At 39.7% G+C, this 71,742-nt stretch overlaps 4 protein-coding genes across 7 annotated transcripts in view; 1 reads left to right on the top strand and 3 right to left on the bottom strand.

The window, feature by feature from the left end:
- Positions 1–23,160, bottom strand: part of gdap1l1 (ganglioside induced differentiation associated protein 1-like 1) — a 26,417-nt gene extending 3,257 nt beyond the window's left edge. Inside the window, exons 1-4 of one of the 2 annotated variants that reach the window (XM_085344788.1) lie at positions 22,981–23,160; positions 20,597–20,605; positions 12,250–12,442; positions 6,764–6,937 (exon numbers count right to left, since the gene is read on the bottom strand). In XM_085344788.1, the coding sequence (XP_085200914.1) occupies positions 6,764–6,937; positions 12,250–12,442; positions 20,597–20,605; positions 22,981–23,160 (556 nt within the window). The remainder of the gene's footprint in view (positions 1–6,763; positions 6,938–12,249; positions 12,443–20,596; positions 20,606–22,980) is intronic. The other variant, XM_085344789.1, reaches the window with a different exon arrangement.
- Positions 23,161–29,341: 6,181 nt separating this feature from the next.
- Positions 29,342–61,078, top strand: jph2 (junctophilin 2). Of its 2 annotated transcripts, none has more exons than XM_085344183.1 (6): positions 29,342–30,202; positions 37,440–38,256; positions 52,329–52,447; positions 54,666–55,609; positions 58,420–58,520; positions 58,605–61,078. In XM_085344183.1, the coding sequence occupies exons 1-5, from the start codon at positions 29,824–29,826 to the stop codon at positions 58,498–58,500; spliced, it is 2,340 nt and encodes a 779-aa protein (XP_085200309.1). In that variant the 5' UTR covers positions 29,342–29,823; the 3' UTR covers positions 58,501–58,520; positions 58,605–61,078. The 2 variants fall into 2 exon arrangements, with proteins under 2 accessions (XP_085200309.1, XP_085200310.1); XM_085344184.1 differs by having other exon boundaries at positions 58,595–61,078.
- Positions 61,079–61,430: 352 nt separating this feature from the next.
- Positions 61,431–62,961, bottom strand: LOC146611242 (tubulin alpha-1C chain-like). 2 transcript variants are annotated; one of them, XM_085344185.1, is made up of 3 exons: positions 62,742–62,961; positions 62,485–62,655; positions 61,431–62,446 (listed from the first exon to the last, which is right to left on the bottom strand). In XM_085344185.1, the coding sequence occupies exons 1-3, from the start codon at positions 62,860–62,862 to the stop codon at positions 61,431–61,433; spliced, it is 1,308 nt and encodes a 435-aa protein (XP_085200311.1). In that variant the 5' UTR covers positions 62,863–62,961. The 2 variants fall into 2 exon arrangements, with proteins under 2 accessions (XP_085200311.1, XP_085200312.1); XM_085344186.1 differs by having other exon boundaries at positions 61,431–62,405; positions 62,507–62,655.
- A 5,457-nt stretch (positions 62,962–68,418) lies between these two features.
- Positions 68,419–70,798, bottom strand: LOC146611241 (tubulin alpha-1C chain). Its single transcript, XM_085344110.1, has 4 exons — positions 70,705–70,798; positions 69,784–70,006; positions 69,550–69,698; positions 68,419–69,448 (listed from the first exon to the last, which is right to left on the bottom strand). Exons 1-4 carry the CDS (start codon positions 70,705–70,707, stop codon positions 68,474–68,476), a joined length of 1,350 nt encoding a protein of 449 aa, XP_085200236.1. The 5' UTR covers positions 70,708–70,798; the 3' UTR covers positions 68,419–68,473.
- Between the last annotated feature and the right edge of the window lie 944 nt (positions 70,799–71,742).

Raw genomic sequence — 71,742 nt, 5'->3', positions numbered from 1 at the left:
TTAAATAATGTTGAGGTCTGGACTCTGAGGAGGCCAGAACATGACTGATAGTTTTCCACTGTGTGTTTTTCTATCCAGGTATGATATTACAACATTAACAGTCAGTCAGGCAGATAATATCTGCTCACATTCACATAACTTCTTTTGTTAGAGATACTATTTTTTTTGTTTTGTTTTCAAAGGAGCTTGCAAAAAAAAAAGCGTCTGGACTTCTTTAAGTTGCTTGAAGGCGTTTCACCTCTCATCCGAGAAGCTTCTTCAGTTCTGATTGTTTTGTTTTGTTCTTTAACTACTGCTGTGGACAGGAAGACAGGCGAGTCCAGGATTAAATTTGTTTTTGTTACCTAGCACAGTCCGGTATGGCTTTTACTGTACTACACTTTTAATAGAAGCTGTTTTCATTTTGTTTCTCTGGTCTGAATGGCATGAATCCACTCATCTGTGTTGTTTTTTTGTTACCCTTCTTTTTGCCATCTGGGTAACTAATGATGAGTCAAAGTAAAAGATTGATGTTTTGTCTTAGTGTTTAACCTACTTGATTTAGCTCTACTCATGTAGTTTTATGATTTCCAACTCAAAGATCACTTGAATAATAAAAAAACATGCAGCTAAAACAAGTTTTTAAGGCATACCAGATATAAACCTTTAATTACAAAAGCATTTTTATGCATTTTGTGACCTAATTAAGGCAGTTTGGTAAACTAACAGAACAAACCGCGCAGAGGCAGGTGTAGTTCAGCGCAGGCACCATTAATTCAATTCAATTTTATTTATGTAGCACAAATCACAACAGTTGCTTCAATGTACTTGATATTGCAAGGTAAAGTCCCTGCAATAACACGGTGATTGTATTATGTACTTGGACACTGAAGTTTATATTTTTAGCCAAATCCACATACAATACTAACAAGTGTAGTTAGTAATGACATTTAGTGTAACATTTGCCAAAAACAGTGTACAACTGTGCTCTGAGATTCTGTTTTTACAAAATAAAAGTCAAACCTTTGAAGTTTTACTTCTTCAGAGTTAAGCAGGAAGATGGAAAAATTCATACGATAGACTGACACATTACTGAGTTTGTTGATTTTTGGGGAATTGTTAATAATAAAGATGAAGAACTTGGCCAGGATGCAGAATCTTTTAGTCTTCTAATATTTTGTCAGTCTTTACTTTAGCTGCAAACCTGTGACGCGGCCTATTTTTTGCATATTTTCCATGAGTCTGCTGGAATGATGATGACAAGATGAACCCAGAAAGATAAAAATGTTTGTGTCTGAACTGTCCCTTCAGTCTGAATCATAATCATCCAAACCAAAGTTTACCGCACAGAGAACACCGATGCGTTCAATGAAATACTCCATAAAGTTGATTTTGCAGGTCCATCACAGACTGGTCAGGATTTCACTGGATGATTAATTCTCCTGCAGACTTTCTTTTATATCTCATCCAGCCTGTTGCTCTGATTTACATGACAAGGCCATTACCTGATGTGAAGAGCACCACAGTTCAGGCTGGGAGGTCTAATATCTGCCGTTAAAAACCTGGCATCACTACAAAGTGCTGTGTTAAGGGTTTTTGGTATTGAGTAGCATCAAATTACACAGTATGCTAATCACGCTGTGCACATAAAAACCTGGGATTTGTTTTACCAATGATGTGGAAAATGCTGCAAGGAAGATGAATTGCTTTGCATTCAAAATGCATGTGGTTTTCGTCGTAGGAGTCTCTTTGGTACCAGAGCTGAAGCTGAGTCACGCTGAGTGTGTGACAGTGTTCAATATAGCGAGTTAAAAGCACTGAAAAGTTTTTATATCTTTAAAAGAAGAAAGTAGTCGAGAAAAGATGACAAAACCAAAATAGCATCTACCTTTCATCCTGTCAATCCACAAGAAAACTTTCTTTACCTCAGGGATGAGCACTAGGGACAAACATGGGACACTTTTTTCACCAATGAGGGCCCAGTATACACTTCAGTGGGTACCCCTGTTTAACTCCTCATCAAAATCACCGCTGAAGTTCAAACTGAGCATCAGAATGGGGACAAAAGGTGTTTTAAGTGACTTTGAACATTGCATGGTTGTGCCAATGATCTACCTAAATATTCCCACGCAACCATCTCCGGTGTTTACGAAGACGACTTTGAGCTGATAGGAAGGCAAAAGAAACTCAAATAACCACTTGTTAACACCACGGTATGCATAAGACCACCTCTGAACACAGAATGTATCAAACTTTGAAGCAGATGGGCAGCAGCAGAAGAAGACCACACCTGGCCCTGCTCATGTGAGCCAAGAACAAGAATTTGAGGATACAATTCACATGGCTTCACCAGAATTGGACTGGCAAAATGTTTCCTGGACTTATGTGTTTTGATTTCTGCTGCAAGATTTGGACAATAGGGTAAAAATTTGGTGTAAACGTGAAAACACTGATCCATCTTGCCTTGTATTAACAGTTCAGGTTGCTGGTGGTGCAATGATGTGGGTGTTATTTTCTTGGTATACTGTGGGCTCTTTAGTACCAAATTTAAATACCAAGCCTTTCTGAGTATTGTTGCTGACCATATCCATCCATTCATAACCAGAGTATACACAGAGTGCAGTGGCTTCATGCATATTAAGTTAAGTTCATGAGTTCATAATAAGCAGAGATGGACAGTAACGCGTTACATGTAACACATGGAATGTGCAGAAAATAGGTTTAAATGTTAAACTAATTTCTTCAAGTCAGAGAATGGTGCATATAATTTCATTTTTTGCTTGATGCATAAAGTTAAAAAATTAAAACTGATAAAACAAGTTTAAAAAAAGAGACTTTTCCATTTGATAAATTTTTGTATGATGGATTATGCAGAAAAAGTAGAATTGGGCTGAAAGATCTATCGCTTTATCGCCTATTCAGGTTGTAAATTGTGTTTTTAAAAAGTAACTAAGTAACTAAGTAATTTATTACTTTTGAAAATAAGTAATCAGTAAAGTGACAGGTTTACTTTTTTGGGGAAGTAATCAGTAATTAGTTACTGATTACTTTTTTCAAGTAACTTGAACAACACTGATAATAAGTGTAACTGTATTCCAGAGTGAGCAGATCTCAGTCCAATGGAGCACCTTTGAGATGTGACGGAGCAGGGGACTCACATCATGAATTTGCATTTATTTTAGGAACAATCATATGATCCCCTATGAGCAAGCACTTTGGCGACAGTGGGAAGGAAAAACTCCCCTCTTACAGGAACAAACCTTTGACAGAACCAGGCTCAGGGAGGGGCGGCCATCTGCTGCGACCAGTTGGGATGAGAGAATGTTTCTAGCACCTTGTTGAATGCTTACCACTTAAGGCTATCCCTAATTCTGTTGTTTGTTTTAAACTTCCATTGTTTTCATTCAAATTCTGTTGTGCTCATTCAAATTCCGTTGTTTTCATTCAAATTATGTTCTTTTCATTCTAATTCCATTGTTTTGATTCAAATTCTGGTCTGTTCATTCTAATTCCGTTGTTTTCATTCAAATTCTATTCATTTCATTCTAATTCCATTCTTTTCATTGAAATTCCGTTGTTTTCATTCTAATTCTACTCTTTTTATTCAAATTCTATTGTTTGTTTTAGAATTCTGTTGCTTTCATTCAAACTCTGTTTTATACATTCTAATTCCGTTGTTTTCATTCAAATTCTGTTGTTTGTTTTCAAATTCCGTTGTTTTCGTTCAAATTCTGTTGTTTTCATGCAAATTCTTTGGTTTTTGATCAAATTCTGTTCTTTTCATTCAAATTTTGTTTTCATTCAAATTCCGTTGTTTCCATTCTAATTCTGTTGTTTTCATGCAAATTCTTTTGTTTGTTCTCAAATTCCGTCGTTTTCATTCTAATTTCGTTCATTTCATTGAAATTCCGTTGTTTTCATTTAAATGCTGTTGTTTTAATTCTAATTCTACTCTTTTTATTCAAATTCTATTGTTCGTTGTAGAATTCTGTTGCTTTCATTCAAACTCTGTTCTGTACATTCTAACTCCGTTGTTTTCATTCAAATTCCATTGTTTGTTTTCAAATTCCGTTGTTTTCATTCTAATTCCGTTGTTTTTGTTCAAATTGTGTTGTTTTCATGCAAATTCTTTTGTTTTTGATCAAAATCTGTTGTTTTCATTCAAATTCCATTGTTTTTGTTCAAATTCCATTGTTTGTTCTCAAATTCTGTTGTTTTCGTTCAAATTCCGACATTTTCATTTTAATTCTGTTGTTTTCATTCTAATTCTGTTGTTTGTTTTAAACTTCCATTGTTTTCATTCAAATTCCATTGTTTGTTCCCAAATTCCGTTGTTTTCATGCAAATTCCATTGTTTGTTCCCAAATTCTGTTGTTTTCATTCAAATTCCGTTGTTTGTTTTCAAATTCCGTTGTTTTCATTCAAATTCCATTGTTTGTTCTCAAATTCTGTTGTTTTCGTTCAAATTCCGACATTTTCATTTTAATTCTGTTGTTTTCATTCAAATTCCGTTGTTTTCATTCAAATTCTGTTCTTTTCATTCAAATTCCATTGTTTTCATTCAAATTCCATTGTTTTCATTCAAATTCCATTGTTTGTTCCCAAATTCCGTTGTTTTCATGCAAATTCTTTGGTTTTTGATCAAATTCTGTTCTTTTAATTCAAATTCTGTTGTTTTCATTCAAATTCCGTTGTTTGTTTTCAAATTCCGTTGTTTTCATTCAAATTCCATTGTTTGTTCTCAAATTCTGTTGTTTTCGTTCAAATTCCGACATTTTCATTTTAATTCTGTTGTTTTCATTCAAATTCCGTTGTTTTCATTCAAATTCTGTTCTTTTCATTCAAATTCCATTGTTTTCATTCAAATTCCATTGTTTGTTCCCAAATTCCGTTGTTTTCATGCAAATTCTTTGGTTTTTGATCAAATTCTGTTCTTTTAATTCAAATTCTGTTGTTTTCATTCAAATTCCATTGTTTGTTCTCAAATTCTGTTGTTTTCATTGAAATTCTGTTGTTTTCATTCAAACTCTAGAAGGAAGCATTTTTGCTTTTATTGTGGAGCCTTTTTTTATAATTTGACCTTTTCACTCTGTATTAATTGATAAATGTAATATCTTAGAAATAACAAAAGGGACAAAAATATATCATTAACTCACCACACACACAGACACACACACCTGCAGACCCACATGTATCTATTCAGATATTAAACGTGTGTGAACATGCATTGTGAAATGGAGCAGAGCCCTCTGTCACATTAAATTAAACTGAGTCAGTGAACACTGTGATTCTATGGACACTGCGTGCCTTTGTGCTACACACACTCGAGTGGACTCAGTTGCTAAAATTTGCAAATCATCCTGTTTCTGGAAAGACCCTGAAGTCTTGCTCAGTTTTTCGTGAGGAGATCAGACAGTCTTCATATTGTACCTTTTTTGGGGAACAAAGGTTTGGTCGGTTAAAGCTATTTTGGCTTTTTCACATAACTGACCTGAATGGACAGAGAGCTGCGTCTGTCCTTTAGTCAAATTTGATAAATGTTTTCTTTTCAGATTAAAGTTACTGAAGTAATGGGATCATCTTGACAGATATTGGAAGAAAAGGAAGCTCCTAAGAAGAACTTGAATCTCCTTCGGGAAGCCTGAAGAACTTTTTCTGACGATTACTTCAAGACATTACACAAAAGCTTGCCTCAGAGAGGTCAGAGCATAATGAAGATAAAGATGGTTTTGACTTTCCGGTTATAGAGTTGTTTTTTACCTCAAACAACATCCTGTATTTCCATTTATTTTTGCACATTTCATTAAATCTGCACTTCTTTCCTGTTTGATTTTGTTCGTTTATTTTAAATCTCTTTGTGAACTTTCAGGATGTAGCTTGAGATTTACCTCTTCTATAGTTCTGAATTAAACGCAGGTCAGTCTTTGTGATGTATGTTTGTCCTTTAAATAAGCGGCTACAGAAGCAGCAGAAGGTCAGCTGACGTAACACAGATGAAAACAGCTGATCTAGCTATCAACTGTCTTGTAAAGCAGCGGTCCCCAACCGTTTTTGCGCCACGGACCGGTTTATGCCCGACAATATTTTCACGGACCGGCCTTTAAGGTGTTGCAGATAAATACAACAAAATAAAACTAGTACCGGTACAGAAAAAAAAAAAGATTTATTCATAACACACATGAAAAAACTCAGGAAAACCGAGTTAACGATCAAAACGATAACAAAATAACGCTGAAAACCAATAAAAACCCTGAAAACCACACATTTCACACCTGAGCCTCAACTCTCGCGGCCCAGTACCAAATGACTCACGGACCAGTACCGGTCCGAGGCCTGGGGGTTGGGGACTGCTGTTGTAAAGGTATTTACTTAATCTGTTAAAATTAACTGAATCAAAACTGATGTGAAAACAAAAAATAAAAAACTTACTTGAAAATTTGAAACAATGCTTCTTATTTCTTACATCTTAAATATTGGAGGAACCTGAACTTTTCTAACACTGAATAAATTTGTTATTCACAAGAAAATCAAATCTGCACTCACAAAGCAGGGAGGCAATCTAACTGTCAAGAGCTATAGGAATGTTTATAGACATCTCAAAATACAATAAAAATGCATTTGATTAAAAGGGATCCTTTATTTCTTCTATTGACCTTACACTATGTTTGCAAAATAAACAACCCAAAAACCATTCTCTAAGTAACACAAGCTGTTTTGTAATTCCCAAAGATGCTAAAATACGAGCATTCGTGCCTCCGCAGTGCAGTGAGCTGGCTTCACTTACTACGTATTTCTGCTGTGGCGTACTTTGGGATCATAGAGTCAGTCGTGAGCTCTGGATGAAGGATGCAGCCATGTGTGTACGCATCCATGGGCAGACCATCCAGTAGCTGACGGTACTGCTGCACACGATCGTAGAGAGGCGAGTCTGCGTCAGGGATCAGCTGAGCCACTGTGTCTGTGTGAGTAAGACAAGAGCATGAAAAAGAGAAAACATTTTTACAGGAATACAAACTGGGCAAAATGTAGTGAATCATAATTACATGCTGCAGAGCATTATTCTGTGGACTTTTTCTTAATCTGTCCAAAACCCCCAAGGTCTCTAAGCAACCACACAAACCCAGAATAACACAGTTGTGCCAGATTCAGCTGTCAGACACACAACATGGTAACCTGGTAACAGGTGGAGGACTATAATAAACCACCCGTCACCCCCAAGTACATGTTTGTGCCAAATGTAAAGAAAATCCCTGAAAGTGTTCCTGACATACTGAGCTTTCAGAAATGATACAGATGTTAGGGCTGGAGGTGAGGTCACAGTGACCTTGATTACCAAAATCTAACCAGTTCATCCTTCAGGTGAAGGGAACAACAAGATCAACAACAATTTATGTTGAGTGAAAACACTAGACTATGGTATAACCCAAAGGTAGGCAACCCCGGGCCTCAAGTGACGGTGTCCTGCAGGTTTTAGATGTGTCCTTGGTCAAACACCGCTGATTTAAATGGCTAAATTACCTCCTCAAATGTCTTGAAGTTCTCCAGGCGCCTGGTAATGGACTAATCATTTGATTCAGGTGTGTAGACCCGGGGTGACATCTAAAACCTGCAGGACACCGGCCCTCGAACCCTGGAGTTGCCCACTCCTGGTATAACCACATGAGATTAAATTCCCGTTCCAGATCAACAAAAACACAAATTAAACATTAACACTGTAATTAGACTCCATAACTTTGTTACATCATCCGCCTACTGACTCAATCTGTTCTGCTTACCTGCCGTTACAAGAAAAAAGCTGCATTATTATTATTATTATTATTATTATTATTATTATGATCGTGAATTATTATAGACTTTCTTGCAGACAGTTGCAGAAAAGATGGATTTCACTCTCATCAAGTTTTCATCCAACAGCTTATTAAGGCTTTGTTGCTAAGAAAATATAAAAGATGGAGGTACCTTCTCCATCCAAGACAACTTGGAGATGCTTTAAGCCTACATACTTTTTAAAGGCATACAGGACTCTGCTTGCAAAAAGACCTTGGTTCCAGTTCCTGGTAACTATATTCTCTCGGTCGCTACTGTCAGGTCAAAATGAATAAAACATTAACTCCGTTTTATAAATTATGTTCACAGAATAAACATAAATGAAGGTAATCTGGAATAGACTCATGATTATATCCCGTGAGTATGTAGTTTTTCTCTTTTACACCTGTTTTTAAAACACTAAGTTAATGATGGCAAAAAAAACACCAACCTGGAGGATTAAAAAAAGAGCCCAGAGACTCCAAAATAACTTGTGACCCAAAGAGGAGTCGAGTTGTTTGGAGAGTTTTCTCTTTTAGTGACTTTAGCTCAGGCAGGTCCTCCTCACACAGCGACAGGGAAGCACGTGAGGCATGTTGATTTTGTTTCCTGTTAAAGACTGATTATCAACATGTGCCAAATATTTTGTTACCAGAATTTAAGAGTGGATTTTTTCTGCCTGCTATCATATTAAAATGTTTTATATTGTCTATCCTTATAGCTACTGTAAACATCTAAAATGGCCTGCAAACATAAGCTTTATTAAAACAAAATACTTTCATCACATTTTCAGGCTGTAAGTCCAGTTTATTCTAACTATGCTGCACAACGTGGGTTTGAAAAAATAATAAGATGAACTCTACAGTCTGTTTGCACCTTAACACACATAAAAACACTTCCAACAACTTTTACTACCTCAGAGAGATCCCGCTTTTACATTTTGCTGCCTTAATTCTCGTGTCTGACAGCGCAGCGCCTGGCTGGGAGCGATGGTGTTCAGCATAATGACCTGCTGCTGAGATTCGGTACTGAAAGTGCAGAACAGAGGGAGCTTTTATCTTTCTGCAGGGTCACAGCCAGCCACATGCAGGGAAGGCATCGCTGACAAGACAGAGATAATCAGATGGGTGCTTGACGATGAGGAGAAGCTGAAGGAGGGTGGAGCTGCACGTGGCTGAGCTCCAGAGAGCTGAGTAATCAGTCTCTGGACCTGCATGCTGACCTGGGCATGCCCTGCAGTGGTTCTCTGCAGGAAGTCTGCTGCAGCACTGGTGATGGAAAGATTAAATTAGCAGCAAACTGTCAAGCAACTTCCCGACTGAGTTCATACATGTTCACAATGAGCATGACAAATATATAAGAACAACTCGGGCGATGATTGACATCTTTTTGCAAACAGCTTTTGCCCTGCTGTGCCTCAACAACACTGTAAAACTGTTGCCACTGCTCCACACTGCATATGCCTCCCGTTTCTGAGAAATCTGCACTTTGCAGACCAGCTGCAGCCCACGTTGCCAGGTTTCATTAGGGATTTAAAGGCAGAGAAAAAGCATGCCTGTAACTCATCCCCTCAAATTGACTCCTGGATGAAAGCTTCTGGATAAAACATGCATCAGACTTGTTTGACATTCAGTAGACAAAATAAACAAAACCAAAAAATGCAACAATAACAGCTTAACTAAATTATTAGAGTATAACTGGAGACTGATGAATGATTTTATATCTCTATGACTAACTTGCTCCAAAACAAGTTATTAGCACACTATCAAAAGACTAAAATGAAGTTAGCTGAATGAGATCATCAGACCCTGGGGTCAGCTTATGCACTCTAGCCTTTTATTACTGAGCAAGCAGTGAACCAGATCTTCTGCTGTTGAATTCAAAGCTCTAGGCGCTGCTCTAGACATGTGAGCACTAACTAAGCAGGAAAGCCATGAAGTTTTTCAGTTACAGACCTATGTCCCCAGGCATTTTCTGATCTGAGGCTCCCAGTTTGTTACATAATCTCGCAGCTGATAATCCTATAGAACATGCCACCTACAGATACTACAGCACAACACAGATAACAGGATTCAGTGTATGCTTCTTAACATTTGCTTATTCTTTGAGCTGCATGTTTGCCAAGCCCGAATGTCTGTGTAGGCTCTCAGTCATCCAGGCCATGGCAGTCTTGAGAGCCTAAAAAGAAGGCAACTGTCCTTCTCTAGGTTTTTGGACACATTTAACCTCTTATCCAAGAGGGTCAGGACACCTTTTAAGGGTTTATTACCTGGGACTCTCTGCCACTTGTTTTAGAACTGAAGAAACTTTTTAGATGTCTCCAAAATGTCTTCAAACATGTAAAGAAATCCAGTTGCCTCCTTTTCAAGCTCAAGAGTCTGAATCTCAGTCATTACCTCACAGCGTACGTTCCTCCATACCCATCACAACTTCACAGCTACAGATGCCGCTTCTCTAAATATAGCTTTGATGGACTTTTTGTTTCAATCATTAAATTATGTCTCTTGTGTTTATATCTGTGTCTCGTTTGTGAGTGCCACAAATGTTCCCCAAGGGGTCACTCCAATTTTGTCTAATCTAATCAGCAAGGATCGTCTCAGTGACATTGGTGCAAAGACGTTGATGCAATGAGTTACAGTTTCACATTATAGTATGCACTGACACAGTCTGCACAAAGAAAACAGATGGCCTCCAATGGCTTCCAACAGTCTTTGTCACTCCAGCTTCACAAACTGGGCGAATGAGGCCTCAAATTTTCTATAGCTCTAGTCAGAGATATAAGAGAGAGATGAAGAAGAAGAATCCCCTGTGTTGCATATCCCGCCCCCTTATAGGGCCGATATACTTTAATTTCAAGTGAATTTTATTACATTTTCTTAAATCACAACATCAATTGCCCCAAGGTGCTTTCTATTGTACGTTAAAGACCCTACAATAATTCAGAAAAAAAACAACAACAATCAGACAACCCCCCTATGAGCAAGCAGGTGGTGACAGTAGGGAGGAAAAACTCCCTTTTAGCAGGAACAAACCTCCAGCTGAAGACTTCAGGGAGTATCAACCATCTGCCGCGACCGGTTGGGTTGTGTTTATAACAAACAAACAGCCTCTAGGAGTGAAAAATGAAGCCAACATACAAGTGCCAAAAGTTAAAGTTTCTAAAATGTCCACCTTAAGTTGACCCCAAATGCAAATTCTTCGTAATAGACTCTCATGTTAAAAGGCCTGACTTTACAGCATTTTAAAATATGTTTATAGCTTGATACAAAAAGCAGTTTTGGCCTCTATGAATAGTTTCGTAAAAGCTCTAAACTGGGTCAAATTTTTATACCAGATTCATCTTAGTACTGCAGTTAGTGGTGTGGCAGCACTGATTGAGATGCCACATGTGTAATCAATCTCCGTCTGCTAGGTTAAACTTCTGCTGGAATTTTTGCTGCCTTCAGTTTTTACACCCACTTAACCTGTACAGCTGGTAACTCACAGAGGTGGCTTACATCAGAATTACAAATACTCATCCTCATCTTTATTGGTGATTACAGATCACAAACCTTTGGCAGAGCACGAGGCGGCGGTTGAGATGAATTAGTCTGGTATAGGTGGACTAATGCAAAAACGAGGAGTGCAGCACACATGCAATGAGCCGGCTTTGAATACTACAGTACCAATTTTTATAGTCTAACTTGATACAATTAGCTAGTAAACATAACGAATTTTACTGGTTAACAACTCTCTCTCTGGTGGACTCTTTAAAAAGTAGATCTCTGTAAAAGGGCCTCAAACATGCACTTGATGGCTACATAAATATGTCAAGATAAAATAGAGAGGCTAAAGCTACGTCCAGACAAATAGCATCTAGACCCATTAATGATCCATGAGGAAGATATGGAAATGAAAAGAACTTGGGGGTTTTTTTGCAGTGCAGCGTAAAGATGATTTTTCCTGCTATAGAAAGGATGCTTGTAAGTTAAGTGGGACCTATGCAGCTTCCTTATTCCTCTATTATATAGTTACTGTTATCATGGTGGATGCTCATATGGCCAGTTTTAAATAACAAGGTCTTTGTAAGTGATTATCACTGAGAGAAAAAGCATTTTTTCTACCCATAGCTCTGTGTGACGTCAGAGAGAGGGGATGTTTCTTCAAGCTTTAGCAGTGACTACAGAAGCCCAATCAACCTACTGCCAAAATCTTTTGTTTTTGTTTATGAAGGGAAGCCAATAAAAAGAAAGTTTTAAAGTGAGAGCAAAAGGAGCTAAAACAGTGTTTTTCAGACAGTAAGCAGGAGAACTGAACGGCCACAGCAAGCACCAGATTAATAATACATGATAAATAGGGATTATTTTGAACTATGAATTATGCAACGCTTCTCTAATGGAGCATGAATGAAAATAATGAAAATATGCAAATGGAAATGACTCTGCCATCTTTAAACAAGAGAAAAGAAAGACAGCATTGTCCTACCTCCCACAAAGGTTTTCTCCATGTAATCTATAATCTGGTTGTAGTCACTAATGATGGTGTCTCCATGGAGGAAGACGGGCACCTCCTCGCCCAGGTTCAGCCTCATGAACCAGGGCTCCTTGTGCTCCTGCAGTGGCAAGCTCACATCCCTCTCCTCACAGACAAGACCCTTCTCATTAATGACGAGCCGTACCTGAAATTACAAAGGACGTGATTAGTCCAAACACATCCCCTGTTTTTTTATTTAATCACAACATGTATGTCTGGAAATATATTCAGTGGGTGAACATTTGCAATTTGTTACTAGACTATGAAGACAAAATAAGAGGACATTTCATCCATTTTTGGTTTAAGAAAAAAAAACTGCACAACAAAAAAACTGCACAACAAAAAAAACAAATGTAAAATTAAACTCACTAAAAGCTTCCGCTCAGTTCATTACATTGCAAATTGCTGTACTGTAGAGAGAGCTGGTTGTTTGTGTGGTCTGCCAAGCTAATGAGATACACAGGGTGCTAGAGTTTGAGAAAAAAATCCAGGACAATCAGGATACATTACTAACAGCATGAAGGATAAGCCAAGGTCCATGGAGAGCTATTACTGGGAATAAGATTAATGAAAGAAGATGACACTTGAGGCATAAAGTGCTACATTTGGCGGAACGACAAAATGGGAATTTTGCTGAACACGGCCAGACATGGTGTAATGAAATAAACCTAAAGAATGTAGTAAAATAAGCATAGTAATTACAGCAGGACCAGTGGTTTTGGACACCAGGAACAAATCGATGCATGCAACTGAAATGTCAAAAAAAAGAAAAAAACTAAGCCTTTTATATCTCCATCAGCGTGGAAAAGAAACACTAAATCAGGGACTTCTATATAAAACCGCCAAATATTTCAGGTCCCTGTGTTATACTGCTGAGCTGTCCCTGGATGATACCCACAATAACACAGTCACCGTTGCATCGAGAGTTACATAATATTATTAGTCACTTCTTAGCAATGATGCCAAGTAGTTCAGCTGCTTGGGAAGCATAAAATTCACTCCTCTTACACTATACAATAAGTGAACTTCATCTGCAGCTTGCTGTTATTAGGGATGAAAAGCAGTTAGTACTGCAAAGACATGATGCTACGTAATACATCTAAGTACACTTTTCTTTAAACATACGATGTACTAGTTAAAAAGTCTAGTTGTGGCAATAATCAGATCTTAGTTATTAGCGTTTCCACCACCTTCTCTTATAATTTCATGTATCATCTTAGCGCCAGATATAATATTTTGCTAGAGGAATGCAGCATGAAATGACGCAGTGATTAATGCGAAACTGCTCTTCTGATGGCACCTGGGGCCCATAGAATCCTATGTTAAAATTTGACACTATTTTACACCCTCTAAAACAATGTTTATGCCTTCAACGCTGCTTAATGTTGCTTGAGAGGCACTGCAAGCTCACTTTCAGTCTTCAAACTCACTTTCTGGTATTTTATTAGCCTGTCAGTTACTATTACCTTTGTGTCTGTGCACCACACCTGTACAGTTTATTGATGAAACCTGCTAACAAAGCTTGCTAGCTTTAGTTGACAGCGTAGCACTTCACCCTCTCTTACAGCTGACATCACAGCAGCTAACACTGAGGTTTAAAATTGCACCACCTAAATTCCATAAAGCGTGAATAAAGTAACAGGGACTACTTTTCCACAGTGTCCACAGCTGTCCGAGTGCCCATTCCCAACTGAGATTAATGCCAACCTCAGAAAAGTCAGAGTCAGGAACCAGGTGAGTGAAAAACATTAGCTAAAACATAGAAATAGCATTTTTACACAGTTTTAGCTTTTGTTCAGTTTCACTAAATGTGTGTGTCTGAAGTTTTTTGGGTTCTTGAATGTAGCGATAACCATGTAAAAACTGCCAGAGACAGGCTAATTATTTTATGTGCACCTTTACACTATGACTGCATATGATTTCTTGGTGAGCCTTTGCAGGTCCATTTAGCCATAGCATATCTTCCTTAAAATCTCAGTATTTAAATAGATAAGTCACTGGTTGGTAAGTCACAGATTTTTAGGTTTCTGTATTTTGTAGTGTGAAAAACTCCTCTTATACAAACAAAGTAGACAAATTAAGCAGTCTGGTACCCATTAATTCAGGAGACACAACAGCAGCTGTCTGGCTGAACATAGTGGACTACATTTAATCAAATTCCGGGTCTTACTATTGTTTCAGTCAATCCCTCCCTCAAGTTCTTAAGTCCTATTTTTCTTCTGTCAGTAAAACCTCCACAACTAACGAGCCAAACTGAACAAACATGAGGTTCTATGGCTCTGTTGAGAGACGTCTGTCCCCATCAGGACAGACTGAGTAATAAAGAGATATAATCCATCTAATCAAACTTGAAATTGGGGGCGGGGAATCAGCCTTACAGAAATGATACTCTGACATTTATTTTACTAAACCTGCTCTTGATCATTCTGAAATGCACCAAACTTGATCAAATGTATAAAGCAAAGCTGCACCCATTTTAATCATAGTAGGGCCAAGTAAGCCAAGTTTGACGTTCTCAAAATGGCAGCAGTTCGAATTTTAATAAATGATATGGCCTGGTCCCAGAACAGAGGATTTTACTGGGAACAGGTAAAGAAAGGTCCCAGAAAATAATTTATTTCCCTTTATATATTTTTATATTTTGTCTCATTGCGTTAATCCTATCGCAACCCTTGAGGATGAGATTTTAGAAACTAAATAGCTCCAATTCGACCAGCTCTGTGTGTGTGTGTGTGTGTGTGTGTGTGTGTGTGTGAGTTAAAAAGTTTTAAGAAAAGCTTCTTTCGTTTAACACATTATAACCAGGTGGCACTTGCTTTGTTGTGTTTGTTTTTAAATCTTTAGTGTTATTTTTGCAGGAACTATTTACATTCCTTGTATCGTACTGTATGTGGTTTGGTGTTTCTTTTAGCTCCTACTTCAGGGGTAGGTACTCTCCAACACAAGACAAACCTCTGAGTAATGTAAGTATACAACGACTGGTCTGGACTTAAACTTCCATGCAAGTTTCACTGAGCCTTACGTCTGATTACAGCCTTAACACGAGTTTATGTTTGGTGTTTATATCAGAATCAAAATTAGAATCTGCTTTTTATCATTATGTCAAAAGCACAACTAAATTATATGATTCCCTATATCACTTTCACGCATAGTGTTGTTGGACAACATACGTTTTGAAAAGTCTTTGAAAAGTACATGTTTGAAAAAAAAGAAAAATCGTTTTTCATGCGTGAAGATGAATAAAAATACTTAAGAAAAAAATCCTGATTGAGGTTGTCATAATTCATGCATTAAAGGGTTAAAATGCAAAGAAAGCAAACTATCTTAAACTTTTAATCTATCTAAAAATAAATAAATAAAAGAGTTTCTAATAAATCAGTACAGTCCAAATATAATTAGACTTTCCTTTTTAACAAATCTTAGAGCCGAGGCTGGATCAGGTGACCCTGAACCTTCCCTTAGTTACACTGCAATAGGCCTGGGATGCTGGGGGCTTCCCATGATGCACTCTGTGTTTTCTTCACTCACCTCTTTTCAGTCTGTGTGTTTATTCACCACTTTGCATTTAGTTATTAGTCATTATTAAACTCTTTTGTCCTCTCCCTCAGCACTCACCCAGTTCCTGAGCCTGGTCGTACTGCAGGTTTCTTGCTTTTAAAAAGAAGCTCTTCCTTCCCAATGTCACCAAGTGCTAGCTCATAGGCCGTTGTCTGATTGTTGTTGCTTTCTCTGTATTATGTAGGGTTTTTACTTCACAATATAAAGCACCTCGAGACAACTTTTGTTGTGATTTGGCGCTGTATGAATAAAGCTGAGTTGAATAGAATAGAAGAGTGTTGACTTGATTCTTAAGTTGTCATCTCTGTTAGTGATTCCCTGTTTAGTTGTTAGTCTCTTATGTCTTGTATTTAGTTTGACTTCCTTTGTGTCATTTGTCTTGATCAGATTTAGCTGTTTCTTGTTGCCCACCTGTATTATCCTCCTTTACATCATGTGTACATATAGCTTCAGTTTCCCTTTGTCTGATTATCTGTTTGATGGTAGTAAACAGACAATCAAATAAGCTTTGACAGTGTTCACGTCCTCATTGCAACAGTTACACTTGAATAGAGAGCACAGCAAAATATGGCATTGTGTCTGTTAAAGGTTTCAAAGAAAGTGTCCAGATACTCACTGCTGTCATGATATACTGCCCCCCACACTGAAAGAAAACAGCAGTTTGTTAAAGCCTCATCACTAAAGGTGTAAATTTCTACCCTGCAGACTCTGAGGTTGCCAGAGCTGTATCGATCTGTGCATCTGGCCTCTGTGTCACTGCGCCTTTTCTGTATCTATCATTACCATATTTGTTGTGCTCAAAATTCATCCCTGGTGTGAGGTAAATAATTATAGTGCAGGGCCACAGGATCAAAGTTACAGTGATGCTAGATATGAAGCTGTATTAAAGCAAGACAATAAAGTTAAAGTGTGGTGCAAGAGAAGTTCGACGGTACATTGTCTCCTTCCTCATAAACTTGCTGAGGTATACACAAGCTTGTAAATAATCCCCTGCACATTGACGACAATGGAGTCGGCACAGAGAAATGTTGATCAGCTGAAAATGTGACTCCTTTATCAAAAGCTGCCTGTCTCGCACTGCCAGTGTGTTTACGAAAGGATTCATTTCTGTCTTTTCATACAGTGGAAAAACATATTTGGCAAGTCACAAAAGATTGACTAAATATAACACATCTTTCAAAGGTGCAACAAACTGATTTTGACCAATTGTGTTATATTAATGTGTAACATTTTCAGTAAATTTCTAGTGGAGCAGATAACCAGGTGCACGGCCTCTTAATCTCATAAAGGCCCTTCCCATCATCCCATGCTTCAGCTCACATAACAATAATACAACATCGTACATGTAAACATTAGCAAGTTTGTTGCTCGAATTTCTTTCAGCATCTTAGCTGAAACCCATGTGTTACTTGTGAAAGAGGCAGCGAGTTCACTGACAGCACAATCACACATGATCGAGGAGTCACTCCAGCTCCTCCAGCTCCAGGACTGAGGCGATAATCATGACAGTGAGCTTGGTGTTTACCCTCTGCTGAGTGACAATCAGCTCAATCAGCAGCTCAGACTCGAGTGGCCATGAGCCAGAGATCCTGAGCTTTATAACTAACGTACAAACCTGAGACTGAGCATGAACTCAAAGCTGATGTGCTACAGTGTTTCTAAACAACATTTCTGACTTCGTCCTCAGTAATATGCAATGATGACAGAAAGGTAGATCTATGTGTTGAATCGCATCTTGAGACTTGAATTTTTAAAGAATCCTAAGAGACTGAAGCATTTCTCACAATAAATTAATCTTGTAGTGAAAATGGCCATCACTGTTTATCAGACAGTAAGGGGTTGTCATCAGAATGCTCATTTTTCCCAATGAATAATTTAAAAATTTAAAAGAAAATAGTTGCAGTTTTACTTTTATGCGCATCAACTCATCTATAAAACTCACTGACTGTACAAAGATACTAGTCATAGTCATGTAATCCATGTGCACACATTAGGCACAGATGGTGGCTGATGAGGACAAAGGATGAAATGCCAGTTGCCATTGCATAGCTGAATCCACTTTTAAAGGGGCAGTTTAGCAATTTACCTTTTCATGTACATCAATTTACAGGTGTGACAAGGTGAGCAGCAAAGTCCAAATGTTTAATGACTTATGTGGGTCAAATCTCAAACTACTGGATCTAATAAATGTGGCCTATAAAGCAGCATGATAGTGGAAAGGGAAAGCTCCGCTTGTTCTTTTAGCATTTTCCTTCTCTGCGTCCTCATATTAAATCTCACACTGAACAATATCCTCATCGTGTTAACACAGAAATGCAATTACAAGTGATTATGTCATGACCTTCACCTTGTCTACAGCGTTTGCATGCTGTCACCTCCGGTTTGTTTACATGTGAAAGAAGTTGTTTGTTATCCAAAATTAAACTTCAAGTATCATAAAAACTCTGAAGCTCTGGAAGTTCTTAAGGGGTTTTCTTGCACATTTGTGTGACAGATGTGCAATAATGAGTAATGAAACACAAAAGTTTCCACATCATTCAAAATCATCTGGTGTCCAAGTCCAAGCTTGAATAACTCTCACGGCGTCTTGCTTTGGTGGCCTCCTGAGGTCAGCTCCACTTCCATGTTAAAATACACTTTAAATAAACATATTTGCAGCCTGGTACAGATTGCAGTTTACGACTACAGCTAATTGCCCTTCGTGACATCAGATTAATTGCTGTAAATTGTAGCAGTTAAGCATTACATGGCTGCTTTGAGTGGCAGTTAGGCACCACCTGTCACTCAACATCTCAAAGTCTTTTAAAAATGTCTAATTACCACAATCTGTTATACTACGGCTTTATCTAGTGAGAAAAGTAACTCTTTAAGCACCCTTTCCATAAAATAAACAACGCTTTGCAAATAGCTTCTGTGTTTTGGTTATATAGGCAGTGCACCCTGCTGTGCATTCACCTTTGAGTGCAATGACTGTACTTCAGAGCATATCCAGTTGACATTGACATTATTACTGAGCAAATGAATGATGATGATGACATATACAGACAACGGTGTAAGCTCTATGTGCAGGCAAATACTATTGCACGCAAATTCAGCTTTTGTTCACTTCCAGTTAAAGTGGCTTTGTTTAAAGCGTATTGCACACCGCTATATACTGCCCCCTTGTGGTCATCCTACAAACAATGTAGCATGCAGAAGCTGCATGTTGCATATAATGATGCGATGAGAATCCTTTGCAGGATACCTAGAAGTGGTAGTGCCAGCCAGATGTTTGTAGCTGTGGGTGTTTGGACTTTTAAAGCACTTTTAAGGAAGCTAATGTTCAATTTTAGAGAACGACTGGATGGTTCGCGTAACAGTATAATTTTAGCACTCACAGATCCGACACTGAGTGGTTCCCGTTACTCATCCAGTCTCAGAAAGCACTGGTTAAAGTGTTTGTGTATTTATTGATTTATTTTAAGTAATTGTGTTTTATGTATATTATGGTTTTATATTTTTACAAATGTTTTAGATACTTATTTATATACATATATATATATTTAATGGTTTATACCTTGTGTTGGGGGGGGGGGGGGGAGGAGTGTTGTGTGTGTGTGTTGTTTTTTTGGGGTTTTTTTGTCTTGTTTTTATGGACATGAAGTCTGCCAATAAAGATTGAATTGAATTGAATTGAATTGAATTGAATTGAATTGAATTGAATTGGTTGAACCTCTTCCAGCACATAGAGAGTTTGAACCTAAAGGTGAATATTATGGTTTTACAGCTGTAGCACTGGTACCATTCTCCTCCTTAGTGGGCCAAACCACTATTATTGTCTAATTAGCACAGTTCTTCTAATGTCCATATGAGGCTGGTTTTAAAATTGAGTCAGTCCCCATAGACTCCCGTGTTAAAATGCCTAACTATAATACACAAATAAACATGTTTTCAGCCTGGATAATGAAACTGTTTTGGTCTAAGCTTCATGATACGAGAGTTGGCGGTGTGCACGACAAAAGGAGCTGTCGCCAATCATTGTCTGCTAACTGGAGTCACAGAACTGAACCTCTCCACCATGTTTATGCTATTGGTGCATCACAGCTGCACTATTTGACAAATACTGCATCTTACCTGCTGTTCAGAAAGTCTATGGTTCAATTCTGGTGTGTGAAATTCCAGTATATTATTAGCCTGTTGTTTAGCACTAATTAAATGATAACAGTTTCTTTGCATTGGACCTGTGAAGTTGATTGGTTGTGTCACAAGTCATCGGTGACATCTCTACAACTGTTTCACAGTTATACTGCTGCTGTGCTTCATACTCACTGCAGTGTTCTCAGTGCTAGCAAAGGAGTGGAAGTCAAAATGAAGTTTTCTCAAGAAAGTTTTATCTTTTTAAAAATGGTGCAGGATTTTTGTATAATCTGGGAATATCTGAGCTTTTTGCACTGATATGCAGTGTTGGGACTAACGCGTTATTAAATAACGCGTTACAGTAACTACGTTATTATTGTGGTAACGAGCACGGTAACTAGTTATTATGCCAAAATCAGGAACGCGTTACTCGTTACTGGGATTTAGATAGGGTCGTTACTCGTTACTTCGTGTGGTGGCTATCGCGGAGCTTCCACAGATTCAGTAACATTAGCAAGTGGAGGAGGTCAGCAGGTGGATGAAGGAAAAGGGACGCAGAAGGAAAAGAGACCCGAGGCGGCCGCCGGTCCAAGTGTGAACTGAACTTCAGGTAAGAAGTTATGACCTGCAGTCTCTCTGGGTCAGATATGAACCAAGTTTAGGTGGAGTTTATTTTCGTTATTCTGACTTTTTCCGTACTGCGTGCTAGCTAGCATGACGGAGTTTCTATACAGCTGGGTGGGTGCTATGAAGTTAATGATGTTGAACTTTATTTTGTTCATAAGTTATTAGAGTTGCCAACCGTCCCGTCTGGTATTCAGAGAAAATATTACGCGTTTCTTATTGAGGTGAAAAGGAACAGTTTGTCCCGGACTTCAGCTACAATGAAAAAGACACAAAGCTGGAGTTATTCTGTGTCTTTACTGCACAGCTGCCTCTTCTCCTTTCATCCTCTCCCCTCCCTCTCCCGTTTCTACTTCAATCATGAAACTGATCAATGATCAGCTGATCGGCTCTCGTTTGTTTATCGCTCACTTTGCGCAGAAAGAGGAAACCAGGGGATGTCGCGCTAAACAACAGCAGCACATTTAAGCTTGATCAGCTGTTGTTAGAATTTATTTAATATTAATTTCTAGTATCAGCTGATGTTTGCTGGAGCCACAGCTGCAAAAAAGCTGCAGGTCATGATATCGTTTGGTTATCTGGTGAGAGGGAAACATGAAGATGAAACCAGGAGATGTCCTTACTGGATCATCAGAGTTGAACAGGTGATGGAGAAACAGGTTTACCTTTTAGGTGACATGAATGAGTTGAAGGGAAGTTATGAACTGTTTCTGAGAGACAAATAACCCCAGGATCCTTTTCTAAGCAGCTGACAGCTGGTAACTGTGCAGGGGCAGATCTAGCAAAGTGTGGCCAGGGGGCCAGGTAGGGCATTAACAGGGAAAGGGGGGCACAAAGAAATACTTTTCTTTCTTATTCTCATTTAAAATGTCTCGCTTTTAAAAAATAATTATCTGAATCTTACAACAAACGATTGATAGATTGATACATATATACCATCAAAACAGTGAACATCACTGTCACAGCAGTGTTTGTTTTCATTCAAAGGCTTTATGATTTTTGCTATAATGGCGGCCAGTCTCTAGTCAAAATGCCCGGGATGATTTTTCTGTCCCAGTCCAGCCCTGTATGCAGCTCATCTGCAGTCTGGTGTTGCCTACATCTTCCTATTCAGAAGGCAGAATTTCCGAGTTCTGAGTACAATCGAAAGCACCACGACTGCAGTTTTTGTGTTGGATGTAAAAGGCGCGCATGACGCTGTGACGTAGGCTAGAATCATGGCGGCGGTCAACAACGGTCCAGGCGTGGGATTTCTCTCGTGGAAATATGCACATTATCTTTTCCTTTCTATTGGTAGGTGGCACAGTGCACTTGTGGCAAGTAAGCAAGCTAGAAGATTGGCAAAGTTATGGAAGCAACACATTAACAAGAGAATTCTGAGTAAAACCAAAGTTACTTTCCCTAGTAACTAGTTACTTTGAAAGTAACGAGTAACTTGAAGTAACTGAGTTACTTTTGAGAGAAGTAACTAGTAATGTAACTAAGTTACTATTTTAAAGTAACTTACCCAACACTGCTGATATGTCATTGAAATATGGTAAAACCTGACATAATGATACACTCACGTCTTCAACCGAGCCACATCAGCTGCGCTACCTGCACAGAGTTACAAAAATCGAGAGGTGCACGACCAGCCTAAGCAACAGTGAAGCGTGGCTTTCAAAATGAGGACAAAACATACCATGACGACTGAGTTCATCTTTTACATACAGTCTATGCTTTTTAAATGCAAACGGGTTTCATGTTTAATTGTTGGAGCTTCATGGTACTGAATTCTCTATATGATAATCATTTATGTTTTCAGAGTTATTTGTGTGGCAATGCAAAATTTTTATAAACACATGCTCATTTCGTGGGAGCATGCATGTTAATAAATCACAGGTAGACTGAAGGAAGGCATGAAAATAAGAACATATGGTGTGATTCAGCTGCAGAAGGTGGGAGATGGCCTTTGGAGTTTGTTTTGCACAGCATTTTGATCAATTATTTAGGATGTCATGTGTCAAAGCCCATAGTAGCCTAACCACGTTCACCAGCATTATGGGCAGATAATAGCCCCAACGTGTCAATCGAGGATGGAAGCAGATAAGATGTGAAAGGTGATCTATGCGGTGACTAATGATAGAACATTGATCAAACACACTACTCTCTGTCGAAGAAATGAGACCCCCGTGCTGCAGCGTTGACGTCTCAAACGGGAGCTCTGCCCAGCTGCAGGATGATATTCATATTCCGGAGGTATATGTGCAGGACAAACATGCACTGATGCAAACACGCTTTGGTCACAGCAGACAAACAGAGGCAGCTCCAAGCTGTAGCATCGTGTCATGCAAAGAGACGTGGAGCCACCTCCATTTTCAAGCTCTGCTCTTTTTTTTTTTTTACCTTCTGGGAGGTGAAAGATTGCGTCCAGTGGTACAAAACGAGCCTGTCTTTGTTGAAGGGTTTGGGCTCTGCCGCCGGTTCTTCGCACTCCTCCCCGTCTGTGATTTTGCCGTCTTCATCCATGGCTGAGATGGGCCACCAGCTACAGTTGGTAGGGGTAACATGGTTGGAAGACGCCATGACAGAGCGTTTTGTGCGTGTGGAGGAGAGGAGCGAGGAGGGAGAGGATGGAGAGAGAGTGTGTGTGAAAGGGAAAGAGAGCGAGCAAGCGAACAAGAGAGAGAGAGAGAGAAAGCTCAGCGGCTCGAGCGCAGCAGCATCATCGGTTCACGCGGCAGCAGCGACAGCATCCATCAGTTTGGGACAGCTCCGCGCTTCCCAGGGAAAAAACACGCACACCCTAATCCATATGCAAATACCGACTTACTCGAGCATGCCGCTGTACTTGCAATTAAGTCGATGGGTAACCGTATTACATCACATGATGCGTTACGCACAAACATGCGCCGTGGAAACCCCTCGCAGGGAGCGCTTCAGTGGAAGGTCAATCGGCTCCTGTAAGGACAATGGAGGCTGTGGGCCACGGTACGCACGCAAATTTTCATTGTGTGGAGCGTAGTCTGCCTATAGGAGCAGCTCATTAAATAATCAGAGGACTTCAAGTGCTTTTCTTTCCGTTACCGGGAAACTATTTGGACTAGGCCATGGTGTCAAACTCACTTTAGTTCGTGGGTGACGTGCAGCTCAATCTCGAGCCACACCAGTAAACCGATTACATAATAACTTTTAATATTCCGAACTCCTGATTTACTCTCTTAAAAAGGCACGTAGGGCCTAATTCCCCGTGACCGTAAAATCATTTAAAGTCTTCCGAAATTAACGGAGATATCGACAAAATGTGAAGAAACAAGGGACGCAACACAATAGAGTAACATTTGTTTTAATTTGGAAAAAAACAAAACAAAAAAAACATTATCAACTGAAGTAGAAGTAGAACCGTGCTGCACTTTCATGTAATACCAATTTACACCACAAGATGACGCACTGGGACAATCAATCCCCCCCAATCAGTCAAGACATTAAAAATACTTTATTTACAGTTGCTAAGTAAACTGAGGTAAAGCTAAAAATAAATGGCCAGATAAAAACAACATACATCCCAAAATATTTCAACACACAGCGAGCATTTAGAAAACGTAATGTAGAAGTTCACAGTAAATACTTTGACCAGATCCTAATTTTATTTTATTTTTTTAAATCTAAAACCATCTGTCCAATAAGAAGATAAAACTTACAACAACAGAAGTTATTACTTCTTGTTAATATTTTTCTCACTTAATGGGTGATTCATCTTTTACATAAAATAAGTCATGCTCCAAGAATATTTCCAAATTGTTTTTTCCCACATTTGTGAGTCAGATCAAAGTGAAAAAGCACAAAAAACTTCACACGCAGATGGTTTTGTAATTAAACATACCAGTGTTATTTCTTTATGAAACAATGTGCCTATAGATCTAGAAACACTTCAGTTTCCATCCATTTTGTCTCCTGTGGAATAAACCTGGCCTCGACACACCAAGAATAGAAATGCATTTTATGGAAACAGAATGAAGTAATTAGGCAGCATAGTGGTTAGCACTGTCACTTCATAATAGGAAGATCCTGGGTTTGAACCCACTGGTTCCCTGGGGCCTTTCTGTGTGCATTTTGCATGTTTTCCCTGTTCCTGTGTGGGTTCTATTTGGGTAATAGTGGAATGAATAGTGGAATTGTACAGTGCTTTGAGGGCCCCGAAAAGCGCTATATAAATGAAATCCATTATTATTATTATTTGTGAACTATGCTTAAAAGCCAGGCCTGTGCCAGGAAACCAACCAATTTAAATGAGCTCTATCAATTGTGCCACGAAGAGTGGTGAAATATCCAGTCAGAATTATTCCAGACGCTTGTTGGTGGCTACCAAAGCATGTAGCTGAGGTGCAGTTTCTTAAGGCAGGGATGTCAAACTCATTTTACATCAAGGGCCACATACAGCTCACGTATATATCAGTTTTTTTACCCCCCACATACAGAGCGGTGAAACTCCACTTTCTGTCAGTGTAAAGACGTTTAATAAGAATAAATAAAGGAATGATAAAGAAATGCTGCTGTAGTAAATGAAAGAACTGTCAGCAGGACTTTATTTAAAAAATAAAGGAGAATGTTTATGTTACTTTATTACTGTAGTGTAGTATAAATGGTAGAAAACAGTAGTAAAACTAAAACATAGCAACTAAGAGTTTTTCCTCTAAAGTTATCCAGTCAGCTGGACTGGAGTCTTTGCTGGGCCAATTCTGGCCCCCAGGCCTTGTGTTTGACCCTTGTTCTAAAGGACATTTAATTATCAGTGGGTGTGCATGTATACTTTTGATCCTGTGTGAATTATAGAAAGTTTCAAATTCACACTTTTCCACCTAATTTTAAAGTCATAAAAGAAGTATGCTGTACGATGATTCCAGTCTGGAAAAAGAAGAGTTCAAATTAAAAGCCCAAACTAACCATGACGTCCATGAGTGGATGTAAACGTTTGACCACAACTAATTGAAACTAATCCCAACCCTGGAAATAAATACATAATTTCTTTGCTTTTTGACTTAATTAGCATTGAGATTAGAAATATATTATTGGTTTTACAAAAAAAAAAAAAAATGTTAGACATCCTGCAGCACAGTAAACTATATTCATCTTTTTAGTAATATCCAATAACAGTTGACTTCTGTTTATGTGCAGAAGTCTACCTTAAGTCAGGGTGCTGATTTTTAAAAATGCTATTCAGTGTTTTGTTTCAGTGTTAGACACAACAAATAGAATAATTTGCAAAGCAACAAACACTTTCCTGTATGATGTTATAGTGTTTTTGTTCTTTTAAAGAGCATCATTTTTCAGACTTATTTATGCTACTCTGAACTGAATATGTGCTCTACCAAACTGACTGCATATGCAATAAATGCAACAGCTTACTATAAAGGCCAGTTCTCTGCAAAAATTCTAATAAAAATTGAGAACTTTTGAAAATGTTTTTATTAATTAGGTGCAAACAAACTGGAGTAACCATGTAAAATAAGGTGAATGATTGAGTGTAATCTCCAAAACAGCAGCTCTCATTGGCAGCCTAGCACATAGTTTGGGCTGGTTGTTCCATATCCTGGGGACATGGCTTGCTATAGAAATGCCAGCCCAGTCCAGAATTTACCAGAGATTTAGTCTGTCTCAGTCTCTGCTGGTTTCCTGCATAATCCCAGACAGACTCCAGGAAGCCAGAATCAGGGCTCTGCAGGGGTCTTACCATCTGTTCACAGGACTCCTTGTTCTTTTCATGACCTGTTTGTTGTAGCTCAGATGCCTTTCTAAATGCACCCTGTGAGGACTGAAGAGTTATGCACATTTCAATATAGTTTAATTTTTATCTGACAAAGTCTAAGCAATCCTGTCCCTAAACCTATTTTATTAGCTTGAGACTCTACAGTTTAAACATGTGTAACTAAACGTGTTTTTAAAGAATAAACTGGGAGGCTTGAGTCTTTGGTTTGACTCCTTAGAAAAAATATTCCACATATGATTCCTCCTCTAGGCCTTTCACGTGAGTTTATTTCAGTAATTATTCAAGACTGAGGGAAACAACTGGTAAATGATTGAGCCTGCAGCTGAGACAATGAGCTGCTAAAGAAGTCTGCTCAGATTCTTTCTGACTTGCTACCTCAAATAATAGAAGTTAACATTTTTCAGATACAAAAAGAGTAGATGTTCTTACCAAGACTTGAAAGCAGTTTTAAGCAGTCAAATTGGGTAACAATAATTTCCTAAAAATCACAGATTCATGTTCTGACCTTTGGAAGCAACAAAAACAGACCCCACTGCCCAATTTTGGATTCATTAGACAAAAAACAACAACAACAAAAAAAAACAACAACCCCAAAACACTAGTTTAAAATGGCAATTGATTAATATCAAGGTCAAGCTATCAAAAGCTTAACATTGTATGTTAGACAGGCATTTTTCTACCTTTTTTATCTTAAGCAAAGGAGTATAAGTGCAAACCCTTTCCTTGTAATAGGATACTTAACATGAATGCACAAACACCGTTACTCAATTAAAATAGCTGAGTACATATTCCTCTTCTACAGAACCCAGTGGTTCAATTGATTTAGGATATTTTAAGCCCAGTGTTCTTAGGCCAGTCTGCAAGACAATCTGCACCTCTATAACTTTTTGTCCGGCGCCATAAGCAAGGAATTCAGTCTGCATGGTAGATTTCCTTCATTACGTAATATGATACAACAGAATGAGAACAAGGGAGCATGGTCCCTTCAGACTGAACTGTTCTGTTTTAGTAATCAAAGCTGACTAAAGCTAAATACTGATAGATGCAGCTGATCAAGATATGTCACCTCACTAATGTTTCAGAAATATAAATCAGTGATAAACTGACTCAGATTTAGTTTAAGTTACAAACACAGCATACTTCCTTGTGCAGCCCTCATTCGTATGCTGGCTCCTGAAATTGGCACAGAGTCATCCCAAGTTTGACAACTCAAGTTTTCAAGCAAAATATGTTGTTACCAAAACGCTCCAGCAGAGGGCTGAAGAGTGATACATAACTGATGCAGATCTGATGTCTCATTGGAAGGGGCATAAGTGTGAGTGTTTATGTTGGATTTGTTTTTCTCCTGTTGTTACATTGGCTCAGATTTTGGACACACAAAAAAATTAAGAAAAAGAATTCATGGTTGTTCACAAAGTACACAAAGTCATACATCAAGTCTGGGAGTTAAAGCAAGAATCCATAAAAGGGGTACCGGTACATTAAATCCAAGGTAAACACACAGAGCACAAGCAGACAATCAGGAATCAGGAATATATAACATAAACAGAAGGAAACAGAAGGAAAGAGGAATATATGCGCACTGGCCACTTTGTTAGGCACACCTGTTTAACTGCTTTTTACTCCAAATAAATAATCAGCCAACCACAAGACTGCATTTACACTCAATGCATATACAAATATAGACATGGCCAAGACAACCTGCTGAAGTCCAAATTCAACATCCAGATGGGTAAGGTGGTTTCAGTGACTTTGGATATGGCGTAGCTGCTGGTGCTGGTTTAAGTATTTAAGTGTTTAATTATTTAAGGACCTGCTGGGATTTTACCAAACAGTGCTCTCTAGGGTTTGCAGAAAACAGTTTGAAAAAGATAAAATATCCAGTGAGCACCAATTCTCTGTGTGAAAATGCCTTATTGATGCCAGAGATCGGACTCCTTTGAGCTAATAGGAAGGTACCAGTAACTCAAATAACAACTCATTATATACAGAAGAGAATCTCTGATGTACAACATGTCAAACCTTGAAGGAGATAGGCTATAATTCATACAGGTTCACCAAAATTATACAAGAGTAATTTGGAAAAACCAGACCTGATGACATTTGTGTTACCTCACCTGAATGGTAAGGTCAGAATTTGCCATAAACAACATAAAAGCATGACTCCATCCTGCCTTGTATTTACAGGTCAAGTTGTTGGTAGTGACATAATGGAAACAGTATTCCCATCTTCTGGTGGCTGCTTTCTGCAGGGTAATGCACCATATCACAACGCTCCAATCATCTCAAACCTATACTAGTAAGCTGTACCTAATAAAGGGGCCAGTAAGTGTAGCAGATAAGTGTGATTAGTGATGACAGTCAGGTGGGCAACAGGTGAAACTGATGAGGATGAGGGATACAACCACAAAGGAGGAAAAAGGAAGTAAAATACAGCAAAACTAACTTTCAAAGTAAAACTGGAAAAAAAAAACAAAAAAAAATGACAGACAAGACGGAGACAGGGGAACTAAAGCAGAAGAAACTAGACAGAGAAACATTTTTTTCCTAGTAAAACAGGAATATATAACATACTAGCAGCACACATGGTACCAAAAGGGATCTATATGCATGGCTACATTTATGGAGAAATAAACCACAGAGACACATGCTGAAGCCTAATTTGCACTGGAAATATTGCACTTGACTTAATGTCACGAGAACCACAGGCGCTTTTCCGTCATACAGGAAGATGAATTGGATGCAACAGTGGTGCATGTGCGCTCACATATCTCTCTGCTGAAGCTTAACAGCCTATTAGAGAATAATTGCGCTCCAACTGCATTAACTGGGCGCACCGTGTGTGCAGCAGTAAAACCTATAGAGAGCAGAGTCCTGTCCCGAAGTGGCAAGACTCTCTGGCATGGCTCCTTGCAGGCAGCAGAGTAAGGATTGGGTTGTATTTTTGGAAGGGTGTGTGTGTGGATTGGTCGCCTTGTTAGGTCTGCTAAAATATTTCCAACAGCAGCGACTGTCGGGAGATAGCTGGGTGGCAGGGACAGGGGGAAAGGGGCTTTTCTCTGTGGCCACCTGGTAAAGCCATGTAAGATCCCTGGCTTTTCAAGACAGAAATACAGAAACAATTCCGATTCAGTAACCGGTAATAGGATCCAAATTTGCAACGAGGTATAATTTATCCTGGAGGGAATCTGTGGAGTGGGTAGTTAATTAGCTTAATCGACGAATCCAATAAGACAGTGGAGTAATCCGGAGAAAAGAAGGGAGGAAAAACAGAATAAAGTGTGAAGTGCGCCCCGGAGCTTCATGGACACGCTCAGAAACCCCCAAACCCAAAGAAGAAACCAAGTTCAGCACTGAGGGTATCTCCTGCCAGTTTTAATGTCAGGTGAAGGTGAAGTCAGACTAACGGAGCTCTTATCTTTAGACAGGTAACAGAAAAAAAAAATCAGCTTTACTTTCTGTGCGTTTTTCTGCGGTGAGGAATGAGTGGAGGTCGCTTTGAGTTTGATGACGGTGGAGCTTACTGCGGAGGCTGGGAGGGGGGCAAAGCCCACGGCCATGGCATCTGCACCGGACCCAAAGGACAGGGCGAGTTCTCGGGCTCCTGGAACTACGGCTTCGAGGTGGTGGGAGTCTACACCTGGCCCAGCGGGAACACCTACGAGGGATACTGGTCGCAGGGGAAGCGTCACGGTCTGGGAGTAGAAACCAAAGGACACTGGATTTACAAAGGGGAATGGACTCATGGATTCAAAGGGAGATATGGCGTCCGGATCAGTGTTGGCAGCGGAGCAAAGTATGAGGGGACATGGAATAACGGGCTCCAGGATGGATATGGCACAGAGACGTATGCGGATGGAGGTGAGAGTCGCATTAAATATGCCCACAACGACCAACAAGTGGGGGGGAAAAAAAACTTTGATGTTTTTATATTTTTCGATAATGTGCTGTTAGAAGTTTGATATGTGAAGTATTCGTTGTTTTAATTGAATATCACATATTTTGTATGCCATGTGTATCTAATAATTATCATTAGTCTGTAAAGGCTACTTCTTTGCAAGACTTGTATGATAGACTCGATACTTTAATTCGCAAATAAATGTAAGAAAATACTAAAGTTGCCACATAAACAGTGCAATGGAAAGCGAAATTATTACCTCTACAAAAATCTATACAGAAGGATAACAAATATACAGCAAAAAAAAAAGGGGGGGGGGGGGGGGGCACCTTATAACTGTGAAAAAGTGAAATATTCACATATATGCACTTTGTTACTATTTAAAGAAAGACGTGCACATTAAAACTGCCGATTCAGATATTTTAAATGGAGAACGCTTTACATATAGAAAGTAGAGATGGACCGATCCGATATTACGTATCGGTATCGGTCCGATACTGACCTAAATTACTGGATCGGATATCGGAGAAAAATAAAAAATGTAATCCGATCCATTAAATATCACGAAAGCACCTCGCAAAACTTGCAACACGCCGTAACTCACCTCAGAACGTTAGCAGTCGGAGCAGTATGCATCACGTGATAGAGCAGCTGTGGCATGCCGGTGTTGTGCCAAAAAGTGATTGTCTGCCAAAAACTGATTTCCAGTGTTTCTGTGTATTTTTTATGTGTAATATCTTTACGTATGTTCGTAAATAGACTTCGGTGAACAGGGGATACAAAGGGGTTACATAAAGAATTAAAAAATTATCTGTTTTTTAAGTATCTTTACAACTTGTACTTACATTATAACCAATCCGGTCCTTTATCCCCACTTAAAATATTTTTACAGAACTATTGTAATATTTGCTGACATTTCTGCTGTCCTGTTGGGCAACTTACTCTTACAAAATACATTTTTAATGTTAATGAGATTTTTTTTACTGCATAAATAAAGGTTATATAAAAGTCGCTGCCAAAAACTGATTGCGGCTTGTATCTTGCTACACGAATGTTGTTTGTGGCTCAAGATGACTTTATGTCATCCATAAGGGATGCATTTGACATATGTTTAACATATTATAGCCCAACAAGTTACTTATAGCACTTTAAATATGAGCAATCGCTTTTTGGCAAATACCGGAAATCAGTTTTTGGCAGACAATCACTTTTTGGCACAACACCGGACCGGTGGTCTGGATAGCATTTGGAGCTTCGCTAGCAACCTGGCATTTCATCTCCGACAAAGTTATCCCCGAGAGAAGTAAAGCAAGTGTGTAAGTCCATCTCTGAATGTTTGTAAAGCATTCCCACGTTAAGCTTAACAAGCGACTGCCTCTCGCTCTCCGGCTGCTACTTCAATCGTGAAACTGCTTAAATGATCAGCTGATCGGCTTTTCTGTCGCGAGTCCGTCTCTCTTGTTTGTTTTTGGCCCACTTTGCACCAGAAAGAGGAAACCAGCGGCTGAACAACAGCAGCACGTTTAAGCTTGATAAGCTGTTGTTAGAATTTATTTAATATTTCTTTCTACACCAGGATCTTTTTCTACGTAGCTGACGCTGGTAACTGTGCAGGGGCGGATCTAGCAAAGTTTAGCCAGGGGGGCCGATAGGGCATGAACAGGGAAAAGGGGGCACAAAGACATACTTTTCTTTCTTATTCTCATTTAAAATGTCGAGCTTTTAATAAATAATTATCTGACACCCAAAGTTTTAATTTGATGTAAAATGAATAGAAGTCAATTACTGTATATAGTGACTATTAAGTCTAATATATACCCTAGTAAGCTATAGTACTTTTTACTTTGGGAAGGTACCATCTGTGCAGTCTGCAATTTTGTTGAAGAAAGATGTTGAATCTATTTAATATTTCTTGAAAAATAATTGATTTCTGTGCATTTTTTTTCACACTGCATCAAATTAAGGTTGATTACGTCGATTAAGCATCATGAGGTGGCGCGTGAGGGGTGGTTCCTTATTTTTTATTTATTTCTTTTTGTTGTTGCTGGGAGTTGGAACCCTATTAGTTAGGTTGCTTAATATTTACGCTAAGTACTCTTTAAAATACCAGAATAGGGAGGATGGTGTAGGTCTAAGTTTATTAGATTGATCAGTATTGCTGAACTATGAAATATTTTTTTTGTATACAGGTATAACAGAATACCTTTAGTGTAGTTGTTGTTTTAAACTTGAGTATGAACTTGCAGACTTGCAAAATGCAGCAAGATATTTTAAAAAACAGTTTTGTTGATTAAAAAACACTATATCGGATTCATATCGGTATCGGCAGATATCCAAATTTATGATATCGGTATCGGTATCGGACATAAAAAAGTGGTATCGTGCCATCTCTAATAGAAAGAGTACCTGAAAACCATTGTGAAATACTTGAGTATATGTACTTAGTTACCACAGAAAAGAGTTACTTATAGTCATTGAAAATGCTAATGTGCCTCTAAAGCTAGTGCTGATAAACGTATTACTCCTTAAATATAGAAATAATCAAATAAATTACCATTTACTGTACTACAGCAAGTAAGTACACATGCTCAAGCACATCCACTTATCTATGTTTGAGTACATCACTTGAGTACATGGCACTGAGATGAACAGATGCTTGTGGTCAAACTGCAGATTCATGTCTCAGCAGGATAATCGGGTTTCTGAATCTTTAAGTAAAACTAATAATAGATAAATGAAGGACTTGAGTATTTTTGTTACTGTACTCAGTAAAATACCGATTTAAATGTACATAGTTACTACTAAATAAAAAATAATGCTGCTGCTGTAGGTCTCTGCAGAGTTATGAGTATTCAGATTATTTTAATATTAATCAAGATGGCTAAGGGCAGCTAAGAAATATACTGTATATATTAAAACTGCAGCAGCAGACCACAGTAGGGTCAGAGGTCATCGTGTGGCTGAACCTCTTCACAACATTCCTCTCAATGAGGAAACGTTGCTAGTTTGAGGATTTTCAGTCAGTATTGCTGAGATTACTGATGCACTTGACAACTGAAAAGGTTTAGGTGATTCAACTTCTTGATGTGCTTTTAAAAGCTGAATTGAACACATCATGACCTTCATGGTTTTAACTGCTATCTATAGCTATAAAATAAATGTGAAGTCCTGAAGTGCAGTACTTTATTACTATTGTTCTGCTCAGAGGTGTGGACTCGAGTCACATGACTTGGACTCGAGTCAGACTCGAGTCATTAATTTTATGACTTTAGACTTGACTTGAAAAAATGTTCTAAGACTTGTGACTTGACTTGGACTTTTACACCAATGACTTGGGACTTGAATTGGACTTGAACCGGTTTACTTGAAAAGACTTGATATTTTACCCCAAATATAAAATTTAACATGCATATTATATGGAGATTGAAAATGTGACGTCATTCACGGGTAGAACCGCAAAGGATTCTGGGAACTCGTGGCAAGCGGTACTAGCGCACGCAGGCTTTCAATTGAAATCAGTTATACAGCGATAAAAAGAAACACAAAAATGTCAAGAAGCTGTTGTATTATTAACTGCAATAGCCGGTCGCATGACAGCCACGGGAAGCCGACGGGTAAAGAGATCGGTTGTTATCGGATTACGTCGTTGAAGAGAAATTGTTCGAGCCATGTTTCCGAAGTAACAAAGAGGCGACTGGATTGCAGCCATTCAAAGATCAAATATAACGTCCTAGAACACTCCAGCTCACAGGTTAGTCTGCTCCAAGCATTTACACAAAGGTCAGTCTGCTGTTGTAGTTAATGCGTCATTTTCATAACATAATTGGTGATATAGGTTACAAGCAAGTCTGGCGCTGAACAGAAATTGTCGCGCTATGCTCCTTTATTTATTGTGCATAAATAGTAAATTATCCTGACACAATATTGCGTTTCGCTTCTGTTATTATGGTACACTGACAAAAACACATACTTTTATTCACAGGATAAAACAGGGTTTTTGTATCACTAATTGTCCAGTACGATTACAGCATACAATATTATTGTCACTGCTACATTTCTGTGATGCTACCAGAAATTATTTCCACTACTAATTAATTACCGTTGAGCTCAAAGGTCCTATTAATAAACGGTTAACGAATGTGTATTTATGAAGACGATTTGTGAGACTGGTAAACTTATGATACGTACGATGGTCTTTCGTTCTACACGGTGCATTTCAAGGTCCTGCACCCATCCGTCGGTAAACTGTACCTGGGCTTGTTGCAGTGACCGGAAGTTACTAAACTTCATGAGTGTATGCACTCACTCCAAGAAGCGTATAATTATAAATATTCATATAAATATGCTAAGATGAGATAGCTGACTTCATCTAACTAGCAAATGTTTTCCAGGCTACGTTGGTGATACAGTTTTTTTTAATGTGTATGATATTTTTGTCATGCGATTTTAAAGCTGGTCCTACAACCGCATCCAAGAATAACATGCAGCGTATCTCAGAACTGTCGGTGAAAATTATTCTTGGAGCTAAGTTTAATTGAGCTGCATTTTAAAGAGGTGCAATTTCACAATTTGTGTATATTTTCTAAGTTCACTATTTTGTATGTGTTGAGAAAAACACAGATTTTAAAATTACATGGTCTAATATTTACATTTAGCATAACTGCAACATTATTTTTTCGTTTGTTTTTTTTAAAGACTCGAAAGGACTTCAAATTCAAAGTTTCAGACTTGTGACTTGACTCGGACTTTTACACCAGTGACTTGAGACTCGACTCTGACTTGCCTGACATTACTTGAGACTTGACTTGAGGATAAAGACTTGAGACTTACTTGAGACTTGCAAAACAATGACTTGGTCCCACCTCTGGTTCTGCTTGTAAATCTTGCAACATCAAAAGGAAACTCCCGCCAAGATTGTTGGAGACAAATCCGTGAGTGCAAAACAGACCGGCCTGATGAACTCGGTGGTCTTTAATGATGCCTCTGTAACAAGAAGAAAACACCACCCTGCTGCTGTCAGTCAAGAGGTGCTCAGAGTTTGTTGGAGCTAAAAACCCCTACATGGATGTTTCCAGTTTGTTACACTACACGTCACAGTGGCAAAATAAGTACTCAAAATTAATAAAAACACAAAAAGAAATGCCCTCAAGTCTACGTCTTACACAAGTAAAAGTACTAAGCATACAAAACGTGTAGTAAAGTGAGCAGTTGTGCAGCAGTACTAGTCCTCTCAACTGTTATACGTTGTATATTATGTCATTTGTATATCATTTATGAATGCGGCCACTGTGTTAACAGTGTATCAGGAAGGAAACATTATTATCGAACTTTGTGTGTGCATTTTTTTGTACACTTTCTCTGGGCGCTTCTCTTGGTTCTACTTAGCCCGTCAGCTCACTTACTTAATAAAATGAGTTAGACGAATAAAATTAATTGTGTTTGTACAACAGCAGTGGTTTCCCTCCTTAACCTCTGACTCATCAGCTTTGAGGTGCGGTGCGTTGGAAGATGTGGTTGGAGGCGGGTGGGTGTGAGAGCACCAGATGTCAGGATTTAATAATAGCCCACATATTTGGTGCCCTCTTGGCCTTGCAGGCTGAGGCCTCGCTGTCACTGTAATCCACACACATCAATTTTAGCATGAGAACAGACACTAAGATGACTTGTCAGCGAGGGTAGTACTGAATGAGATGTGTCACTCTAAAGATATCCATGACATTTTGGCAGAAATGAACGTTTAAACAACAGTCTCCAGGAGCGATAGCAGCTCTGTGAGCCTGGACTCAAATAGGCTAACAGACTAATATGTTAAGAATGGCATTATTAACATGCTAATGAAGCTAAAGTGCTAAGATTTACTATTTTCACAATCTTCAATTTAATTTATGGTAATGCACTGAATCCCTGCTGTAGTGGGTGATGCCATTTGCATACTGTGAGCTGGTGTGTTTCCACTGCTGAACAGTAACTTCTGCTAAGACACAGAAAGGAGCAAAAACTTAAGAGCTGACTTTGAGTCAATACATTAATTGCAGGAGCTATGAAAGCATCACATGCTTTTGCATTAATGTAATGAGCAAATTAGAGATAGTTGCAGCCTCTTAAATTATTTCTGAGCCATTATCCTTCTGCTAATCAATATAATGTGTTTATACCGCATATTCTTAACAGACAGACTTATCAAAGGTGTTGAAGTCTGTATAGCTGTGATGTTAGGTAACATTTCTCAGATAGTGAGCATCAGGATAGGGTATAAGATACAATGTAGGTTTAACACAGTGCATTCCTCCTTCATTAGCACAAAATACAGACGGCACAACAAATAAAAATCATACTTTTTTCGCAGGTGCTATTTACATAGCACACAAGCTATCTCGAGGTGCTTTATAATGAAAGATCAACATGATCACGCTGTGTGCAAGCACTGGGAGGAAGTGCTCCATTTTAACAGGAAGAGACCTCATACACACTCAGAATTAGGGAGCTACTGTAACTGACTGGTGAGTGAGTGGACAGAGAAGACAGAAAAGGAGAGACAACAAACAGTAAACAGGATGAATCACAAACTACAGGAGAGAATAAACAAAAAGAAAGAACAGGCGGCACATGCTGCTGCGCTTCCTGTCTGTCCATCAGGCAGGCTGTCACAGGGCTTCTCCCTCTTGGTAATTTCTCGACTGTGTCTTGATTAACTGGATTGTTTCACCGTCACGTGTGACTGGAATGTTTAACAGCAATCATTTCAAAATAAAAGCAAAAGAATCCTGTGCTGTCTGCCCAGAGTCTATGACAAAGTTCTTAATGATAGTAAGCTGTTCAAACCACCTTCTTGCAGTTCCAGTGGTTTTGCAATTGCTTGATCAGAAATAAAAGTGTACGAGGATGGGGAAGTCAATAAAATCTGCATCTCAAAATCTTAAAGTTCTATGAAAACTTCTTTCTAAGATCAAAAAGCATTCTTGAACAAAAGATCAGGGAGTCTTTGACCTGATTGTAAATGTCATTATGATTTCCAGTGTTAGTGGGGTCTGTCTTCTATGTCCATAAAAAGTGCAGTGCAGTCTTTCCCAATGTAGATGATTTGGTGTTGATTTCATCCTGATCAAGGTGGAAACACGTTTCTAGGGTTAAATACCTTGTGCTCAGGATCTGCGGTGTAGTAACAAAATATTTACAACTTATTTTTTTAATGGTTTCCAGGTACATTTCAGGGTCAGTTCACTGGTGGGATGCGGCACGGCTATGGTGTTCGACAGAGCGTCCCCTACGGCATGGCAGCAGTTGTCCGCTCCCCTCTTCGTACCTCCTTGACCTCCCTTCGCAGCGAGCACAGCAATGGCACCGTCCTGCAGCAAGACGTCCCAATCATCACCACCACCAATGCCTCAGGTGAGGAGACACCCGTCGCCACTCCTACCCAGCTGGGACCGTCTCGAGGAGGCTTTGCCCTCACACTCCAGGTGGACCCTGGGGCTGTTAAAAACAAGAAGAAGGGCCTATTTCGCAGGAGCTCCCTACTGGGTAAGCTGAAGAAGTCCGACTCAAGCACATCGCTGTCCAGCCAGAAGAGCAAGATCAGCTTCCTGAGGCCGGATTCAGCTCTCAGCTCCAACGCCAGCGACACCAACTCCACAGTCAGCATTGGGGATGAAAGTCTGGCTGGAGCTGAGGATTTCCCCCCAGTGGAGGCTGACATTGACGCCACCACCACAGAGGTCTACATGGGCGAGTGGAAGAATGACAAGCGCTCAGGATATGGAATAAGCGAGAGGTCCAGCGGGCTGAAGTATGAGGGTGAGTGGCTCAATAACCAAAGACACGGCTACGGATGCACCACGTTCGCTGAGGGAGGGAAGGAAGAAGGCAAGTACATGAACAACATGCTGGTGAAAGCCATGAAGAAGAGGGTGATCCAGCTGAAGGGAACCAAGATCAAGCAGAAGGTGGAGCGGGCAGTGGAGGGTGCTCAGAGGGCTGCAGCCATCGGCAAGCAGAAGGCAGAGATTGCTGCTTCCAGGTAAGAAACCAGAGAGATCATTCTTCTCATGCCTTTTTTTAAAATCATATTTGGTCTATTATGGGTATTTTTTTCTATCCTCAGAGCAAAACTATGATTTCGACATGCTTCTTAGGTTAACTGGTGATTCTAAATTAGCCTCAAGTGTGAATGTGAGTGTTAGTGGATGTCTCCCTTACAAAGGACTTGTAATTTTTCTATGGTATATCCAGCCTGTTGTCCAGTTGCAGCTAAGATCAGCTTCAGCCCCCTGCAGTGAGGCTAAGCTGTCAAGAAAATGGATCGCTGGATAAATCTCCAGCGATCTTTAACAGTGGTATTAAATACCACTGAGGGTCGCTGGCTCTGTTGTTTTTGTAGAATTTGGCTACTTTTGAAGTATTTGCACAAGTGTATTTTTTGTCAAACTCGGCACAAACCCAGCAGATCAGCAGATATCGGTGCCTTCCAATTGGAAAATCCCATGTGGGTGCTTCAGTCTCCTTACAGTAGCTGCACATAAGCATGTTGCTTTGCACTACACCTGCACTCCTTCTCTTCTTTTAATGTTGTTTTTGACTTAATATCTGATCTGTTTTTGATTGAAGCCCACTCTGTTCTGTCCTTGGGTCCTTCTGCTGCTCTCACTAGCTTGTCCATTACCGATATACACATGGAAGAGCGATGAGAGCCGTAGGGGTGGGGGAAAAAATCGATACTGTGTAGTATCGTGATATTTTGTTTGCTAATAATGTATCGATACAGGGACAGCAGAAATCGATATTTTGTTACTAAAAAGGTTTTTGTGCTCAGAGCATGTTGATCCTTTTTCTGAGCAAGAATCCTGACATTCCTTCACTGTCCAAATGTGTTTAACTTTTTTTTGGCAGCAATAAACATGACAGTTTACTTATTTTAATTTAAGACATGTTTTATTTTAATTAAGTTTAAAACTTTTTTATTTAATGTAAATTTATATTTTGTTTTAATTTACTTTCAAATTCTTCAGTTGCTGAATGGGCTGCATAGTTTTCATATTGCATAGTTCAGAATAGCTATAATTGTACCAGATGGTTGCATTCAGTTAAGTTGGACTAGACTGTAACACAAACCGTTCAGTTTGTCAACAATAAAACTAACTGAAATGAGAGAAAGACTGAGTGCGAGACTTTATCAATATTCATTTTATCTAATATCAAAGTTTACCTTTATGTACAGAATCTGAATATTGCAAAAAAAAAATTTTTTTTTAAATCGCAATAATATCGTATCGTGCGTTAAGTATTGTGATAATATCGTATCTAAAGAGCCGACATCACCAAATATAAATCACAGCAGATGGAAATGTCAATCTTCTTTTCACTGCACTGGTTCAGACAGAAATATCTATAAATAAAACAAAAATAAAATCAATTATTTTAAAAATCCTACAAAAGGGAGTAAAGACAAGTATGTAGGCACCCCCCAAACTGCAATCCACATAAACACAAACACACTATGTGCTGTAATTGTCTTAGCTACTATGATTTTCCGTAATGTGAATAAGGATAGTTTTGAATTGTTTGGCAACCTTTGCAGTAGAGCCGATGAGATATTTATTTATTCAGATGGCTGAAAGAGTCTTTTATGATCCAGGAAATGCCTTCAGAACCTTTCAGCAGCACTGCTTTTATAACAGGTGCTTAGCCCTGTGACTTATATGTAAATTAAATGGTTAAAAGGCTTAAAGTCGTGCTAGGATTTGCTAAAGGTCAGTTTGTGTGAAGGCAAATGAAGTTCACATACTACTAACATTTATTTAGAGCCTTTATCTGTCATTGTAATCATCCATGGCTTTGGCTGCAAGTCCAAATAAACCTATAACAGAAATACCTTTAATCAATGTATTATAGCACAAACTGGACAACCCATTGTTAAAAATTCATGTGGGTTCTTCTGGTTACCTGTTTAGTTTTTTGTGGTGAAACTGGAAAGTTCACAGGCATAACTTTTCTCCCTCTCAGTGTGTGTTTCTCAGTTTATCTGCCTGAATTGGCACTGTGTACAACATATTCAAACAGTGAGACTGGAGTGACCTTTAGAGCTCCACTGCACTCAGTTACAGGAGTGGCTGAATATCTGATAGCTTTCTGATAGATTTCAACGTTAGGAGGAGAATACATATCTGAAATCTCTATATGTGCTTCCTGCTGCAAGCCCAGATCGTAGTCGACAGAGGATTTAGTTGAATACCTGAGGAGCAGAAGATCTCTGGATTTTTCTAAATGAGTTTGCTTATAGTTTAACACAGAGCCTAGAAACAGGGGAACCCATAAGTCTCATCATCCCCATGAAAGAGAAACAAAATCCAAAATCTCTAAAGCTGAATAATTAACATGATATTTGAGTTGTGAACAGAAGAGTACTTATCATGGAGTCGTGCAGGGTATTTGAGTAATGGCGATGCTGGCCTTTTAGCGAAAATCTTAGATGATTCACAATCTGACACTTTTACTCCCTGCAGTTGTCAAAATGTTGATGTATCTTACAATAGTTGGAATGTAGCAAGCAGCTCCACAGTATCAGTTTCCAGCTCACCACTGTTGGCCTTGAACACGACTTCTCAGAAATGACTCCCCGCTGGGATCCCAGGGTCCTTACAGCCATGCTCCTCCTGGTGTGAAAACGCTAAAGCATGTGTGGACGTACATGCTGTAATCTTATATTTGTGTGTCATTGTAAGAGGTCGGGTCATTCAGAATTTTTGATTTTAATAGTTTGAGGTTTCCAATAATCATTTGATCAGTGGTTCAAATTCCTGAGCTTATTACACCCAAAGCCTGGAAGTAAAACAGGTGATCTTCTGGAGTATTTGTAGCCAGAAGTATCATTTTATGCAAGACTACACGGCATTTTTATCCTTTGTTCGCCTGTTCTACAATGATCATGTTCCACATTTTGCATCTAGTCTTCTAAATTTGAATATTTTTAATGGAGAGACTGTGGGGAAACCACCAGGGACTGTCATCCTGGGAGTCCTGTAGGAAAACATGATGTCTTTTCCAAGGTGGAAAACTACAAGTAACAAACTATGCCAATTTGGGAAGGCTTCGGTGAAAAAGTAGAACAAGTAAAAAGCAAATTCAGCTATGTCAAAGATCAGAAAGTTTGTTTTTCTTTGTTTTTTAGTCTCACAAGAAACCTGCAGCTCAGAGATGTTTCAGTTGATAGATGCATCCCTGCTAAAACCCAAAGGATTTCTAGATCAAAAAAGAAACTGAAATAACAGTTAAGAACAGTTTAGTGAAATAAAAAAAGAGGCCACATGAGAGTAAGAAACAACTTCCTTTTATGTACAATGTATTTATTTAGCAAGGAATATATTCACACAGGAAATGTGCTTCACATGCTAAATTCCTCTGAGCATTTGTAACCTGCCCCACACAAACATAGTCTGACCCTATTATAACCCCCTGTGATGCCAGAAATGGCCTTTGCTGAATCCTATTAGAAGGGAAAATGTACTTAATTGTATGACTGCATATAAAAGATGGACACTGGCACTCAGTGGTTTCTACACTTTACCTTTTGAAGCCTGAACCTTAGTTTTTTGGCTGCTGATTGTATTTAGATGAGAAGGTGGGAGTACTAAGTTAAGCCAACAGTACCGAGCTTGGTTACCAAGCTGCATCCGTAAACAGTGCAGCTGCAATGCACAGACAAAGATGCCTGCCACAAATTTTTTTGGAAGGTCTGTTTTTGCTAACATCCCCACAGCGAGCCATATTATCTGTCAGATAAATTAATTAAAAACACTCCAAAAGTCACAAAATTCAGTAGAGAGTATAAATGGTAAATGGCCTGTATTTATATAGCGCTTTACTAGTCCCTAAGGACCCTAAAGTGCTTTACACATCCAGTCATCCACCCATTCACACACACATTCACACACTGGTGATGGCAAGCTACATTGTAGCCACAGCCACCCTGGGGCGCACTGACAGAGGCGAGGCTGCCGGACACTGGCGCCACCGGGCCCTCTGACCACCACCAGTAGGCAACGGGTGAAGTGTCTTGCCCAAGGACACAACGCTCGAACTGGCAACCTTCCGATTACAAGACGAACTCTCAACTCTTGAGCCACAATCGCCCTAAGAGTAGCATTTCCCATAGTGTCAAACTATTCCTTTAACTAGGTGAAAAACCTTTTGGATGAGCACAGAATGCATGAGTGTGATTATGTTTAAGTCATTATTGTGATTAATCGCTACCCCGATTTGTCTCACAGATTTATTTAAACCTTTCTCTCACACATTGCAGCACAATCTGATTTAAAATTAATGCAGGAAATCCTTTTTTATTATGTGATTCATGTGTGCACAAACATGTCTACCTTCAGATTGTCTGACCATACAAGGCGGTGGTGTTTTTGCCGTCTTCAAGACCTGAAATAGGCTGAGTGTTTACAGCAGTGAGACTTGCACTGATGGACTGCAGACCCCCGTCCCTGCAGATTGAAATCTAAATATTGTACTGCAAAGATAAGCAGTATATGAGAGTTACTCATTGTGTCAGTGCTTTAGGATCACCTGAGGCAAGTCTGAACAGAGAAAAGCAGATTTCACATTTAACACGACTGTCATCAGGAAGAGCCTAAAAAAGTGCTGGAAGGTCAGTGCTGAAATTTCAGCTGCACCGCATTTTACAGGCAAACTTTGGTTTTCATTACATTTACTTGGCAGTTTGAGTTACTGTTTACGTTTAAAATTGACTTCTACTATTTACATATTAACTCTTTAGGATTCTGAGTATTTTTGGCTCTTTAACCGTCCATAAAAACAGTTTTGTAAACTGGTTGTAAACAAAGTTCGGACTGGAGCTCGGGACTCTTTGAGGGCTGTCTTGTTTAATTTGAGGGGAATAAAATAACGGGTCAGTAATTAGAAAAACAGATGAGCTCTCTGTACTATTTCTTGTTATGTGACCTCCGAGCAATGTTGCAATAATGAAGTTTCCATTAGCACTTAATGTGTGTGTATTTTAGCCAACAGATTCAATTATATTTAAAGATGCTGTCATCTAATCACTCTTTCATGCAGTCCCTTGTGCACACAGTGTCTTCTTTAGGATTACTTCCCATTTCCACCAAACATTAGATTATCTAATAAAGTGGAATTGCACTGTAATTAGGTCGTAGATGTCACTGATGGAGAGCTTTTTTGTAGCAAGCATAAGCCATGGCCATTCCAGGTGGTAAAAACAAACACTTAAAAGGTCTCAAGAGAAATTACGCTTTTTAAAATGTACTTTGAATAGCCCTGTTTGGTGCAAGTTCTTGTATAGCGAGTTTTCTGCAGAGTTAGTGGGACCCACAGAGAATAAGGGCAGCATTATTTTCCATCGAACACCATCCGCAGAACTGAGAACTGTCAGTCCTTTTCATGTCCAGGCCAGGTGAGACTGGGTCAAACTAAGCAGTAGACTCCAACCGACAAAAATATGTTTCCCTTCTGTCAATTCAAGTTTCAGATGGAATTCTTTTGCTGCATGCGTAGGAAGCACAATCCAAAAGATAGATAAATAAATGAAATGGGTACGGGTTGGGCAGTAGATAGCTCTGGCTGTAATCCTCTTTACTGGCACACATTAAAAGCAGAGGCCAGTGCTGACTCTGAGCAGGTCTAAGTGACCGTGGAGTCTTTTTGCTAATGTGCTTGGGCTGATAAATCATTTATATTTAAAAGTTTCTGTTGAATGAGCTTGTTACCAGCAACTAGCTCAAGCATGAGATTTTCCTTTAACCATATCACAGCACTTCAAATTCCTTGACGAGTGCAGTCTGAACCACTTTGAGTGTCTGGTAAGACCAAATAAGCACAGTATAAATGGCAATCCTTTTTCAGTGATGCAAAACAGGCATCTATTCAGTGTCTTTATGGTGAATACCCACTGCGTGAGGATTCATCATCACATCATTATCAACAGCCAGTCTGGTACCTGCAAAGTGAGACAAAATGCATTGCAAGATGTAGCAGAAAACAGTGTACATGCCACTGACATATCAGTGCTTTATACACTCAGTGTCCAAACATTTAAATCAGATGGCAGAGGAGATGTAAAGTATTGTTAACAAATGCCCTTCTTCTGTGGAACCGGCTTCCAGTTTGGATTCAGGAGACGGACACCATCTCTACTTTTAAGATTAGGCTTAAAACCTTTTTGCTAAAGCATATAGTTGGGGTGGGATCAGGTGACCCGGAATCATCCCTTATTTATGCTGCAATAACGCTAGGCTGCTGGGGACTTCCAGACTTCCACTTTTTTGTCTAACTCAGTGTGTGTTTATACACCTCCTCTGCATTTAATCATCAGTTATTATTAATCTCTCTTCCACAGCATGTCTTTGTCCTACCCTCCTCCTCTTCACCCCTAACTCGTTGCAGCAGATAGCCACCCCTCCCTGAGCCTGGTTCTGCCAGAGTTTTTCCTTCTCACTGTCGCCAAAGCACTCGCTCATAGGGGGTCGTATGATTGTTGGGGATTTCTATGTATTATTTTAGAGGCTTTACCTTACAATATAAAGTGCCTTGAGGCATCTGTTGTTGTGATTTGGTGCTACATGAATAAAACTGAATTGAATTTGAATTGAACTGAAAAAGTGGATTCATTGTTTTTGCAGTAGTCTAAAATTCTGATTGGTATCAGTGCACATTATCTGCTGGAGCCGTGGCTGATAGGGAGCAGGTGTAAGTGACTGAGGAGTTCCTTGCAAAAGTGCATGGAATGCTCTTTATTTTTAGGAGTTTAACTATGTCACAGCACCTCGAATTTATCTTTTTATCCTACGTAGACAGCTACTGGAATAATATTACATCTTTCTTATTCTCTTTTTGACAATTTAATGTCCTTTGCACCCTCTAAAATCTGTTTTTCTTGCACTGGAGTATTTTTATATTGTTGCATTGGTCCTAACAAAACAGCCTTCCTGTAGTCCTGGATATTAAACTGAAATCCAATATTATATAAGCAGAGGAGACATGACACATCTGTTCCTGGCAGTGGTTTCCTCACACTATGATCCTTTGGCAGTGATGTCTTGGATTTAAAAATACACATACAACCAGGACACTGCATGCGATCCCAGACCAGGCCTCTTCAAGCCCAGTTAGTCAAAGTGTTTGCTGACACTCAGACAGTCTGTGGACATTGTTCTGCTTTGTGGACTGGCTGCTGGGCGTCTGGAGGAGGACCTGTGTGGCAGGACAGGGTGTAAATGACGCACTCATAGGGGCCTTGTAGTCACGGAGGAGCCCTGACTAAATATGGACAGGCATACTCTTGCTGTATCACAATCGCGGGGGAATGCAACAGCTGATTGTCCCCCTCCCCCCTTGCTGCTGTCAGACCCCGTCTTTCCTATCTGGTCACAAACACCCAGACAGCGATTCTTCTTCTTTTTCCCTGCAGACAGAAATCAAATACTTACCCATACACCACACAGCTGTGCTCAAAAACAGTAATCTGCTTGCTGTTTTTCTCTCTTTCTGTCACCTCCTGCAAGCCTTAGCTCCGCTAAGAGCCGCCAACAGTTCGAGATCACAGATCTCGATCCATCTTGCGTCAGCAGTGGTGTCAAATGCCTCCATGGATATAAATATGGCACACCTCATAAGCAAGTGCTTGGGTATAAAGGGTTAGTGTATATATGTACCACACCTAGCTTTAGTTGTGGGGCTTGGATTACATACTGTACTGCTGATACTAGCATTTTGTGCTGGTGAGCGATCAACTGGTCATAAAAGTTGTAAACAAAGTTCAGACTACGGCTCAGGACTCTTTGAGGACTATTTTTTTTATCAAGTGACTTATTTAATTTGATAGAAAAAGAAACTGGTCAGTAATTAGAAAAATAGATGAGCTCTCTACTATTTCTTGCGACGTGACCTCTGAGTAATGTTGCAGTAACGAGGTTTCCATTAGCACTTAATGTGCGAATATTTTGGCCAACAGATTCAATTATATTTAAAAATGTTGTCATCTTTTTTATTAACAGCTAATCACTCTTGCATACTCCCTCGTGTATGCACACATAGTTGCTGCAGAGTTGGAAAGGACCCTCCACAAAGATCCAGTGGCACATCTCTCTCGCCATCAGTAGACTCCAAGACGATGGTGGCGGGACAAAAAAACAGACATTACAAAACAGCAGAGTACCAGGACTTATTTAAAGAACTGTATCTATACTTATATATTAGGCCAAATTTAAGTTTTACATTAATCTGTGATCTCATAGCTGTGGGGAGTTATGACGCACAGAAAATAAAGTATATTAATGTACTAACACTAGCACATGCTTTTTATTTTTAATTCAAAGTACACACAGTTATTTTTGCAGTGCATTTGTGTAAAGTGACCTTTACTGTACTTTTGTTTCTGCAGCTGAAGCCTCTGAATGCTTCCTTCGCTGACTGTATATAAAAGCTGTCTGTGTCTGAGAAGTGAACTCAGTGCAGAATTCTCTTACACTTGTGGGGGTTTGTTTTCTAACAAACAGTAGAGTGCAGCTCCTCTGGTTTCAAAAAGACTTGTATATAAACCTATAGAATAACAGCCCAAGAAAACTTTTGATCTGTGACCTCACTAATCTTAGCGTTATGGGCTGACTTGATCGTTTTTGTGCTTGGTGAAAACAAGGTTAATTTTGAAAATTTGGGCTCAATTTGAGCCAGAAAGAAGGCTAAAGTATTCTCACTGACTAATGTCATGGCATAACACATTGGTTAGCCTTAAACTATTCATTTAAGTGTTTGCTGAGGTCACAGGTGGGATTTATCAATCAGAACATCCATTGACTGACATTATGAGGAGCTATGATATACATTTTTTAGCAACTGTAACCAGACTGGAAGATATATAATTACACCAAAAGCCCCAAACAAATATAGTGTTCCAGCAGGAAAACACTGCTCAGTGCTTGGCTGCTTTAATCCTTCATGCCAGGTTCTGGTTTATTTATTTATTTATTTTTTGTTATTATTATTTTAGTCAGTGATTTGCACAAATCTATTCATTTTGATTATATGACTCGTAATTTACAGGATTGAATTTGATTTAACCATGCAGGCCTAAGTCCCTACTTTTCACCTTGTGCTTGTGCTAAAGATTTCACCATATTTATGGTACTGAGAGTTGTGTGGTCAGTGATGGACACGCTCAGTGAGCTGTGAATGGATGTGAGGCTGCTACAGGGGTCAGTTTATATCCGTCTGCTGCCTTTAGCCATTTTAGTACTTACCAGTAGCTCTGCTACATGCATAGCACTTTATAAAAAAATGCAGGTCTCATAGGTGTTTTCTAATAAAGTGCACAGTGAGTTTTCATACTTAACCACTGTATTTAAGCATAGACTGTATATAAAGGATACATGCAGTCACTTTCAGATTACCCTTTTCTTTCATAATTAGCTTCCTGGCTGTAATGTCCGTCTCCTATGCTACAACTGAAATGGAAAGAACACAGTATTTCATGCTGAATTCAACCATTTATTATGTTAAAAGTAGTACAAATGTAATATCAGTGGTGTAAACGTGGTTCTGTGACTATTGTGCGATGCCATGTTTTGTTGGCAATAAGCTAAACTAAATGGGAAAACTGTGGAGTTCCCAACAGGAAGGAGAACAAGAGAGAGGCAGGAAGCTGAACTGAGCCCGGTGTGTCAAATCTGCTGATTGCTTCAGCTTAGAATTACCCTGGTGCTTCCAGGCATACTAAAGAAAATAGCTGTTAGCCACTAATCTACCCAAGCTCACATCAAGCTATCATAGTAATAATATGAGCTGGACCTGATGTGGGTTACAGTCATTGTTGTTTGAGCCAGATGTCCAAGACATCAGACATCTGGACCATTTAGGTGTATCAGAGGTGAAATCAAGCAGCCGGACTCCCCCTGAGTTAATCCATCAGTCAAAGTCAACTATGGCCAATGGAAAACTGCAGATGTGGTCCACATTCAGACCAAACATTCAGTGTTATCTGAATGAAGCCCCCCTCTGCAGCCTCCGCAGTTAACAAACAGTTGAAACTCTATTCCTACTCCTGAAGACACTGAGCCACTGTGAGGTGGAAGGTAGAGTCAGTTTCCAGGAAGAAGCCATCTGTCGACATCTTTCTCTTCCAACTGGCAGTTTACCCGTCCACACTGAAAGGCTGCCATCTTGTCTGCTACCTCACACACCACTCTGTCTGCAGGCAGTCAGGAACTAAATTGTAATAGTATATTGTTAGGTAAGGGAGAAGATGGTTGAGGCTTTTCAGAGTATATTTTTATAATAAACATGTATGCATATTGTGTTCATTAGCACTTTAAATAAACTTAGCACAACAACTAAGTAGTAAGGACATTTTTGGTTGGTCAGTTATTTCTTTGCTGCAAAATTGCTTCTTGGCAATAAAATTGATACCAGTGGAAATCCATTCATGGGTTGAGCAGCAGAGTTAAGTATGTGGGTTGTGCCTTTAAAAAAAACTTTATAAATCTTCTCAGAATAAGCCAAACAGCTTATTCTACGACTGCACAGCCACTAACAACTCCAACATCATTGTGAAGTTTGCGGACGACACTACAGTGGTGGGTCTTATCACCAACGGTGATGAGACGGCTTACAGGGAGGAGGTCAGCGCCCTGACCCACTGGTGTCAAGACAACCATCTCACCCTCAACGTCGCAAAGACAAAGGAGTTGATAGTGGACTTCCGGAGGTGCAGAGAAGTACACACCCCCATCACCATCAACGGCGCTGCTGTGGAGAGAGTGAGCAGCTTCCGGTTCCTTGGTGTACATCTGGCTGAGGATCTTACGTGGTCAGTACACACAAATAAAACAGTGAAGAAGGCGCAGCAGCGCCTCTTCTTTCTCAGGAGACTGAAAAGATTTGGCATGAGCCCCCGCATCCTCAGGACCTTCTATCACTGTGCCATTGAGAGCATCCTCACTGGATGCATCACCACCTGGTATGGCAACAGCACCGCCTACAACTGCAAAGCTCTCCAGCGAGTAGTGCGGTGCTCTGAACGGATAATTGGAGGTGAGCTTCCCTCCCTCCAAGACATCTACAGGAAGCGCTGCCTGAGGAAAGCGGGGAGGATCATCAAGGACTCCAGTCACCCCAGCCATAAACTGTTCAGACTGCTTCCATCAGGAAGGAGGTTCTGCAGCATCCGGTCCCGTACCAGCAGACTGAGAGACAGCTTTTTCCATCAGGCCATCAGACTGCTGAACACGTCATAGACACCTCAGCTTCACTACTGGAACTTCAACATTATGCACTCCACACTGTATATAAATGCCACTTGTTTTGCACATATTCAACTCTGTATATTTTATATATTTTATTATTATTATTATTATTATTATTATTATTATTATTATTATTATTATTTTTTTTTTTTTTTTTTTTTTATTTATTTATTTATTTTTTTTTTTTTTTTACTATTTAATTTGTAAAAATGTGTATACACACACACACACACACACACACACACACACACACACACACGTAGGAAAATATTTAGTATACACATCCAGAAATGCATACACTATTATATATTGTACATATATTTATTAGTTTCAGGTTGGCCATTCTTGTATTTTGCTCGTTTGTGTTGTTGTGTTTGCACATCTCTGTTGCTTGTGGGGCTCGCACACAAGAATTTCACTCGCATGTGCTGTGCCAGTGTGCCTGCACATGTGATGTGACAATAAAAGTGATTTGATTTGATTTGATTTAATATCATCCTCTTTCATCACTAATGATGAAAACATGATTAGATTTTTTTTCTTAACTATTAACTGATCCTTTTGTGATTGCCAGATGTTTTACTTTATGGTTTTGAGGAAGTATATCAGCAGGTGTTTTTAATTGTTTAATTAAAAGTTCCCTGATCCGCTTAGCTGAAATTTGACTGTATGTTTACAGAGGGAGGTGTATCAGATTAAATTAATTATATGTGTACTTTTTCACTGAGATGATATGATTTTTGGAACTGTTTGGTTGCTGTTGCAATGTGTTGGGGCTCATTTTCCATGTAACATTCCCCAAGTGGCTTCCTACTGATAATTTTCCCTGACCAAATATTCCAAATAATTGGTTTAGGCACTTAAGGCTACAAAAAAACAATCCAGTTTCTTTCCACAATAGAAACCCAACACACAGAGAGTAAAGTCACACTGAGCTGAATCGTACAGTAGAAATTAGGTTAAATGTAGTTATCATAAAACATGTGCAAAGTCAAAATGCCTGACACACCGCTATGTTCCCTCTAAGCTGTGCGCGTGAGCAATCGCGCACTGCTGACACTGCTAAAGAGCTACCATTAGCATGCTAACAAGCTAAACTGAGATGGTAACCACTGAACCAGTTAAACAGCTTTTATTCTACAAAACTTCAGTATGGCTACAGTCTTTACCCGAGTAGAGAAGCATAATAGTATTAAAATAATAAATTGTGCTGCCCTATTTTCGTGGTATAACTAGACTGCATTTCAGGTTTAGCAGCTGGAATTAGCCTTGTTTTCTTGGTTGCTACCTGTTCTTCAGTGATTCTTTTTTTTTTTTTTTAAGGGGAAATCCAGAGTGAAAGTTCATGAACTCTGCATTGCAAAGTGTTGCATGATAAGTAAATTTTTCCAGTGTGCAGCAAAACAACTATAAATATACAAATGTACGCCTGTCAGGCTGCAGTGCTTTCTGCCTGTCACCCACACAGACATTTGTATGATGATGGAGGCCTCAGTAGCTTGCCAGCAATAACTCATTGTCTCACTCATGGTGGCAAAAGTGTAATTTATTTCTGTCCCAGGCAAACGGTAGAACAGGACAACCCCTTTCCTCCAAAGCTAATAATACTAATGAGCCATATGACCAGCGACTGCCCACCCCAGCATCCATTTGACCATGATTGAATACTATAAACAAGCCTTGTACTGCGATATTTTTGGTCACTCTGTTTAAGGCCCTTATCTCTGAGAGTGTTTGTGTAGGAAGGTCGAGGTCAATGTCTCATGAACCATTAAACCATTATAGTATGACGTAAATGAATAGAAAGCAGAAAAAGTATGTAGAACTGAAACAGGCTGCATCCTGGTTGATGCATGTGCTGATCACTGGTGGCTGTAAAGAGGTTAAACAAGAAAGTGACAAGCAAATGCTCAATTGAGTGAGCGTATCCAACCCCTCAGCTGTGTTTCCTCACACAAGAAAAGCTTAAAGCTACTTAAAAAGGTGACACAGAGGATAAATAGAAGGGATTTCCCTTTTTGTTTTGGAGCGTAAACGATGGACAATTAAAATATAATTTTTGGCTTTCTAAAGGTGGTTTCTGTCTAACAGTGACTCCAAAATGAACTGATTGATGATTTAATGATGAGACGAGATCAGCAAGTTATAGCGTAGCCTTCAAAATAAATTGATTTTGGTATTTTTCCTCAAATATAACCGGTTTGTTTATTTTGGTTTTTGTCTTTCCCTGTTATTTGTCAATGGAGGTGTCGCTGATGAAATGGTAATATCAGTGCTAGGCTTACCTGAGGGAATCTTTTTTTTTTTTTCCTTCTTTTTTTTTTCCCCTTCTTTGGCTTTAATTATTTTTTATTAGTAAAATTAAGCCTGGTTTAAAGTTATAGACCAGTATAAACCGACATTTGTGAAACTGCCCTGCTATTAAAGGAATGGTTTTATACATTCTGATTTATATATTCCAATTCACCAATTCACAGCTGCTAACAGGTGGACTTTGTTGCCTCCTGTGGGGACAAAACCAGGTTTTGTAGTTTCACATTTAAATTAATAGCATTATTCTATTTGGGAGACACTCTGACTTTGCTTTCTTGATGGTGAAAACACACTCATATCCCACTCTTCCTCCCGACAGCTAAGCCAAGTGTGGTACTGATTGTGTCATTTATAAAACACACTGAAGTGAACAACAGATGCTTTCTGAAAACAGCATGTTCATTGCCGGCATATAGGGGGGGGGGGAAGATTAGGATTCAGACCATTAATGAAATGAGAAGATGAAAGAAGGCTGAGTGACTTGTGTTGCATCTTTCCACTGCAGGACAGCCCATGCCAAGGCCAAGGCAGATGCAGCTGAGCAGGCTGCCCAGGCCTCCAACAGAGAGTCCAGCATTGCCAGACTGGTGGCCAAAGAGCTCTCCCCTTCCTTCTACCAGCCAGGTTAGTCGACATCTCCACACCACATTTTAGAAAAAAATCAGCAAAATTAATTTAAAAAGCATCTAAAAGGGCCACCTTTTAAGGCATCATAATGTCACTCACGGACTTTGCAGCTGTATGCAAGCTCTGAGTTTCACTAGATATCACGGGAATGCACACTAAAAAAGCTAATTCAGAAAAAATTTTTTTTACCTACTTATGTATGATACTGTATGAAGGAAACGGCAAATGTAAAATCCCAACAGCAGAGCTACTTCTCTACTTTGTCTCTGTCCTCACAGCCTGTGATAGTATATCCTTCTGCTGAGGCCCATCACAGGGATAGTCGCGTTTGACTGTCTAAAAAAAGGACCATCTTATTGGGTCGAAGGGATCGTATCAGTTTCATTGCGAGTCTGTCGACACACACATTGACACAAAAGCAAAGGGGCTATTTGGGAGCCTCCTGCATTTCACTCCTGCGCTCTCACTCAGCAGAGAGCTTAAAGAAGTCAGATGCAAACAGAAAGTCGTCCAGCTTTCTAAATGAATTGTCTCTCACTTTCTAAATGACTAGTCTTTCACTAAAAGTCTGGTTGAGACTGGCGCTGGCTGAGAAACATCTGCTTCAAAACACTTCATAAATTTAAGGATCAGACTTTTGATATTCTATACTTTTCTTATTTTTAGCATAAGAAAAGTATCATATGTACAGCTGTCCTACAGCTGTACGTGTCCTACAGCTGGTAATCATCATCAGCATGTGTATTCATCCACAACAAAAAATGTTTCCCAACAAATGGTAATTTCTTCTGTTTTAGTAACATTTGCTCAGAACTACAGTGTTCAGCTGTTCAATTCAAACCAAATATGAAGAGAAAGCATATCAGTGCATTGTAGGTATGGATTGTCTGACAATATCAAAAATATTAATTGTTTTTAGTATATTTCATTTTGGGACAAATTTTCTCCTTTGGATTTTTTTCTGAAATGTGAGCAAACAGAGAATTTATTTGTGTTTAATGGAAAAATGTGTACTCCAGCGAAAGCTTATTAGGAAGGGCATGCAGCAGCTGAATGCATCTCTAATATCCTCTGTAGCTGCTTCCTGTGCTCTCAGGAGGTTTAAGGGGATGATACTTATAAAGACAATCTGTGACCTCTCAGCCCTGCAATACTTGAGCTAACATTTTTATCAAGGGAATCTTTTTTTAATGGAAAAATGTCCGTTTTTAAATTGAGCTCCTTTAGCTATTTTCGAGCCAACAGGAATTTATCTAACAGTGAGCTGTGCTCCATGATAATTATGAAACAGCAGAAAGATATTAATATAAATGAATATTTCTAAAAAATATATTTACCTGCAAAAATAACTCAATAAATAATAATAATAATAATAATAATAATAATAATAATAATAATAATAATAATAATTCTCACTGTAAGCTAAAGGTTCAGGCCTCACTGATGTGAGCACTCGGTTATAGACTCCTTTTGTACTTAACCCAATACTGCGCTATGCGCCATGAAGTGTGACCTCTCTGTGAGCACAGTAGCCACACCCATCTGCTGCTCAATTATTCTGTTTGTGAATGGCAGCCAATCAGAATAAAGCTGGGTAAAGTGAGAGGCACTAAAACAGCTACTTTCACATGGTGAATGACTGAAACCACTAAAAACAAAAGAGGATTATTTTGAACTTTAAGTCATGACACTCACATGATAAATCATTTATGATGTTTGTAAATCCCTAATGGATTGAGGCATTATTACTTAGTGTTAAAAATACCATGGCCTTTTTATGGAACATTAATTCTAATTATCGTGATTAGTACATACCCATGCTACAGTATCTCTAATTTCGGTCCATTGTTAGGTGGTTCCTTGGCAACATGACATCATATATAATTCATAATTCAAGTTTGTGGCTATAAATTACATGTTATTGTCATTCAAATAATATTATTTTAATGAGGCATTGTAGGTGCATAAATGTTGGTAGATGGTTGTAGGCAACATGATGGCGTCATATGTTTTTTAGATAAGAACCTACACAGGTCTAAGACGTACCTGTGTGCCAAGTTTCATTAGTCAGTTTGTGATTGTGTAGGAGGAGTTTGAAAGCCCACATTCTGTATCTATTATACATTTTAAATTATGGAAAAAATAATCATTCCTCTGACTTATAATGACTGATGGTAGAAACCAGTGATTAAAAAGTATTTGAACTGGCTTTCAGGTCCTGAGTATCTGAAGAAGAGAGCGTTACAGTTGGCCGTGGAAGGCAGTGAGAACACAGAGACCATCATGCATGAACCCCTGCTAGCTGAGGAGGAGCCACTGCCTACACCACCTGAAAGCCCGGTTATGAATGAACTGGACAGCCTCATGCCTAGCTCATCCCCAGGTCGCACGCCTTCTCCAAGCCCAGGCATCATGAGCAAGGAAGAGCCCAAACTCCTCAGTCCAGGTAGCTGGAATGAAGACAAAACCAGTAAAAGTGGTGGAAGTAGTAAACTCAACGGCAAGCAAGGCAGTCGTCCCACTACTCCCCCTGCTCCTGCTTCAACTGTATCTGAAGGAGGAGGAGGGGCCACCAGCAGTCGTGGCCCATCTCGTACCCCGAGCCGCCAGAGCAACAAGAACGAGCAGGGTTCTGACATGGAGATCAAGCCACTGCAGAAGTTTGACTCTGAGGCAAAAGCATCAGATGCCACTACAGCCCCTGCTGCCCCTGTAAGGAATAGCCTCATCTCACCAGAAGAAGAAGAAGAAGAAGAAGAAGCACCACGTCCCATCTCCAAAGCTCCCTCCAAAACGCCTTCCAAAGCGTCTTACAAATCTGTAACTCCTGAGTCTAAAGCCTCCGAGGTAAAAAGCGAAAGAGCACCACCAACAAAAGAAAGAGTGACGCCTGTATTTGAGAACAAAGTGGAGTCCAGGGAACCGAGCAGGCCTCCCAGTAAAGCAGAAACAAAACCGCTACCAAAACGGCAACCCAGCCCAGCTCCAGCTCCAAAACCTGCTCCGAGTCTTGAACCTAAAATGGCACCAAAGCCAGTGGAAGCAAAATCTGTAGTTGCCAGACCGGCAGCAAAGGTGGAACCCAAAGCCGAAGTCAGACCCAAGCCCATCCTGTCGAGCCTCAGCAACGAGGTGACCCCAGAGTCTTTGGACATGGAGGTAAGACAGTAAATATACACAGTGACTCACTCTTCATTATTTTTTGCTACATCAATATTGTCACAACATGTATGGTGGTGTCAGTCTGTCAGTCCAAGACTTTGGTCAACAGCTATCAGATGGATTACTGTTAAATTTTCCACACACATTCAGTGTCCCCAGAGAGTAATTCTTACCGATGCTCGTATAAGCATTTAGCTCAGTACAGCCTTAAAAATATACACTAGCATTACTGCTGACATTAATGACCATAAGTCCTAGTTTCTAACTAAAGAGCACAGCTTGACACCATCATAGTCAAATAAAAGTGTACACCATATCCAGTCACGTTATTTACCATATAAGGGCAAAGCCAGACTACTGTTCTGGTTTGTTGGAGGGGGAAATAGTTGTAAATGAATGCTATGTCTCCTTTTTCTCTATTTTAAATGTGCATTTGCTTTATATTGCCTGCCAATTTCAGGTATTAATGTTACATTGGTTTTAAAGTTTTAGCTAAGCATGTACCCTAAGCATCAGCATTAAGTTATAATTATGGCTATAAATATATCAGCCAAACATCTGTATCAGCCAGTACTAACCTCCACCAAATAAGATGACATTTACTAATCTCAGTGGACGATAATTATCTGTTATGTCCAAACAATTTTCTTTTAGTTTCCCTGCTGGCTAGATGGGAATAAATAAATAAATAAAAATACACTTAGAAATAGCATGCATGACAAAGAAATGCTCACTTTTACATTGTAAATATTTGTTATAAGCTAGGATTGAAGCAACTTTTATTGAAATATGCTTAAATTGGTTTGTATTCGGGAAGTAGAAGACAGTGTACACAATGTACCTGCCAATATGAAGCTGGAATGTGGGAGGCTGATTATAGCTTAGCATAAAGACAGGAAACAGGAAGAAATGGCTAGCCTAGAGCTAACCAAAGCTAGCAGATTGCTCCCATCTGCACCCGTAAATCTCACAAAAGGGATAAGGGGTGTTAATTTCTGATCTTTAAAGGTGCTGGTAGGACAATTTTCTTACCCTTTAACTAGGCTGTTCTAGATGTTAAACCCCTTTTTTTGTCTCTTTTTTTTTTTTTTTTTTTTGTCTTGCTCCTCCTGCAGTCTTATTTTGAACTTGCTCACAAGATATGTTTTGGGTACAACCATCTCCTATAAATAATAATTTTGATAATCCTTTATTAATTCTTTGCATTGAAAAAATAAAACCCAACATGAACAGCCACAGATTAGGAAGGTTAAAGAAAAACAAACAAAGTGTCTTAATAAGGTTTATGGCCATCACATGCAATTAGAAAGGTTTCAGAGCACTCTGAGTCTTTGTGATTCTCCAGCCTGCTGGAACACTATAAACACCATTCATCCAGAGGATTTTGCCTCATTTGGTGTGTTGATGGTGGTGGGGAGTGCTATGTATGACGTAAATTCAAAATCTCCCACAGGGCTTCATTAGGTTCAGATTTAATGTCTGTAGGGGAGAGCCAGTAGACAAGCTGACCCACGACCTTTATCTGGGCGATCTCAAACACTGTTTGTCATTTGACCCTGAATTTAGTTAGCATTTTCCTTTTTTGTGGGAAAGAAACTAAAGTCTGTCAAAATCTTCATGAGTATCCCAAGTATCATTATCAATTTTGTGTCAGAAGCTAATTATCTCAGGTTTAAATGTCATCACATATGTTCATGGAGTCCCATTGTACAAAAAGGGGTGACTGCATTACTGAAAGTGGAGCTCTGATTTGGTAGAGTATGCAATTTTCACCACGGCATCGGGTTGAGCTCGCACAATATTATTCCAGGATAAATATGTAGTCTTAATCCTGTAAAGCCTGAACCATGAAATAATTCCCATAAAATTCTATTTTTATAGTGTTTTTTGAATCTTCTGACAACTTTTTTTTTTTTAAGGAAATCAAATGTAAATTTGCATATCTAAGTTTTGATTTGTAGTCAGTACACTCAGTGTTGTACAGTTTAAGTTCATGTAGCATCATCATAATGAATAACTGACATTATATTTGATGTTGTATATGTCGCTTAAGATTTTTCCAAGTGATAACAGTAGAAGAAGAGGCAGGGGCTCTACTTTCTTTTTCCCCCCAACGTAGACATCAGGATACATTTTCTCAAAAATTTCTAAGAATTTTGCATTTTAAGTGGCATTTATGTTACATGTTGGTGTTTAACACCTCAAAACTGAGTAAGTTTCCATTTGTTTCTTGAATCTTTGCAGAATCACTTGCAACTTTAGAGAAAATAGTTGTAAGACTTATTTAATAATCAAATCATTATTATCAGCATTATCAAGGGTTCAATTATCAATATTTCTTTGAGTATTTTATTTTTTTAGCTCTACTTAGAAACTAATTTCTCTGATGACTCATTGTCCCCCTTTCATGTGGTAAGCTGATCCACGAAACCACTCTTTTGGACCTTGTATTTAATTGTGTGATTAACTTAGGCTTAGTTCTAAGGTTTTAATTGATATGAATTTATGAATTTTCTGAATTTGTTGTTTTATTTTTGTCTCATATTTCCTTAGCTTTTGACTTATGGCAAAAAGAAAAGTAATTTGGATTAATTTTAAGTTAACTTGCACATCCATGGAGGCATTTTACTCCTGGAAACCGTTCCTCCCATCAGGACACCGTAATGTACCCTTCTACATAACAGGACCACTGGGTCCCTTTACTGTTGGAGCTAAGGTTTAGGTTTTTCCTTTAATTTTTCACTCATCTCCAGTTTTGACTGGATCCGCTGTCCTTATTCTGCATTGAGTTCTTTTCCTTTTTTAAGGGCCCAAACACCATCATGATCTGCATGGTAATCCTGCTCAACATCGGCCTGGCCATTCTCTTCGTTCACATTTTGTCATGAGACATTTTCCACCTCCTCAGGTAATAAACACACCATCAAAATGTACTCAGAAGAGGCGATACAGTAAAAATAAACATGAATCCACTAATATCAGTTTGCTACAGGTTAACAGCAGTGTCAGAGAGAGATGGGCTTCCTCCTCCTCCTCAGTAAAGACCAGAGATCAAAGACAACACTGAGGAGGAACAGAAGCCTCACGCAGACCGCTGCAGCTCCTAGGATGGTTTTTGTTGATATGACTTCGTGAGGCTCTGCGAAGCTCCTCTCTTTCAAGAGGTTAGAGAAACTGAAGGACATTGAAGGGCTGGCACTGTTCAGTGCATCTAAAAATGATTTGTTTAGAGGAAAAAAAAAATTGGTGGGTGAATGGTAGGTTATGTCCCGGTGATGATGCTGAGGAAAGAAGGGTGGCACTCAAGAATTCAACTTTTTCACAGTGTGTCATGAGCGTGTCAACATTTTTGCAATATGGCTTTTAAATAAACACTTAATTGGCATTCAGACTATCTGGATCTCACAAGAGTGAATCAGGCACATAAGACAAACCCACCTAGATACGTTTTTAATCGCCAGACTGAATATTCTCTCTATAATGCCTTGAACTTGATTGTTTAGACACAAAAACTACAGCAGATGTGTGAAGGGTTTGGGCGTGATAACTGTTACTGTCAGGAGTAGGGATCTCGCGTGTGTTGAGTCTCATCAAGAAGCTCTCCGAGTGGTACTGTAAAAAAAAAAAAAAGGGGGTTTATTTACTGGCAACATTTTCAAAGCGTTGTGAGTTTCTGCAAAATCTTTGAGACTGTGGTGTACTACACTGTGAAGTTTTCAGTTTTCACTGGGATTTATGTGCATTTCCTGTCATTCTGCTGCTTTGCTTTGGGGAAGCTGATAAACCAAATAGAGAAGGGAAAATAAGAAGCTTATGAGTGCCGCTGCTGCTGCGTAGGTTCCTGTGGTGTCGTGCAATGCTGTTTAGCACCCAGGCAGCTTTAATACAGAGTTGTGCAAGTTTTGCAAGAGGAAAATGATGGCTGGAGTTTATCTAATTTGAAACTGTCCCTGTATGTTGTTGTAAGGTTGCTGGATCTACATAATTATCTTGCAGCAGGGAGTGGGTTGGGTTCATTCTTTTATGTGTCAGTGTAGAAAACTGTCCACTGCTTTATTTTCAGGGCCTGTTGTAAGATCAGCTTTTGTACACATGAGAACACTTTGTATGCATCTGTGTTTTTGTACCTTTTTTGAAGTGCACATCTTTACAGCATTCAAAATATTCTGTTGTAGGATTTTGGGGGGAGGGCTCATTAGTACAATCAGAAGTTGTAATCCTAAAATTTGTTTCCCAAATGAGTCAGATTACCTCATGTTTGTGAGATGGAGGAAAATAGAAAGATTCTTAACTCCATGTCTTATATTGAGAAGAAAGCTTTTATTTTCTTAACCCAGTTAGGATTTAAAAGGAACAGAGTTTTAGCTGCAGTTTTTTGTTGTTGTTTTTTTTGCCTTTGAGTTTGCAAATGTACACACAGACCACTAGTGAAAAAGTCTACAAGCATATAAAACTGTTTTGAAAGTAGTAAAAACCAGTTTAAGAAATTCCCCATTGTGGTTTACCTGTAATCTACCAATGATTCATACCAGTGTCAATGCAAATGTGGAAGCCACTTTATTTTTTCTGTTTTAGAGCAGAAATACAGCTGAAGTCAAATTAAAAACTTTTACACTTGTGAATCTTTTATTTTTGATGATCTGTAACAGCTCCCACTGTTAGCTTTGAGATTTTGAACGTACTCGTCATCATTCATTACCCTGAAGAAATCCAGTCTAGTAACAGAAGAAGAAAGTATTTTTAAACACCACCTGTCTGCCAGCATGAGACGCCCTCTGTCCCTGCCTTGCGCCACAGTGAATATCACACCCAATTTTAAACCAAGGCAACGTTTGGCCTTGGTGGTTCTCAGTCAGGCATGTCAAACCTCATCCGAATGGTAAATATGGGTGTAACAATCCTGAAATCTACACCAAAAATCAAACAGTGACAATAGATCATTGTACTGTCTATTTGGAAATTGTTCAGGTATGGAGAAAATGGACAAACATCAGAATAGAGGGGGTTCTGCCAGCAATAAAGACTTTTGTTTTTTGTTATTCCTTTCACATATAGTTCCTTATTACAGAGCACTGGACTGGAAAGTGAAAAATAAACTCAAACCAAGTCTTTTATTCTGTGATATTAAATGGAAAATGAATCAAACAGAATAGGTTTCCACTAAGATAACGCTATATGTAATGCAAGTGCCCTCACATACACACAACCTCTCCTCCTCTCTGGTGGGTTCTCTTTGTCTGGTTGCTGATGTCCTCACCTTTCGTACCAAAGACTTCTGTATTCTTCCCAATGTTCTGTTATAAAACTATAAATACACCTGTTTTGGTAAATTGAAAAAATAATTTAATGCCAGACCATGAACAGAATGTAGATTGAATAATCCAGCTCAAGATCTGAGCCAAAACTGAGGTGTGAATTGAGCCATGATCAAAGGAGAATTGTCACACTATTAATTGTGATATCACCATTCTAATGCCTCAGGTCAGGTAAAGTACCTGCAATAGTTTGAAATGTCAAGCACTTCAACATGGTGTTGAGTCAGCATGTGTGGAGCATCACTGCCCTCAAGTGACTAGAAAGGAGTATGAGTCCCCATGCTGGCAACATCCGTAAAGATAGATTAGGTCATGTTAAAAGTACACAGTGGATAAAAGTATTTGATTCCAGCCAAGACATAATTTTGTTTTTTGCTAAAACTGAATAATCTGAAAATTATAAAGAAATTCTACTATCCTGTAATTCATTAGCACAAATGGTGCGTTCAATTAAACTTTATGAAACTAGATGGTAGAGATTAAGAGAAGGAATATGCTAGCACTTAATACTCTTCTCCCTCATCGTCGTCTACCACGCTGTCAGCGCCCACCTCCTCATAATCCTTCTCCAGAGCTGCCATGTCCTCTCTGGCCTCGGAGAACTCTCCCTCCTCCATACCCTCACCCACGTACCAGTGAACAAAGGCACGCTTAGCGTACATCAGATCGAACTTGTGGTCGAGCCGAGCCCAGGCCTCTGCAATAGCAGTGGTGTTGCTCAGCATGCACACAGCCCTCTGGACCTTGGCCAGATCTCCACCAGGAACCACAGTGGGGGGCTGGTAGTTGATGCCAACCTTGAAACCAGTGGGGCACCAGTCCACAAACTGGATGGTGCGCTTGGTTTTGATGGCGGCAATGGCAGCATTGACATCTTTGGGCACCACGTCACCACGGAACAGCAGGCAGCAGGCCATGTACTTGCCATGGCGAGGGTCACATTTCACCATCTGATTGGCTGGCTCAAAGCAAGTATTTGTGATCTCAGCCACTGAGAGCTGCTCGTGGTAAGCCTTCTCTGCAGAGATGACTGGAGCATAGGTGGCCAGGGGGAAGTGGATACGGGGGTATGGCACCAAGTTGGTCTGGAACTCTGTCAGATCAACATTGAGGGCACCATCAAAGCGGAGGGAAGCAGTGATGGAGGACACAATCTGACCAATCAGCCTGTTCAGGTTGGTGTAAGTAGGACGCTCGATATCGAGGTTCCTACGGCAGATATCGTAGATGGCCTCGTTATCTACCATGAAGGCACAGTCAGAGTGCTCTAGGGTGGTGTGGGTGGTCAGGATGGAGTTGTAGGGCTCCACCACAGCAGTGGACACCTGGGGAGCTGGGTAGATGGAGAACTCCAGCTTGGACTTCTTGCCGTAGTCGACAGACAGACGCTCCATCAGCAGGGAGGTGAAACCAGAGCCGGTGCCACCGCCAAAGCTGTGGAACACCAGGAAGCCCTGAAGACCAGTGCACTGATCAGCCTGAGGACAGAGAGGAAGACATGACAACCAGGCATGAGTTACTTCATTCAATAATTTAATTCTTATATACATTTTATACTAGCTGCTTTGAATTCACCCACCAGTTTGCGGATCCTGTCCAGAACCAGGTCAATGATCTCTTTGCCGATGGTGTAATGTCCACGGGCGTAGTTATTGGCAGCATCCTCCTTGCCTGTGATCAGCTGCTCTGGGTGGAACAGCTGGCGGTAGGTACCGCTGCGCACCTCATCTATGCAAACAACATTACTTTAGTTTTGCTTTAAAGATGTTTTAATTTTCCTACATTAGTGTTCAGCGAGCGGTGATGACACTTACCGATGACAGTGGGCTCCAGGTCCACAAAAACAGCTCTGGGGACGTGCTTTCCAGAACAAGTCTCACTGAAGAAGGTGTTGAACGAATCGTCTCCTCCTCCAATGGTCTTGTCACTGGGCATCTGTCCGTCCGGCTGGATCCCATGTTCCAGGCAGTAAAGCTCCCAGCAGGCATTGCCGATCTGGACACCAGCCTGACCAACGTGCACTGAGATACACTCACGCTGTGGAAATGAGATGGAAAAGCCATTTATTTGGTGACCTCATTTTTGACTTATTATCCAAAAATTACATTGTTAGACCTGCTCTTCAACTAACGTAAAGTTACCTGGGGGAATATGGCTTCATGATTTAGGACTGTGATTTCAGCAATACTGGAATTTTAGTATAGAACATTAAAAATATTTAATCGTTCCATCAGTCAGCTATGTAATTTGTCCCTTGCAACAAATGAATCCCACTTGAGAGAATTCTTAACACTGTTAATGCTTTAGCGAGCCAAGTTGAACTTGAAGTCAGTTTTCACTGTCACTTGCATAGCTCTCTTAACCTAATTACATCGCAAAGGTAACTTATGCGGAAGTCAGGCCAGGTTATGTTTAGAGTTTTGGTTTAAGGGAAGTTGAATTCATCACTGATGTAATTTTTCTTCTGAAGTAACACCTTTTATACGCAACCTGTTAAACCACATCCTACCAACAAAGGACCAGTCACAGAAATTTGCCTGTATTCAGGAATGTCAGCTTTATTTTTTCTATCATTTGCATCTGATTTGAGAAGTCGCTGCTCAACTAATCCATTTTGGTGCAGAAGAGTCAAATGATGCACCAAACTTGCCTGTTGTGTAAGCACTCACAGACCCTGCAGAAGGATCATAACCACTGTCTGATAATAATCTCCGACTCTGACTTAGTTGGTTCTACAAAACCTAAAGCCTAAGGTTGGAGAACATGGTCTGTAGTACATCCTCCGGTCTCTCACTCTTCAGTAGTGACATCAGTTTTTGGTTTTGTCTCAGCTTTAACTTTCTTTAGACCCTCTTACATCAGAAACATTTTCGTCATAAATTAGCAGGTAGACACTGGAAAGAGATCACATCGATCACGGGAGAGAGACGGATAGATGGCAGCGTGTGCGCAACTTTTTGCGTATTTGGGGAGCGCACCCGCGCGCTATGGTCGCTGTGGCGAGAGCAATCTACAGGAGATGGCGACAGATTCAGGACGTTCAGAATGTGTGGGATCTTAAAAATTCCGCCCGCTATTTGCCGCTTCCGAAATCGCTACTCCAATTTACATAGCCTGTCCGCTACTCATGTGGTCACCTGAGGCCTTTTACGCTCTGAACTAACAACCCTTTAGAAATATGTCGCATGTGAGCCAGGACAAGACAATCGAGAACAAACAAGTGCACATCAGAGTTCAGCAAAGCAAACACAGCTGTAGACAATGAAAGACTTCTTTACAAAAAAGTAGCCCATACACGCCCAAAAACATTAAAGACATGAGAAGAAGAAGAAGAAGAAGAAGAAGAACAATTGAGCTTCAAGTGAGTTGGTTTGTTTGTAGTCTGCGGTCGCAGGTTCATAAAGGCCAGGATCCTTCAAAGAGTTGTTAGTCATGGGAATGCTTCAGCCTGAAAGCAGGATGACCTGTTGACAACTGGCTCAGTGCGCGCACAAGAAGCCGGAAACGGACACAAGCAAATAACTTGAATTTTGGATGTGTCCTGTCATATCGCACCAAAAATACAGTCAGGACAGCGTAGTCTGGTTAACAGTGTGAATTTTATCCTTTTAAAAATGAAATTGGTGTTGCTAAATCCTGCTGATACTTCCGGCTAATCTCAGTTAACGGTCTGCCACCTGATTATTGACTATTTCAGTAATGATTTTTGATTAAATCGACACTTAATAAGAGGAAAAAAATTTACTCACCATGTTTCCTGAAGTCAAGAAGTTTCAGAGCCGAAATGAGGAAAAAGAGGAGAAATTAGTTAATTCCTACAAACAGGCTTTTATGAATCCTGTGTAAGAGATAAATGACCAGCTCCTGCTACACGGTGGTTTTTATAACCCTAGATCCTCCGGAAACAGTCTGCTGGATCTGATTGGTTTGATGTCGCATGAGACCTGCGCCTATTGGTTAAAATGGACCAGACGGTAGGATGGAGATCTCTGCAGGTGCTTTCTTACGATTTCTTAAATATTTGTGGAGTACAACATGGTTTTAACAACTTATTAGGGCTATTTCATTATATGAAGAATGGATATGTTACACTTCCATATGAACATTTGGCTTTTATAGACTTCAGAATTATAAAGAAACATTATGAAGATCTAACATCTGGGCTTAATGGATCTGGTCACTTGCCACCTATTTGCAAAGAACACTGATTCGTCCAACCAGAAGGTTTTGCATTAAGTTGTCCAAGCGATGCAGGAACGGAAGAAAGGAGTCCTGATAGTGGGATCTGGAACTTCTATTCTCAGGTTTGTGTGCACCTCTACCTCAAACCTCAACTAAAAGCTCTGATCCAGAGCGGTTTTAAATAATAGCCTTGAGCCAGAGAAAAGTATGTTGGAAGTTGAGTAGCCACCAATCCTGGAATTTTGCTGATTTTTTTTTTTTTTTTTTTGTTCCAGGCTGACTTCAGCCACCTTCTCACTCCTCTTCTAACAGAGATACCCACAGCACGCAGGTGTGAAACTAAAGATGGGCAATAATACTGCCATTGTGGCTGTTGTTCAGGATTATGTGAAAAGGTTGGAAATTCAGTGGAAAGGTACTAATGATGCAGATTGGGGAATTGGGTTATTGCCTGGAAAAGAAGCTAGATGAGGTTGAAAAACAGCAACAAGGATGTGAGAAAACAGGTTATGGAAATCTCCTCATTTGCTGATTCAGGTATGTTTAAAAAGGTCTTTGTTCCCCATCATCTGAATGTTACCGATACACTTTCCAAACTATTTAAATAGGTTTTATGGTTGAAGGAACTTAAAATAAACATCTGCACTAAGTTACTCGAGTAAAAAGATATCAAAGCTCAGGTTTAGTGCTAATACAGTCATAAAGATCACTAGTATGACTGAAGACACTGATCCTACACTTTGTCTTTGGAGCTATAGTAAAAACAGTCATCCGTCAGCTCATGTAGCTTTAATGCATGATCTGGCAAGACAATCGAAAAATAAATAAAAATGGGGTGAGAAATTCTGCAGTGTGACTCCAACTTTTCTAGTATGTGGTGAATTAATTTAGCCACTTGAATGCTTGTAGTTAAGGATATATGTTCGTCAGATAGTTTAAAGTTACATTTGTTGTGTAGCCTGTAAATGTGGCCAAATTAGAAGTTTATTAAAGCCTCCTGCAGTAGACCTGCTGTTTTAAATGTAATGTAAATCCAACGGGTTTTTCTGCTTTGCATCTTTGTTTATAACCTCTCTTTTATGGATCTGTTACGTGACTACAAGTATAGCTTTGAACATCAGAGTTACATGTTTCTTTTATTTGTATTAATTTTTATTTCAATTAAGTTTACTTTCCACAGCGTATTGAGTCATTCTGTTTCATTTTTATTAATTGAAAATATTCAGTTTCACTGTTAGCTTTATATTTTAATGCGTATATAAACATTTTCAGGTTATGTAGACATCCTTGTCTCAATAAACTGATTTACAAATTTGACCTCATCAAAGACCAAAAATAAGATTTAGTGTTTATTTTTATTTTAGTTAATCTTGTAAGTGCATTATCATTTTAGTTAACCTTCTTTTTAGTTTGTATTTTTGTTTCAGTTCATTCTTTTTCTAACACCTAGTTTCAGTTTTTACTTCACTTTTAGTACCTATAATAACCTCCTGCACATAATGGACTTGAAACAGTAAATTGATGTGAGCCAAATCCACCCCTGTGAAAGCTGGGTTCCCGCCCAGTGCTTATGCTCTGGCACTGCCCCTGCATGAAGGGCTTCTCTCAACGCAGATGTCCTTGGCTGGTGGACGATCTAACTTATCAGGACATACGTGTGGAATCAGATTTTGGCCTCTTGTCAAGCAGGGGTGCACCGAGGGGAAGGAATGCCAGGTGGCAGGGTGCTGTTGCCATTATTGACAGCATGAAATTTCCTGCATGATGATGAATCAATTACTGTATAACCTACATTTTGGTTACCCCACATTCTGCCTTTAGGCCTCTTTTTGGTGACGTTACACGTCCACTTCACAGGTTTAATAAGAAATAAGTTGTATGAGGCTGCTGACATTCAGTTTTCTATACTTAACAATATTTCATCTCTTACAGTTCCTGACAAACTTATATTGCAGTGTCGGGGATATACATGACAGTATAAAAGGAAATAATGCACCATTTTATTAGAAAAATATTAAAGTCCAAAAAGCTAAAATTGCCATTGGAATTCATCTTTTAAATCCTTTCTATTACTTGGAGTCTCTGAAATCTGGGCTATTTTCTGCTTTTCTATTTTTTATTTCTCATCCATCCTATAGAACTACTGGAGGTATGAGCAGAGGTGGCAGCAGACAATATGAACGGGGGCATTTTGCTGAAGTCACTTTGTTATTCCATTAAAAATAAATAATCATCATAAAAAAAGATTCATGTTTTAAACCTTATACACAGAAAAATATAGGCAAAGTTATGAGAGGGCAAACATATCTGTCTCAGATTACATACGGAGACAAAGCTGGAGACAAATGGGAGAGAATGTTTTTCCACAGTACACCACTCACTAAAACATTTGACTGTGCTCACAGTATCCTCGACACATTTACATTTTGTTTTGCAATTTTCAAACAGTCCTGCTTTAAAAATAGCTGTATGACCTGATGAATGGCACCTTTATTGTTTTATAGATGTGAGGGGTACTTCAAAGTCTGACCCATCTGCTCATTGTCCTCATCAGTCATGGTGGTTAACACGATTCACCGTAAACTGTAATTAAACTGAGCTCACACTGCAACAACTTATCAGTTACATGATTGTTTAAGTTTCATTACAAAACTGTATGAACTGGCATAACTTATAGTTGAGGTGTATCGGTAGGATTCAGCTGAGGTGCACAGTGACTTGTGGGCATAAGCCTGGACTGCCACTTCAGTAATGAGAAGCACTGTACCTCACAGGGAAATGAACACCTCCAAATCATGAACTGAAATGGATAAAACAAGTGGAGCACTAACAACGTGAGTGTGGATCAGCTTCAACATGTTGATTCAGAACATCTGTGGAGCATCACTGCCCCCAAGTGACTAGACTTTAATCAGTTTTACTTTCAAACACTGTTAGTAACCACACAAGAAACCTGTTAGATTATATTAAACCACAGTGGGTCTTGCAGGGTTTGGGATGTAGAGCCTCTACAGATGGATGCTGATGAGATTAAAAATGTGAAATCAAGTTATGAGATCTTTATTAAGTGGGGAATTTTGAAAGGTTAACATTATGATTGTTCTGACCTAAAAGAAAGGATCAACCCTTTGTGTGATGGATGGGCTTTGCAGATTTTTGGCTTCTAAAGTGGTGCGTACCAGAAAGTATTACAGCATCATGTGAGCACTTTAATTCCACACAAGTTAGATTAAGCTCTAATAACTGAAATTCTAAATTTGATATCCAGTGCCCTTTATAGTATTTTAAAAAGAAAAGACAAATTGCAGTCATTGAACAAACTTTATTTATGACAGAAATAAATGGCACAGGACCATTAAGTCATTTAATACTCTTCTCCCTCATCATCCTCTCCCAAGCTATCAGTTCCCACCTCCTCATAATCCTTCTCCAGAGCTGCCATGTCCTCTCTGGCCTCGGAGAACTCTCCCTCCTCCATACCCTCACCCACGTACCAGTGAACAAAGGCACGCTTAGCGTACATCAGATCGAACTTGTGGTCGAGGCGAGCCCAGGCCTCTGCAATAGCAGTGGTGTTGCTCAGCATGCACACAGCCCTCTGGACCTTGGCCAGATCTCCACCAGGAACCACAGTGGGGGGCTGGTAGTTGATGCCAACCTTGAAACCAGTGGGGCACCAGTCCACAAACTGGATGGTGCGTTTGGTTTTGATGGCGGCAATGGCAACGTTGACATCTTTGGGCACCACATCACCACGGTACAAAAGGCAGCAGGCCATGTACTTGCCGTGACGAGGGTCACATTTCACCAACTGATTGGCTGGCTCAAAGCAAGCGTTTGTGATCTCAGATACAGTTAGCTGCTCGTGGTAAGCCTTCTCTGCAGAGATGACTGGAGCATAGGTGGCCAGGGGGAAGTGGATACGGGGGTATGGCACCAAGTTGGTCTGGAACTCTGTCAGATCAACATTGAGGGCACCATCAAAGCGGAGGGAAGCAGTGATGGAGGACACAATCTGACTGATCAGCCTGTTCAGGTTTGTGTAAGTAGGACGCTCGATATCGAGGTTCCTACGGCAGATATCGTAGATGGCCTCGTTATCTACCATGAAGGCACAGTCAGAGTGCTCTAGGGTGGTGTGGGTGGTCAGGATGGAGTTGTAGGGCTCCACCACAGCGGTGGACACCTGGGGAGCTGGGTAGATGGAGAACTCCAGCTTGGACTTCTTGCCGTAGTCGACAGACAAACGCTCCATCAGCAGGGAGGTGAAACCAGAGCCGGTGCCACCGCCGAAGCTGTGAAACACCAGGAAGCCCTGAAGACCAGTGCACTGATCAGCCTGAGGACAGAGGGGAAGACATGACAACCAGGCATGAGTTACTTCATTCAATAATTTAATTCGTATATACATTTTATACTAGCTGCTTTGAATTCACCCACCAGTTTGCGGATCCTGTCCAGAACCAGGTCAATGATCTCTTTGCCGATGGTGTAATGTCCACGGGCGTAGTTATTGGCAGCATCCTCCTTGCCTGTGATCAGCTGCTCAGGGTGGAACAGCTGGCGGTAGGTACCACTGCGCACCTCATCTATGCAAACAACATTACTTTAGTTTTGCTTCAAAGATTTTTTTAAATTTTCCTACATTGTTCAGCGAGCGGTGATGACACTTACCGATGACAGTGGGCTCCAGGTCCACAAAAACAGCTCTGGGGACGTGCTTTCCAGCTCCAGTCTCGCTGAAGAAGGTGTTGAAGGAATCATCTCCTCCTCCAATGGTCTTGTCACTGGGCATCTGTCCGTCCGGCTGGATCCCATGTTCCAGGCAGTAAAGCTCCCAGCAGGCATTGCCGATCTGGACACCAGCCTGACCAACGTGCACCGAGATACACTCACGCTGTGGAGAGGGGGGGAAAAAAAAGTAGTCATTCATTTGTCATCCATTCTATTTTTTTAATCCCAATAGTAGCTGAAAGCTACTCATCACATGTTGAGGCCGTCTCTGGAACTAATGTGAGAAATGAGGAAGAAGAAAATAAATAAGGCTCTTTGTTAGCAGTGGGATGCCACAGTCATGACTCCCCTGAGGCTGATAACATCTGAGCCCTTTAGAAATATCACATGTACATCAAGCAAAGCAACAAGCAAATCTTTTGTGTCGAGAACAAACATTTTCACATCAAACCAAACAAAAGACAAAAAAACCCCATAAAACTTTAAGTGAGCTGCTTCTGTTTGCTGAGTCTGTGGCTTCAACTTCACAAAGGCCGGGCCTCTTCAGAGAGGCGCTAATCAGAGGAATGCTGCAGGCTGACCTTTGCCAACTAGGTCAATGTGCGCATGAGAAGCCGGAAACAGACAGACGGGGCAGAACTTGAATTTGGGCTGTGCCTCGTCACGCTACACCAAAAATACACTAAATGTCTGTTGAACACTGGGGTTGGTTAGCAGCCTGAAATGATAACTTCTTATAGCTATTAAAGTAACGACTGAACTTAACGACCCTTTCAGCTGATTTGAATTACCGGCTACCACGTGATATAACTTCAGTTTGAACTTAATTGTAGGAAAAGACAAAAAAAACTTGACACTCACCATGTTTCCTTGCGTTGATAAGTTTCAGGATTAAAATGAGGACTAGGAAGCGAGAAAAACGTTAGCTCCCACAAATAGGCCTTTATGAGTCCCGTGTAAGAGGCAACTGACGCGTTGCCTCTGGGCGGGGCGTTTTATACTCGCTCACCCGCCGGAAACGCTCCGCTGAATCTGATTGGGTCACGTCACACGAGCCCTATTCCTATTGGTTAGATTGTAAGCGTCACGTTCAGCCTGACACGGCACAAACTTTTCAGGAAGGTGAGGCAATCCCAGCTGCCAGCAGTGTGTTTCAGGCAGGAACTGTGCTTTTTTTCCCCCAGTGATTTCACATTTAAGTTTTTATTGTCTGTTTTCACTCATACTTTACAGCATCTACCAAATATGATCGGATACATTGTAAGAGAAAGACATGGCAATTAAAGTAAACAGAGAAAAAGATATGTTTTCACGAGGAAAAAAACTTTTTAAACCCCTATTTGGAAGCAAATTAAGATTTTAGGCGGTTTTTTAATATAACTGGTGATTCTATACGTGCCGGTTTTATGTACAAGTGCCTGGAGGAGATTCATCCCGGCTACAGAATGGTGAGACTTGCATCTTGGAGGGTGGGATATACCTTGAGTTCCCCAGTCCTGCTTTATTTAGTTAAATGACATTCAGTGAGTATTATAAGCACAATATAGAGTGTTGGGAGAAGTATTCAAATAAAGAAAATGACACTTAGAAATCCACTCCAATAGACTCCCTCAAAAATAAGGGCAGCATTATTGTCAGCAAAATTTAAAAAAAAAAACAAAAAAAAACCTTTTGTAAGAAAAGAAACTTGTCATCACATATGACATTATTACTTAACCAGACCTGAATCATTTTGGTGCTGCGGGCTTGTTTTTAAATATCTGTGTACCTCTAAACAATGTCGATTTATGTCTCCCAACCTGGTGCTCGGGGTCCAAAGAGTCACAAGCAAGATTTATTTATAGAACACATTTCAAAACAGCAGCTTATTCTTCTTTCCACAAAACCAGAAGCCTGAAA

This window comes from Diplotaxodon limnothrissa, linkage group LG20 (assembly GCF_057381915.1).
Source record: "Diplotaxodon limnothrissa isolate DT_005_m linkage group LG20, D_limnothrissa_male_GT1.1, whole genome shotgun sequence".
NCBI lineage: Eukaryota > Metazoa > Chordata > Actinopteri > Cichliformes > Cichlidae > Diplotaxodon > Diplotaxodon limnothrissa.
The sequence above is the reverse complement of the archived record's forward strand: the minus strand, read 5'-3'. Positions and strand labels throughout refer to the sequence as shown.

Coding starts and splice junctions, on each gene's coding strand:
- jph2 (XM_085344183.1), top strand. CDS start 29,824: ATGAGTGGAGGTCGCTTTGAGTTTGATGACGGTGGAGCTTACTGCGGA. Junction 30,203..37,439: donor AGAGACGTATGCGGATGGAG/GTGAGAGTCGCA, acceptor AATGGTTTCCAG/GTACATTTCAGGGTCAGTTC. Junction 38,257..52,328: donor GCAGAGATTGCTGCTTCCAG/GTAAGAAACCAG, acceptor TTTCCACTGCAG/GACAGCCCATGCCAAGGCCA.
- LOC146611242 (XM_085344185.1), bottom strand. CDS start 62,862: ATGCCCAGTGACAAGACCATTGGAGGAGGAGACGATTCGTTCAACACC. Junction 62,656..62,741: donor CCTGGAGCCCACTGTCATCG/GTAAGTGTCATC, acceptor TTGTTTGCATAG/ATGAGGTGCGCAGCGGTACC. Junction 62,447..62,484: donor GGGTGAATTCAAAGCAGCTA/GTATAAAATGTA, acceptor TATTGAATGAAG/TAACTCATGCCTGGTTGTCA.
- LOC146611241 (XM_085344110.1), bottom strand. Junction 69,699..69,783: donor CCTGGAGCCCACTGTCATCG/GTAAGTGTCATC, acceptor TTGTTTGCATAG/ATGAGGTGCGCAGTGGTACC. Junction 69,449..69,549: donor TGGACAGGATCCGCAAACTG/GTGGGTGAATTC, acceptor CTCTGTCCTCAG/GCTGATCAGTGCACTGGTCT.